We start from the raw sequence: 72,089 nt of genomic DNA, 5'->3' as shown, positions 1-72,089 counted from the left end.
GCGTCATGTGCTGATTGGGGAGGGTTTTTTGGAAGGGACATCCTGCGTGACACTGCAGTGCCACTCCTAAATGGGCCCGGTGTTTGTGTCGGCCACTAGGGTCGCTAATCTTACTCACACAGTCAGCTACCTCATTGCGCCTCTTTTTTTCTTTGCGTCATGTGCTGATTGGGGAGGGTTTTTTGGAAGGGACATCCTGCGTGATAATGCAGTGCCACTCCTAAATGGGCCCGGTGTTTGTGTCGGCCACTAGGGTCGCTTATCTTACTCACACAGTCAGCTACCTCATTGCGCCTCTTTTTTTCTTTGCGTCATGTGCTGATTGGGGAGGGTTTTTTGGAAGGGACATCCTGCGTGACACTGCAGTGCCACTCCTAGATGGGCCAGGTGTTTGTGTCGGCCACTAGTGTCGCTTAGCTTAGTCATCCAGCGACCTTGGTGCAAATTTTAGGACTAAAAATAATATTGTGAGGTGTGAGGTATTCAGAGTAGACTGAAAATGAGTGGAAATTATGGTTTTTGAGGTTAATAATAATATGGGATCAAAATGACCCCCAAATTCTATGATTTAAGCTGTTTTTTAGTGTTTTTTTAAAAAAACACCCGAATCCAAAACACACTCGAATCCGACAAAAAAAATTCGGTGAGGTTTTGCCAAAACGCGGTCGAACCCAAAACACGGCCGCGGAACCGAACCCAAAACCAAAACACAAAACCCGAAAAATTTCAGGCGCTCATCTCTAATATATATATATATATATTAGTATACACACACACACACTTGGTACATACATGTGCATAGATATACACAGCAGGTACATATATGTGTGTATATATATATATATATATATATATATATATAATGTACCCTCTGGGTATATATGTACCTGCTGTGTGTGTTTACATATATATATATATATATATATATGTATATGTGTGTGTGTGTGTGTGTGTGTGTGTGTGTGTGTGTGTGTGTGTGTATGTGTGTATATATTTGTGTGTGTGTATATATTTGTGTGTGTGTGTGTGTGTATATATATATATATATATAAATATATATATATAATGTATGGGTTGGGTTGGGTTCTGAGTGCCGGCGGTCAGAATACTGACCGCTGCATCCCGATTGTGAGAATCCCGACAGGCGGAAGGTAAGTATACTGTATACATTAGTAGTGCCCCCCTAACCCTCCCTTCCTGCAGCCTAAACCTAACCCTCCCCGGTGGTGACTTAAAATGACCCCCTCTTTTCACAGCATAAAACTAATTTCCCCCTCCCCCACAGTTTTACCCTCACCAGGGATGCCTAAACCTAACCCCCCCTACCCGCAGCCTAAATCTAACCCCCCCACCCGCAGCCTAAACATAACCCCTTTCCCTGCAGCCTAACCCTCCCTCCACAGCCTAAACTTAACCACCTACCACCACGGCTTACCTCTCCGGCGGCCCCGGCAGTGTATCATTTGGGATCCCGGGTGTCGGGATGCTGGTGCCGGCATTCTGATTAGTGTCTAGGTTCCGATGTTGGTATTTTGACTGCCAGAATCCTGACCGGATCCTGTGTGTATATATATATATATATATATATATAAGAGAAAGGCAATAGATACAGCGCTGATCGCTTAAATGGATTGCAATATTTTATATATATAAATATATGTTGGTGGAATCGAAAAAGTCACTCTATGAGTGCTCAAAGCACTAGATCCTCCTTCGATAATTAAGAATCGCTGCTCCCCTTAGTCAGTCCGAACTCCCACGGAGATAGATATCTGTCAATAAAGCATATAGAGGGGGCGCTCCATAGTGCGTAAACTTTTTATTTTAAAACAAACAAACACATGGGTATTTGAAACAAATGTAACTGTTACACTCGTACCAGAAGGCAACCTGTGTGGGCTGGTTACCACATGATTCCACAAATAATCACCAGGCAGTACTGGAACCAGGGTCAGACCAAATCGCGCTGGAATCCTCCACCCGCCGGCGGCAGTTTTCCCTGAGATTCTCGGGCAGGATCACACACGTCCGCGACTCCTCGATCAGTAAACTGCAGGGATTGTCAGTGCGTCACCAGACTCCGCCTTAACGCGTTTCGTCATCGACTTCGTCAGAAGGCTGGAGTCTGTGACGCTAGGATCAGTATTTAACCTTCCTCAACAAATTAGCATCAATCATTAAATAAATACACCTGTACGGCTGTTTGAGAGTTGAGGATTTTAAAGTGCTATACCATCTGTAAATGCATATACATCAATAGTAAAACTAGTTTAAAATTGATCCTTAAAAATATATAGTTTCTTTTTAACAGGAAGGTTTCCAAAAACAAATACTATTATACCGCAAACCACAAATAGCCGTGCAGTTTACAAATTCATTAATTAAAAATACATATATGCATACAATTTTTTAAACATACAATTTTTTAAACATACAATTTTTTAAAACACACAGAGAATATTACTCATAATAATCATGATCATGATTTTAGCATACTTAGTTTTTACAAGAGATGTTTTCAACAGAGAACAAACCAATGTCAAAATGAAATAATTATATAATTAATGTTATCAAACCCAGAAGGAATTGACAATATAATTGGATCATAATGGTACAAATCAATTTATACTAGTGAGACTTAAGGTGCAGGTCCTAGCATCATTATTTCAGAAAGGGTGTAACTTCAAAGCCTTCATTTAAACCTTCTGGCTTTAAAGTCTTAAGGGTCAGTATCCAGAAGGTTTCCCTTCTTTCCAGTTCAATGTCCCTATCACCACCTCTCTTACTCTGGGCCACATGTTCTATGCCTTTAAATCTTAACTTAGTGGGGTCACTGCCATGGTGTTCCTTGAAATGACGTGGAATACTATGATTAAGGATTTGGTTTTTAATATTTCTTGTATGTTCCAAAATGCGGATCTTCAGCATTCTTTTGGTTTTCCCTATATATCCCACTGAGTTTACAATATGAGACCGTGTCACTCAGGAGGTTGTATGCCTCTTCAACATAATAAGATCTATCCATTATAACTATACCTCCCCCCTTGTCTGCACTCTTAATCACTATTTCTGGGTTATTGGCAAGACTTTTCAATGCTGCATATTCTGTTTTTTTTAAATTGGGGGGTATCGAGTTTGTACTTTTATTAAGTTTTTCAATATCTTTCCTCACTGTTTGGGCAAACATTTCTATATGCGGACCCTTAGATTCTATAGGAAAATATGTAGATTTTAACTTGAGTCCTGATGTTAAACTTGTAGTGTCATTGGTCCAGTTTCTTAAAGTGGCATCCTCCTTACGTAGATAATGCCTTTTAAGTGTTAGATTTCTAACATATAGGCTAAGATCTATGTAAAGATTGGTTTTATTCACATGACAAGTCGGAGCAAAGGACAGTCCTTTTTTTAGCACATTTTTTTCCTCTTTATTTAAATCTACTTTAGATAGATTAAATATACCTATGTCCTGACTAGTTATTGCATGCTGCGTTTCTTGGATTCCCTTGCTGCTCCGTCCTGTTCCTCTCCTTCCTCTAGTCGTCTTTTTTGACCTGAACGAGTGGGTGTCCCTGTGTAGTGGTATCTCTCTGCTCTGTTTTTTAAACGTGGTGGTCTCTGATCCTCCTGAAAATCCAGATGCTCATTTGTCCTGGCTTCCCTATTTGATGCCAGACGTTCATATCTGTTCCTATGGATGAACCCATTGGATTGATAGAAGAAGGGAATATGCCCACTTGTCACGGATTACAATAATGAGGCCGGAGCCATTAAGGCTATACTTAAGAAGAATTGGCACATATTACAATTAGACCCAGTGCTTGGAGAACATCTTCCTAAACAGCCTGATGTATTCTATAGAAAAGCAAGGAATATTAAGTCATTGGTTTCACGTAGTAGGTTGGAACCAATTAAGGAAAAAAAGGATAAACATTTTCTGGATGATATCAAAGGTTGTTATGCTTGTGGAAGCTGCAAGGTCTGTAAACTGTTAGACAAGGAGAAAACTGAATTTGGTGGAAAGAATGACATGAGGAAATTTAAGATCAATAGTTTCATTAATTGTAATTCTACTCATGTAGTGTACATGCTCTTATGTCCTTGTGGATACAGATATATAGGGAAAACCAAAAGAATGCTGAAGATCCGCATTTTGGAACATACAAGAAATATTAAAAACCAAATCCTTAATCATAGTATTCCACGTCATTTCAAGGAACACCATGGCAGTGACCCCACTAAGTTAAGATTTAAAGGCATAGAACATGTGGCCCAGAGTAAGAGAGGTGGTGATAGGGACATTGAACTGGAAAGAAGGGAAACCTTCTGGATACTGACCCTTAAGACTTTAAAGCCAGAAGGTTTAAATGAAGGCTTTGAAGTTACACCCTTTCTGAAATAATGATGCTAGGACCTGCACCTTAAGTCTCACTAGTATAAATTGATTTGTACCATTATGATCCAATTATATTGTCAATTCCTTCTGGGTTTGATAACATTAATTATATAATTATTTCATTTTGACATTGGTTTGTTCTCTGTTGAAAACATCTCTTGTAAAAACTAAGTATGCTAAAATCATGATCATGATTATTATGAGTAATATTCTCTGTGTGTTTTAAAAAATTGTATGTTTAAAAAATTGTATGTTTAAAAAATTGTATGCATATATGTATTTTTAATTAATGAATTTGTAAACTGCACGGCTATTTGTGGTTTGCGGTATAATAGTATTTGTTTTTGGAAACCTTCCTGTTAAAAAGAAACTATATATTTTTAAGGATCAATTTTAAACTAGTTTTACTATTGATGTATATGCATTTACAGATGGTATAGCACTTTAAAATCCTCAACTCTCAAACAGCCGTACAGGTGTATTTATTTAATGATTGATGCTAATTTGTTGAGGAAGGTTAAATACTGATCCTAGCGTCACAGACTCCAGCCTTCTGACGAAGTCGATGACGAAACGCGTTAAGGCGGAGTCTGGTGACGCACTGACAATCCCTGCAGTTTACTGATCGAGGAGTCGCGGACGTGTGTGATCCTGCCCGAGAATCTCAGGGAAAACTGCCGCCGGCGGGTGGAGGATTCCAGCGCGATTTGGTCTGACCCTGGTTCCAGTACTGCCTGGTGATTATTTGTGGAATCATGTGGTAACCAGCCCACACAGGTTGCCTTCTGGTACGAGTGTAACAGTTACATTTGTTTCAAATACCCATGTGTTTGTTTGTTTTAAAATAAAAAGTTTACGCACTATGGAGCGCCCCCTCTATATGCTTTATTGACAGATATATATATATATATATATATAAAAATGTATATGTGTGTGTATAGCCTCCAACATGATCCATTCCATACATGTTTATACTGTATAGCATTTATGTATCTACAGTATCTACACTTGTTTAACGGACCAGGTATATGCTGGTTCACCTTAGTCTCAACCCCCACGCTTGGCTCCACCCCTCTCTGGAAACCCCCCCCTGTAAATCCTGCGTTTGCCCCTGAGATGCTGGGCTTCAAAAAGGGAGGAAGCTGCAAGTGAAAGTAATTAAAACAGATAACAGATGACAAGTGCCACCAACAGCACCCCCTACCCTGCAGTGCTATGTGTGGTGCCCCCTCTGCACACACCTAGTTACGGCCCTGAACATCATATACACAAAGGCACTTTAACTATATTTCTAAAGTCATGAAGACAAACATTCAGTATGTTCAGATGGCAGCCATAGTGAGGTACAAAAAAAAACACAACCAAAACTAAACCGCCATCATGTTAATTCCAATAAATATAATATACCACTGAGATTAAATAAATATGAAACAAAAAAAATTGCAAAACAAAAAAATATGAAAGGGAGGAGAAATGCAACATAGGGAAACACAGGACCAGATGTACTTAGCTTTGAAAAGTCATAAATTGCACAATGATAGAGTACCAACCAATCAGCTACTATCTGTCATTTTCCAAACCCAGCCTGTAACCAGGGGTGTATTTAGGGGTCCGGGCACCCCTGGCAAAGTAAGGGACTGGCGTCCGACATATTTGAAGTAGGGAAGGTGCATGTACAATAAAGGGACATGATCTTGTGGGAAAGGGGCATGACCATACAATAGTATCCCCAATTCAAACTACGCTACACAGTAGTACCCTTATACACATCATGCCCACACAGTAGCAGTTCCCTTTGCACATTATGCCCACACAGTAATCCTAATCACACTGTGGAGACATCAGCAGTGCCTGGTCTGGCCGAGAAGGCAATGCCACCCAAGGCCAGGTGGTATAATCAAATAGTAGTGCAGTGAAAAGTAGTGTAGTGCAGTGCAGCACACTACCTAAATCTCCTATTCAAATGTACATAGCTGTAGTCCCCCCTCAGCACATAGACATAGCCCCCACCAGAACACAGTACATAGTTATTTCCCCCCCTTCCCAGCACATACTGTAGCAATAGTTCCCTCCCAGCATAGCCATAGCCACCCAACTCCCCAAGCACATAGCCATAGTTCCACTCCCCCTCCCAGCACATATCAATAGTTCCCCCCTCCCAGCACATAGCTGTAGTCCCCCCTCAGCACATAGCTGTAGTCTCCCCCACTCCCAGCACATAAATAGCCATAGTCTCCCTACACAGCACATTGCCCTAGTCCCACCCAAGCACATAGTCATAGTCCCCATCCCCCTCTCAGCACATAACCATAGTCCCCTCCCCCTCCCTAGCACATAGCCATAGTCCTCATCCCACAACATCCCAGCACATAGCCGTAGTTTCTAGCAATACCTGGTGTGCCAAGCTGCCTGTGCATTGCCTGGGATGGAGAAGGAAAGGCTTGCACAGCAGGCAGGAGCTAGGTAGATATTAAGTGACAGAGTAGTGGCACAAACACATGGCAGTTTAAAGCCCATCTAAGAAACAATGCCACACAGCAGTGGCAGAAATGAAAAGTGGTGCAAGATGGAATTGTCCTTGGGTCCTTGGTCCCCCCCACCCACTGTTATGTTTCGATATTAAAAAGGATGTGCACAGTTTAACAAACCAAGCACTTCAGTGACAGGGACAGCGACTGGAACTGCCTCTTTTGTGGCTGAAATGCTTGGTTTTTTGTGCCCCCACAAAACAAGCTACTACTGGGCTTAAGGCAGCTAAGCTAACAGCTCTGTAGTGGCAAGACATCATCATCACTACCATCCTCATACTCACCTTCATCGGTGTGTGCATCATCCTCACACAATATCAATTCATCCCTGCTGGAATCCACCATTACAGAAGTCTCTCTACTTTGATGTAATTGCCGATAACGGTCTTCCTCATGGAATTTCTAGTTAATTTTGATGAACATCCTCTTTTCCACATTTTGAGTAAGTAACCTTTCTGAGTACACACTGGAGGGTGAGCAGCTTAAGTAATGCAAGCCAGTTTGTACAAGGCCTCCAAATTTATGAATAAGGAAAAAATGGAAAATTCAACTACACCGGCGCTGTTGGAAGCTGCCCCAGATAATTTACCACCCCAGAATGTCACCAAACATCCAAGAAAATACACAATTTCTCTAACGTCCTAAGTGGATGCTGGGACTCCGTAAGGACCATGGGGAATAGCGGCTCCGCAGGAGACAGGGCACAAAATAAAAGCTTGAGATATCAGGTGGTGTGCACTGGCTCCTCCCCCTATGACCCTCCTCCAAGCCAGTTAGATTTTTGTGCCCGGCCGAGAAGGGTGCAAACTAGGTAGCTCTCCAGAGCTGCTTAGAATAAAAGTTTAGTTAGGTTTTTTTATTTTCAGTGAGTCCTGCTGGCAACAGGCTCACTGCATCGTGGGACTAAGGGGAGAAGAAGCGAACTCACCTGAGTGCAGAGTGGATTGGGCTTCTTAGGCTACTGGACGTTAGCTCCAGAGGGACGATCACAGGTTCAGCCTGGATGGGTCACCGGAGCCGCGCCGCCGTCCCCCTTACAGAGCCAGAAGAGACGAAGGTCCGGTGAAAGCGGCGGCAGAAGACATCCTGTCTTCAAGACTAAGGTAGCGCACAGCACCGCAGCTGTGCGCCATTGCTCTCAGCACACTTCACACTCCGGTCACTGAGGGTGCAGGGCGCTGGGGGGGAGCGCCCTGAGACGCAATATAACACACATATACCTTAGCTGGCAAAAGGAATACATCACATATAGCTCCAGGGCTATATGGATGTATTTTTTCCCCTGCCATTTTACACAAAAAAGCGGGAGTTAAGGACGTCGTGAAGGGGCGGGGCCTATCTCCTCAGCACACTGGCGCCATTATTCCCTCACAGCTCCGCTGGAAGGACGGCTCCCTGATTCTCCCCTGCAGTACTGCATCTGATTCAGGGTAAAAAAGAGAAGGGGGGGCATTTTGGCAGCAAATAACTAGATTAACAGCAGCTATAAGGGATTAACACTTATATAAGGTTATCCCTGTATATATATAGCGCTGGGTGTGTGCTGGCAGACTCTCCCTCTGTCTCTCCAAAGGGCTAAGTAGGGTCCTGTCCTCTATCAGAGCATTCCCGGTGTGTGTGCTGTGTGTCGGTACGCGTGTGTCGACATGTATGAGGAGGAAAATGAGGTGGAGGCGGAGCAGTTGCCTGTGTTAGTGATGTCACCCCCTAGGGAGTCGACACCTGACTGGATGATTGTGTTTAAGCAATTAAGTGATAATGTCAGCAATTTACAAAAAACTGTTGACGACATGAGAAAGCCGGCAAATCAATTAGTGCCTGTTCAGGCGTCTCAGACACCCTCAGGGGCCCTAAAACGGCCGCTACCTCAGTGGGTCGACACGGATCCAGATACAGATACTGAATCTAGTGTCGACGGTGACGAGACAAACGTAATGTCCAGTAGGGCCACACGTTACATGATCACGGCAATGAAAGAGGCATTGAACCTTTCTGACACTACAAATACCTCAAAGGCGGGTATTATGTGGGGTGTGAAAAAACTGCCAATAGTTTTTCCTGAGTCTGAGGAAATAAATGAGGTGTGTGATAAAGCGTGGGTTTCCCCCGATAAAAAAACAGCTAATTTCTAATAAGTTATTAGCACTATACCCTTTCCCGCCAGAGGTTAGGGCACGGTGGGAAACACCCCCTAGGGTAGATAAGGCGCTCACACGTTTATCTAAACAAGTAGCGTTACCGTCCCCTGATACGGCCACCCTCAAAGAACCAGCTGATAGGAGGCTGGAAAATATCCTGAAAAGTATATACACACATACTGGTGTTATACTGCGACCAGCAATCGCATCAGCCTGGATGTGCAGTGCTGGAGTCGCATGGGCGGATTCCCTGACTGAGAATATTGATACCCTGGATAGGGACAATATTCTGTTAACTATAGAACATTTAAAGGATGCATTGCTATATATGCGTGATGCGCAGAGGGATATTTGTACCCTGGCATCAAGAGTAAGCGCAATGTCCATCTCTGCCAGAAGAGCATTATGGACCAGACAGTGGTCAGGGGACGCAGATTCCAAACGGCACATGGAAGTATTGCCGTATAAGGGGGAGGAGTTATTTGGGGCTGGTCTAACAGACCTGGTGGCCACGGCAACGGCTGGAAAATCCACCTTTTTACCCCAGGTTACTTCACATCAACAGAAAAAGACACAGTCTTTTCAAACTCAGTCCTTTCGTTCCCATAAGTACAAGCGAGCACAAGGTCACTCTTTTCTGCCCAAGGGCAGAGGAAGAGGAAAAAGGCAGCACCATGCAGCCGCTTCCCAGGAGCAGAAGCCCTCCCCTGCTTCTGCCAAGTCTTCAGCATGACGCTGGGGCTTTACAAGCAGACTCAGACAAAACCAAAGTCTCCCTCCGACAGGGAGGCAGTTCTGGAAGCCATTCACAAGCTGTACTCCCAGCAGGTGATAATCAAGGTACCCCTCTTACAACAGGGGAAGGGGTATTATTCCACACTATTTGTGGTACCGAAGCCGGACGGCTCGGTGAGACCAATATTAAATCTAAAATCTTTGAACACTTACATAAAAAGGTTCAAATTCAAGATGGAGTCACTCAGAGCGGTGATAGCGAACCTGGAAGAGGGGGACTATATGGTGTCGCTGGACATCAAGGATGCTTATCTCCACGTCCCAATATATCCTTCTCACCAAGGGTACCTCAGGTTTGTAGTACAAAACTGTCATTATCAGTTTCAGACGCTGCCGTTTGGATTGTCCACGGCGCCTCTGGTCTTTACCAAGGTAATGGCCGAAATGATGATTCTTCTACGAAGAAAAGGCATCTTAATTATCCCTTACTTGGACGATCTCCTGATAAGGGCAAGAACCAAGGAACAGTTAGAAGTCGGAGTGGCACTATCTCAGGTAGTGCTAAGTCAGCACGGATGGATTCTAAATATTCCAAAATCGCAGCTGATTCCAACGACACGTCTACTGTTCTTAGGAATGATTCTGGACACTGTCCAGAAGAAGGTGTTTCTCCCGGAGGAGAAGGCCAGGGAGTTATCCGAGCTAGTCAGGAACCTCCTAAAACCAGGACAGGTCTCAGTGCATCAGTGCACAAGGGTCCTGGGAAAAATGGTGGCTTCTTACGAAGCGATTCCATTCGGAAGATTCCATGCAAGAACTTTTCAGTGGGATCTACTGGGAAAATGGTCCGGATCGCATCTTCAGATGCATCAACGGATAACCCTGTCGCCAAGGACAAGGGTGTCTCTCCTGTGGTGGCTTCAGAGGGCTCATCTACTAGAGGGCCGCAGATTTGGCATTCAGGATTGGATCCTGGTAACCACGGATGCCAGCCTGAGAGGCTGGGGAGCAGTCACACAGGGAAGGAATTTCCAGGGCTTGTGGTCAAGCATGGAAACATCTCTTCATATAAACATTCTAGAACTAAGGGCCATTTACAATGCCTTAATTCAAGCAAAACCTCTGCTTCAGGGTCAGGCGGTGTTGATCCAGTCGGACAACATCACGTCAGTCGCCCACATAAACAGACAGGGCGGCACGAGAAGCAGGAGGGCAATGGCAGAAACTGCAAGGATTCTTCGCTGGGCGGAAAATCATGTGATAGCACTGTCAGCAGTGTTCATTCCGGGAGTGGACAACTGGGAAGCAGACTTCCTCAGCAGACACGACCTTCACCCGGGAGAGTGGGGACTTCACCCAGAAGTCTTCCACCAAATTGTAAACCGTTGGGAAAGACCAAAGGTGGACATGATGGCGTCACGTCTAAACAAAAAACTGGACAGATATTGCGCCAGGTCAAGGGACCCTCAGGCAATAGCAGTGGACACTCTGGTAACGCCGTGGGTGTACCAGTCAGTGTATGTATTCCCTCCTCTGCCCCTCATACCGAAAGTATTGAGAATCATAAGAAGGAGAGGAGTAAGAACTATACTCGTGGTTCCGGATTGGCCAAGAAGGTCTTGGTACCCGGAACTTCAAGAGATGCTCACGGACGAACCGTGGCCTCTACCTCTAAGACAGGACCTGCTACTGCAGGGGCCTTGTCTGTTCCAAGACTTACCGCGGCTGCGTTTGACGGCATGGCGGTTGAACGCCGGATCCTGAAGGACAAGGGCATTCCAGAAGAAGTCATCCCTACTCTGGTAAAAGCCAGAAAGGAAGTAACCGCAAAACATTATCACCGCATTTGGCGTAAATATGTTGCGTGGTGTGAGGCCAAGAAGGCCCCTACACAGGAATTTCAACTGGGTCGTTTCTTGCATTTCCTGCAAACAGGACTGTCTATGGGCCTAAAATTAGGGTCCATTAAGGTTCAAATTTCGGCCCTGTCGATATTCTTCCAGAAAGAACTGGCTTCAGTACCTGAAGTTCAGACATTTGTGAAAGGGGTGCTGCACATACAGCCTCCTTTTGTGCCTCCAGTGGCACCTTGGGATCTCAATGTTGTGTTGAGATTTCTAAAATCACACTGGTTTGAACCATTGTCTACGGTAGATTTAAAATATCTCACGTGGAAGGTGTCGATGCTGTTGGCCTTGGCTTCAGCTAGGCGTGTGTCAGAATTGGCGGCTTTATCATGTAAAAGCCCTTACCTAAATTTTCATTCTGACAGGGCGGAATTGAGGACTCGTCCTCAATTTCTACCTAAGGTGGTTTCTGCATTTCACATGAACCAACCTATTGTGGTACCTGCGGCTACTAGGGACTTAGAGGACTCTAAGTTGCTGGACGTTGTCAGGGCCTTGAAAATATATGTTTCCAGGACGGCTGGAGTCAGGAAAACTGACTCGCTGTTTATCCTGTATGCACCCAACAAGCTGGGTGCTCCTGCTTCAAAGCAGACGATTGCTCGTTGGATTTCTAGTACAATTCAGCTTGCACATTCCGTGGCAGGATTGCCACAGCCAAAATCAGTAAAAGCCCATTCCACAAGGAAAGTGGGCTCATCTTGGGCGGCTGCCTGAGGGGTCTCGGCTTTACAACTTTGCCGAGCAGCTACTTGGTCAGGGGCAAACACGTTTGCTAAATTCTACAAATTTGATACCCTGGCTGAGGAGGACCTGGAGTTCTCTCATTCGGTGCTGCAGAGTCATCCGCACTCTCCCGCCCGTTTGGGAGCTTTGGTATAATCCCCATGGTCCTTACGGAGTCCCAGCATCCACTTAGGACGTTAGAGAAAATAAGATTTTACTTACCGATAAATCTATTTCTCGTAGTCCGTAGTGGATGCTGGGCGCCCATCCCTAGTGCGGATTGTCTGCAATACTTGTATATAGTTATTGTTACAAAAAATTCGGGTTATTATTGTTGAGCCATCTTTTCAGAGGCTCCTTTAAAATTATCATACTGTTAACTGGGTTCAGATCACGAGTTGTACGGTGTGATTGGTGTGGCTGGTATGAGTCTTACCCGGGATTCAATATCCTTCCTTATTATGTACGCTCGTCCGGGCACAGTATCCTAACTGGCTTGGAGGAGGGTCATAAGGGGAGTAGCCAGTGCACACCACCTGATATCTCAAGCTTTTATTTTGTGCCCTGTCTCCTGCGGAGCCGCTATTCCCCATGGTCCTTACGGAGTCCCAGCATCCACTACGGACTACGAGAAATAGATTTATCGGTAAGTAAAATCTTATTATATAATACAAATGGGGGATATACAACCTCAGGCGCTTAGAATACTAAACATAAAGTTCTTATATGGAAAAATGCATTCCTTTTCACTAGATGTCTTCGTATTTCTCTCTCTTGTTCCACTCTATGCTTGTTTTCCACTCAAGGTGATGGAATATGTAAAGGGAATATTCAAACAAAAGAAAGATATATAGTGTAACACAGTTTCATAAAGTCATTTTATGTAAACATAATTTCTACTTAATGATGTTCAATTCTACCGGACGTATCCGCCGTAATTTAGTATATGAACAAGATGGTGCGTACCACACTCACTATAAACAAAGGATGAATCAAGCTCATAAAGGTATCTTTTAGGCGTAAGAAATCAGCGTACCCAACTCACAATGTCACTGGAAGTTGTGAAGCATATCAAGGTTTCTTTTGTATGTTCCCTTGCACCACTTCAGATAACTTAGGCCTTGTCCTCAGAGTTCATGCATAGAAAAAAAGGGAGGGGGAAATACACATGTGTAGTACAGTCGGTCATAAATACCATGAATTAATTTCCCAACTGTAGCCGTATGTATTTTTCATTCCCAATTAAATATTGCCACTAGACAGTAGTGATGTGAACGTACCCGACTTACTAGAAATCGGGAAAATAGAAGCACATCAAGGTATCTTTAAGAATTTTCTAAATCATGCTTATGATTTGCGTACCCCAACTCACAATGTTGTTTCTGTTATTAAACACATCAAGGTATCATTTGCCTGATAGATCTTTATCCAGATAATCCGGCTTGAATTGTTATTTCATATATTCCAAGAAGATAAAGGTCAGTTGGTGACCGAAATGCATTGACGACAGAAGGAGTGTGAACAGCCACCTTTTTTTTTTCACACCATCTCAGTACGCAAGACTATCTCTGGAAAAAGGTAATCTTAATTTTTTTTCAAAAGGAACATTCAAATTACCTCAGAGGTTAGTCTGGATGGTTGTGGTTTTTCTCCACCTGGATCTTTTTTAAAGTTTTATATTTTATTTCTATTTTTATCCATCTATATATGTAAATTTGTGAAGTGTATCCTGCATTTTTATCACCCATTTTTTCCCCATTTTGTTTGGGGTTTTGTACAATAAAACTCTTTTTCTCTAACACACAAATGTTGGACATTATCTTCTTGGAATATATGAAATAACAATTCAAGCCGGATTATCTGGATAAAGATCTATCAGGCAAAAGATACCTTGATGTGTTTAATAACAGAAACAACATTGTGAGTTGGGGTACGCAAATCATAAGCATGATTTAGAAAATTCTTAAAGATACCTTGATGTGCTTCTATTTTCCCGATTTCTAGTAAGTCGGGTACGTTCACATCACTACTGTCTAGTGGCAATATTTAATTGGGAATGAAAAATACATACGGCTACAGTTGGGAAATTAATTCATGGTATTTATGACCGACTGTACTACACATGTGTATTTCCCCCTCCCTTTTTTTCTATGCATGAACTCTGAGGACAAGGCCTAAGTTATCTGAAGTGGTGCAGGGGAACATACAAAAGAAACCTTGATATGCTTCACAACTTCCAGTGACATTGTGAGTTGGGTACGCTGATTTCTTACGGCTAAAAGATACCTTTATGAGCTTGATTCATCCTTTGTTTATAGTGAGTGTGGTACGCACCATCTTGTTCATATACTAAATTACGGCGGATACGTCCGGTAGAATTGAACATCATTAAGTAGAAATTATGTTTACATAAAATGACTTTATGAAACTGTGTTACACTATATATCTTTCTTTTGTTTGAATATTCCCTTTACATATTCCATCACCTTGAGTGGAAAACAAGCATAGAGTGGAACAAGAGAGAGAAATACGAAGGCCTCCAAATTGCCTTTTTTTCTTTCCAGTACTGCTCTCTTGCATGGATTCCTCTGGCTTTCAGGATTGCCCTTCTGTACCCCGGCTGTCCAGTTGAGTATGTAGTTGCCAGAAGATCCTTTCAGCAGCCCTTGAGATGGAAGGGCTCGATGGAAATGCGCCTCTGTGCAGCAAGGATTTTCCCATAAAATGTGCCTTGCCACACTTAGGGGCCTATTCAGTAATAGCTGAAAGTAAGTACAGTATCTAACTGTTCACCAGTTTAACAATTCAGTATTGCACCTGTTCCCAGACAGCTGCTCCAAAAAGCTATAATGCAAAAAGCCCTAACACTGTGCGATTCCAGCAAATATGTTTATGGCAATTAACCAACAAGCCTGATTTTACCTTATAAATGATTGCCACTTGGAAACATCAGACAGATTCACTGGAATCTGAAAGTCGCAGGTTATTACATTTACCCCTGAGCATTTCCTGTTATACAATAAACTCCATATTGAGAATTAGTGATAGATCTAGTAATATAATTAAAATAGCATTATTTATCAATTAAGGGCAGCATATGTCACAGTAATACAACTTGCCAGTTACTTCTTCAGGTTGGATCCACTGCTGCCCACATACTGTGTATATATTAGAGATGAGCGCCTGAAATTTTTCGGGTTTTGTGTTTTGGTTTTGGGTTCGGTTCCGCGGCCGTGTTTTGGGTTCGAACGCGTTTTGGCAAAACCTCACCGAATTTTTTTTGTCGGATTCGGGTGTGTTTTGGATTCGGGTGTTTTTTTAAAAAAACACTAAAAAACAGCTTAAATCATAGAATTTGGGGGTCATTTTGATCCCAAAGTATTATTAACCTCAAAAACCATAATTTACACTCATTTTCAGTCTATTCTGAATACCTCACACCTCACAATGGCCCTCATTCCGAGTTGATCGGTCGCAAGGCGAATTTAGCAGAGTTACACACGCTAAGCCGCCGCCTACTGGGAGTGAATCTTAGCTTCTTAAAATTGCGACCGATGTATTCGCAATATTGCGATTACTAACTACTTAGCAGTTTCAGAGTAGCTCCAGACTTACTCTGCCTGTGCGATCAGTTCAGTGCTTGTCGTTCCTGGTTGACGTCACAAACACACCCAGCGTTCGGCCAGGCACTCCCACCGTTTCTCCAGCCACTCCTGCGTTTTTTCCGGAAACGGTAGCGTTTTCAGCCACACTCCCCTAAAACGCCGTGTTTCCGCCCAGTAACACCCATTTCCTGTCAATCACATTACGATCGCCGGAGCGAAGAAAAAGCCGTGAGTAAAAATACTTTCTTCATAGTAAAGTTACTTGGCGCAGTCGCAGTGCGAACTTTGCGCATGCGTACTAAGCGGATTTTCACTGCGATGCGATGAAAAAGAAGGAGCGAACAACTCGGAATGAGGGCCTATATTATTTTTAGTCCTAAAATTTGCACCGAGGTCGCTGTGTGAGTAAGATAAGCGACCCTAGTGGCCGACACAAACACCGGGCCCATCTAGGAGTGGCACTGCAGTGTCACGCAGGATGTCCCTTCCAAAAAACCCTCCCCAAACAGCACATGACGCAAAGAAAAAAAGAGGTGCAATGAGGTAGCTGTGTGAGTAAGATTAGCGACCCTAGTGGCCGACACAAACACCGGGCCCATCTAGGAGTGGCACTGCAGTGTCACGCAGGATGGCCCTTCCAAAAAACCCTCCCCAAACAGCACATGACGCAAAGAAAAAAAGAGGCGCAATGAGGTAGCTGTGTGAGTAAGATTAGCGACCCTAGTGGCCGACACAAACACCGGGCCCATCTAGGAGTGGCACTGCAGTGTCACGCAGGATGTCCCTTCCAAAAAACCCTCCCCAAACAGCACATGACGCAAAGAAAAAAAGAGGCGCAATGAGGTAGCTGTGTGAGTAAGATTAGCGACCCTAGTGGCCGACACAAACACCGGGCCCATCTAGGAGTGGCACTGCAGTGTCACGCAGGATGTCCCTTCCAAAAAACCCTCCCCAATCAGCACATGATGCAAAGAAAAAGAAAAGAAAAAAGAGGTGCAAGATGGAATTGTCCTTGGGCCCTCCCACCCACCCTTATGTTGTATAAACAAAACAGGACATGCACACTTTAACCAACCCATCATTTCAGTGACAGGGTCTGCCACACGACTGTGACTGATATGACGGGTTGGTTTGGACCCCCCCCAAAAAAGAAGCAATTAATCTCTCCTTGCACAAACTGGCTCTACAGAGGCAAGATGTCCACCTCATCATCACCCTCCGATATATCACCGTGTACATCCCCCTCCTCACAGATTATCAATTCGTCCCCACTGGAATCCACCATCTCAGCTCCCTGTGTACTTTGTGGAGGCAATTGCTGCTGGTCAATGTCTCCGCGGAGGAATTGATTATAATTCATTTTAATGAACATCATCTTCTCCACATTTTCTGGATGTAACCTCGTACGCCGATTGCTGACAAGGTGAGCGGCGGCACTAAACACTCTTTCGGAGTACACACTTGTGGGAGGGCAACTTAGGTAGAATAAAGCCAGTTTGTGCAAGGGCCTCCAAATTGCCTCTTTTTCCTGCCAGTATAAGTACGGACTGTGTGACGTGCCTACTTGGATGCGGTCACTCATATAATCCTCCACCATTCTATCAATGTTGAGAGAATCATATGCAGTGACAGTAGACGACATGTCCGTAATCGTTGTCAGGTCCTTCAGTCCGGACCAGATGTCAGCAGTCGCTCCAGACTGCCCTGCATCACCGCCAGCGGGTGGGCTCGGAATTCTGAGCCTTTTCCTCGCACCCCCAGTTGCGGGAGAATGTGAAGGAGGAGATGTTGACAGGTCGCGTTCCGCTTGACTTGACAATTTTGTCACCAGCAGGTCTTTCAACCCCAGCAGACTTGTGTCTGCCGGAAAGAGAGATCCAAGGTAGGCTTTAAATCTAGGATCGAGCACGGTGGCCAAAATGTAGTGCTCTGATTTCAACAGATTGACCACCCGTGAATCCTTGTTAAGCGAATTAAGGGCTCCATCCACAAGTCCCACATGCCTAGCGGAATCGCTCCGTGTTAGCTCCTCCTTCAATGTCTCCAGCTTCTTCTGCAAAAGCCTGATGAGGGGAATGACCTGACTCAGGCTGGCAGTGTCTGAACTGACTTCACGTGTGGCAAGTTCAAAGGGCATCAGAACCTTGCACAACGTTGAAATCATTCTCCACTGCGCTTGAGACAGGTGCATTCCACCTACTATATCGTGCTCAATTGTATAGGCTTGAATGGCCTTTTGCTGCTCCTCCAACCCCTGAAGCATATAGAGGGTTGAATTCCACCTCGTTACCACTTCTTGCTTCAGATGATGGCAGGGCAGGTTCAGTAGTTTTTGGTGGTGCTCCAGTCTTCTGTACGTGGTGCCTGTACGCCGAAAGTGTCCCGCAATTCTTCTGGCCACCGACAGCATCTCTTGCACGCCCCTGTCATTTTTTAAAAAATTCTGCACCACCAAATTCAAGGTATGTGCAAAACATGGGACGTGCTGGAATTTGCCCATATTTAATGCACACACAATATTGCTGGCGTTGTCCGATGCCACAAATCCACAGGAGAGTCCAATTGGGGTAAGCCATTCCGCGATGATCTTCCTCAGTTGCCGTAAGAGGTTTCAGCTGTGTGCGTATTCTGGAAAGCGGTGATACAAAGCGTAGCCTGCCTAGGAAAGAGTTGGCGTTTGCGAGATGCTGCTACTGGTGCCGCCGCTGCTGTTCTTGCGGCGGGAGTCCATACATCTACCCAGTGGGCTGTCACAGTCATATAGTCCTGACCCTGCCCTGCTCCACTTGTCCACATGTCCGTGGTTAAGTGGACATTGGGTACAACTGCATTTTTTAGGACACTGGTGAGTCTTTTTCTGACGTCCGTGTACATTCTCGGTATCGCCTGCCTAGAGAAGTGGAACCTAGATGGTATTTGGTAACGGGGGCACACTGCCTCAATAAATTGTCTAGTTCCCTGTGAACTAACGGCGGATACCGGACGCACGTCTAACACCAACATAGTTGTCAAAGCCTCAGTTATCCGCTTTGCAGCAGGATGACTGCTGTGATATTTCATCTTCCTCGCAAAGGACTGTTGAACAGTCAATTGCTTACTGGAAGTAGTACAAGTGGGCTTACGACTTCCCCTCTGGGATGACCATCGACTCCCAGCAGCAACAACAGCAGCGCCAGCAGCAGTAGGCGTTACACGCAAGGATGCATCGGAGGAATCCCAGGCAGGAGAGGAATCGTCAGAATTGCCAGTGACATGGCCTGCAGGACTATTGGCATTCCTGGGGAAGGAGGAAATTGACACTGAGGGAGTTGGTGGGGTGGTTTGCGTGAGCTTGGTTACAAGAGGAAGGGATTTACTGGTCAGTGGACTGCTTCCGCTGTCACCCAAAGTTTTTGAACTTGTCACTGACTTATTATGAATGCGCTGCAGGTGACGTATAAGGGAGGATGTTCCGAGGTGGTTAACGTCCTTACCCCTACTTATTACAGCTTGACAAAGGGAACACACGGCTTGACACCTGTTGTCCGCATTTCTGTTGAAATACCTCCACACCGAAGAGCTGATTTTTTTGGTATTTTCACCTGGCATGTCAACGGCCATATTCCTCCCACGGACAACAGGTGTCTCCCCGGGTGCCTGACTTAAACAAACCACCTCACCATCAGAATCCTCCTGGTCAATTTCCTCCCCAGCGCCAGCAACACCCATATCCTCCTCATCCTGGTGTACTTCAACACTGACATCTTCAATCTGACTATCAGGAACTGGACTGCGGGTGCTCCTTCCAGCACTTGCAGGGGGCGTGCAAATGGTGGAAGGCGCATGCTCTTCACGTCCAGTGTTGGGAAGGTCAGGCATCGCAACCGACACAATTGGACTCTCCTTGTGGATTTGGGATTTCGAAGAATGCACAGTTCTTTGCTGTGCTGCTTTTGCCAGCTTGAGTCTTTTCATTTTTCTAGCGAGAGGCTGAGTGCTTCCATCCTCATGTGAAGCTGAACCACTAGCCATGAACATAGGCCAGGGCCTCAGCCGTTCCTTGCCACTCCGTGTCGTAAATGGCATATTGGCAAGTTTACGCTTCTCCTCCGACAATTTTATTTTAGGTTTTGGAGTCCTTTTTTTTCTGATATTTGGTGTTTTGGATTTGACATGCTCTGTACTATGACATTGGGCATCGGCCTTGGCAGACGACGTTGCTGGCATTTCATCGTCTCGGCCATGACTAGTGGCAGCAGCTTCAGCACGAGGTGGAAGTGGATCTTGATCTTTCCCTAATTTTGGAACCTCAACATTTTTGTTCTCCATATTTTAATAGGCACAACTAAAAGGCACCTCAGGTAAACAATGGAGATGGATACTAGTATACAATTATGGACTGCCTGCCGAGTGCAGACACAGAGGTAGCCACAGCCGTGAACTACCGTACTGTACTGTGTCTGCTGCTAATATAGACTGGTTGATAAAGAGATGTCTATGTAACTATGTATGTATAAAGAAGAAAGAAAAAAAAACCACGGTTAGGTGGTATACAATTATGGACGGACTGCCTGCCGAGTGCAGACACACAGGTAGCCACAGCCGTGAACTACCGTACTGTACTGTGTCTGCTGCTAATAATATAGACTGGTTGATAAAGAGATGTCGTAGTAGTATGTATGTATAAAGAAGAAAGAAAAAAAAACCACGGTTAGGTGGTATACAATTATGGACGGACTGCCTGCCGAGTGCAGACACAGAGGTAGCCACAGCCGTGAACTACCGTACTGTACTGTGTCTGCTGCTAATATAGACTGGTTGATAAAGAGATGTCTATGTAACTATGTATGTATAAAGAAGAAAGAAAAAAAAACCACGGTTAGGTGGTATACAATTATGGACGGACTGCCTGCCGAGTGCAGACACAGAGGTAGCCACAGCCGTGAACTACCGTACTGTACTGTGTCTGCTGCTAATATAGACTGGTTGATAAAGAGATGTCTATGTAACTATGTATGTATAAAGAAGAAAGAAAAAAAAACCACGGTTAGGTGGTATACAATTATGGACGGACTGCCTGCCGAGTGCAGACACAGAGGTAGCCACAGCCGTGAACTACCGTACTGTACTGTGTCTGCTGCTAATATAGACTGGTTGATAAAGAGATGTCTATGTAACTATGTATGTATAAAGAAGAAAGAAAAAAAAACCACGGTTAGGTGGTATACAATTATGGACGGACTGCCTGCCGAGTGCAGACACAGAGGTAGCCACAGCCGTGAACTACCATACTGTACTGTGTCTGCTGCTAATATAGACTGGTTGATAAAGAGATGTCTATGTAACTATGTATGTATAAAGAAGAAAGAAAAAAAAACCACGGTTAGGTGGTATACAATTATGGACGGACTGCCTGCCGAGTGCAGACACAGAGGTAGCCACAGCCGTGAACTACCGTACTGTACTGTGTCTGCTGCTAATATAGACTGGTTGATAAAGAGATGTCGTAGTAGTATGTATGTATAAAGAAGAAAAAAAAACCACGGTTAGGTGGTATACAATTATGGACGGACTGCCTGCCGAGTGCAGACACAGAGGTAGCCACAGCCGTGAACTACCGTACTGTGTCTGCTGCGACTGGATGACAAATGATATAAAAAATATATATATATCACTACTGCAGCCGGACAGGTATATACTATATATTATATAATGACGGACCTGCTGGACACTGTCTGTCAGCAGAATGAGTTTTATTTTTATAGAATAAAAAAAAAAACAACACACAAGTGAAGTCACACGACGAGTGTTTAACTTTTTCAGGCAATCACAATATAAGTATACTACTAACTATACTGGTGGTCAGTGTGGTCAGGTCACTGGTCAGTCACACTGGCAGTGGCACTCCTGCAGCAAAAGTGTGCACTGTTTAATTTTAATATAATATTATGTACTCCTGGCTCCTGCTATAACCTATAACTGGCACTGCAGTGCTCCCCAGTCTCCCCCACAATTATAAGCTGTGTGAGCTGAGCAGTCAGACAGATATATAATATATATAGATGATGCAGCACACTGGGCTGAGCCTGAGCAGTGCACACAGATATGGTATGTGACTGAGTCACTGTGTGTATCGCTTTTTTCAGGCAGAGAACGGATATATTAAATAAACTGCACTGTCTGGTGGTCACTCACTATATAATATTATGTACTCCTGGCTCCTGCTATAACCTATAACTGGCACTGCAGTGCTCCCCAGTCTCCCCCACAATTATAAGCTGTGTGAGCTGAGCAGTCAGACAGATATATAATATATATAGATGATGCAGCACACTGGGCTGAGCCTGAGCAGTGCACACAGATATGGTATGTGACTGAGTCACTGTGTGTATCGCTTTTTTCAGGCAGAGAACGGATATATTAAATAAACTGCACTGTCTGGTGGTCACTCACTAGTAAACTCTCTGCACTCTCTACACTTCTACAGTACTCCTCCTAGTCCTAAACTCCAGTAAATCTCTCTCTCTTATAATCTAAATGGAGAGGACGCCAGCCACGTCCTCTCCCTATCAATCTCAATGCACGTGTGAAAATGGCGGCGACGCGCGGCTCCTTATATAGAATCCGAGTCTCGCGAGAATCCGACAGCGTCATGATGACGTTCGGGCGCGCTCGGGTTAACCGAGCAAGGCGGGAGGATCCGAGTCTGCTCGGACCCGTGAAAAAAACCATGAAGTTCGGGCGGGTTCGGATTCAGAGAAACCGAACCCGCTCATCTCTAGTATATATATAGTGTATGTTTTGAATAATTATTGACATTTTCCTGAATACAGGAATCCTGAGGCAGCTGGATCATTTTTTTTATCTTTCAAAAACACTTTTCCACTAGAGGAGGAGGAAGTTCCAGAGGTAGGTATGCTGACATAAGAAAGCTGTTCTGCTTTTATTTATGGGAAAGAAATCACACTATGAAACAACACTGATAACAAGTAGCAGATAAGATTTCCTTCCTATAATACAATATTTTCACTGACAGAGGGCTCATGATAAAATTGCTCTTCAGGAGGCCCCCGCCATTCTTTTTTACTGAGTATTTTTTTTTTCTGGGTCAGATATACTGTATATATTTTTTGTCATTATATGGCCTTCATGATTCTTCCCTTAGCTGCTTTTACAAAATGATTTCAGCACAATACAAATATGTATGTGATAGCTTACTTTTACATGAGTGCTTCAATGGAGGTGTGGTTGATGTTTTAAATGTTTGTGTGTCTCAATATTATAATAATAATAATAATAATAAAAAAAATATTATTTTCTTTTTTATAGGTCTTTTTAATAGATTTTTTACTTCATTCTCTTTTAACCGTGCCAATCTATAGGTTTAGATGTAAAAACTTTTGTCTTTAAGAGAATGTAAACAGGCAGCAGTTTGCGAGTGATTGTCTCTTTCATGCAAGAAACACAGATAACCATATCACTGACACTTTGGGTGGGAAGTGATGAAGTCTGAGTTGAGCAGCTGTGCAGGATGCCAGCGGAACTCGGACATTTTTTAAGAGGGAAATAAGATACACGGCGAACTCAGACCTTTTTTTTAAAGGGGCAATCATTTACAAGGCTTCAATACATCCTGGCCCTCACAAGGGGCATCAGTATCACATAATTGCCAAACTGGGACTCAAAAGCAGCCAAGCCTTGGTATACAAATCAGATGGGTCCACATTTGTGACTGTACGTGAAGACTTCTCTTCCATTCTGGGAGGCTTTCTGTACACTGGGGATCGGTATGGGAGCCCGGCATACGGGATGCCGGCTGTCACTATACCGACAGCGGCATACCATCCGCCTGAATGCTGTGCTCGCCATGCTGCGGGCACGGTGGTTCGCTTCGCTCACCACATGTTTTATTCTCCCTCTATGGGTGTTGTGGACACCCACAGAGGAAGAATCACCTACCATGCCGGCATTCTGGTGGCGGCGGCATTGTACTCCTGTCAGGATTTCGGTGTCTGTATTGCGATTCCTGGGATTCCGATGGGCGGTATTTTAAATGTATAGCATTCACTGAGATACTGATGCAGAGTTGGGCATCTGTGTGGCTGTGGATCATATAATGCATGAATTTGCACTGTCCATGCACAGAAAATGGGTACAGGCAAGTAAGGGCAATGCAAATATGTTAGTATTTTGATTGCATTTAAACTTATGACCTCATTTTGATGGGGCATTGTCACATAAGCAGAGTTCAGTGTAGGCATGTGTACACAAAGGTGGGCTATTTAGACCTGTCACCTGTGCATAAGCAAAATACAACCTTTTAGGGCATACAGTAGTTGTCTACTTTTGAAAAAGCATTTCAGGGAGATTGTGAAAGTAACACCTATTAGCACTGATGTGTACTGCTACATCTGAGAGAGGTGTCATAAAAATGACTTACCTCCAAATTTAAATGAGCCCCAAAGTTGAGGGCCCTACGCACTTGCCGACGTTTCCGATTTGGACGATGGTCAATTTCAACAATTAATGACCATCATCCAAATTGGCTTGCTATGCAACTATGAACGACCATGGCGACGCGCATCGTTCATCATTGGTGTATACACACTGAGCGATATGAGCGATATATATCGTTCATTACTGAACGAGATCGCTCATGTCGGCCACATACATCAGCAAGTGTGTAGGGCCCATTAGTAAGATCTACTTGTTGAAGTAAAGACACTGACATTTTTCAGGACTTGTTTGTGTTTGTGTTTTACAAGAGGTTTATATACTGTAAGTGGCTAAGAGAAACCTTATTTAAAATGCATGTAGCTATAGGGATCATTGTGCCTTATCACCAATGCAAGGAAATGGCACTGATGATCCTATTTGTATGTATGTATCTCTGATTTTTTTCTCCCCAAGAATGTAACAGCTGCATAATGGGGGTAAGGTGCAATCAGGGAGATTGCTGGTCTATTCAGGGAGTCAGGGAGATTGCTACTATTTCAGGGAGTCTCCTGCAGAATGCAGGAGAGTAGGCAACTATGGTGTCAATTCAATTTGCCGACAGTTGAATAGCACCAGGAATTAGATCCTGGCACTATTCCTTTTTAGTCCGGGAGAACGGGCATTCGCCGACTTAACATTGAGCATAATTGAATATTCAACTGTCGGCAAATTGAATTGATCCCTATGTTTTAGAGTAGTGCACCTAGTAAAGGGTAGGTCCAAGTGCATGCTAATGATGACTATTTGCAAGCTAGGTGCATACACTATACACACATATGTGGCCGCATCTCAAGAAGTGTATAGTCCCGCATATGGGCAAATATGCAGTTTTCCCATGTTTCTTTTCAGCAATATACTCCTAATTTACTTCTCTCTCTGCATCAAGCCCTTATTGTCAACCTTCCTTGAACTCTAGTTACCTCTGTACCCAAAATGTTCTGTATGGTAATTCCTATATCTTATCTCATATTCTAATACTGTTTATTGCAGTACTGAAGAAAGGTGAAAGGTTTATTTTTTTACAGATTGATTCCAAGAAAGGGAGGGAAAGCTCTAGCAAAGCCAGTGAGTCTGTGTTTTTTAACAGTATCCAGATTTCCTGTTTGCAGAAATGGACTGATAATATATATGACATTATAACAATAAGTTACTTGGCCCCTCCATATGAATCGAATTCTAGTATCATAGAACACACTACAGAGTTATTGCACGTTATTCACACTGAAGAAAGATTTTGGAGTTTCTGGTGTTTTCATCTGAAAAAATACTTTATTCAGCTTCTCCCAATTTATCAAAAGCTTAATTCACCTAATTAGCACTGCTTACTCCTGTCCCATAGACATCAGGTCTATGGCGACCATCAGGGCCTGGGGTCCTAGAGGGCTACTGAGATTTTAGAGTTTAAGCTATTTCCTCATCTGTGATGGGTCAAATGAGCCTGAGGACGTGTGCAGAATTCAATTTAGGCAGATAATAGTGATTTAGAAAGTGCTGCACAGCAGAGGGATCTGGAAAGTCTCACTAATGGACTTGGGGTCATAAAGCAAGTTTCTGTGAGTATCTCTAATAGCTGGGAAGGCCTGCAGTGCCCGCCCTCTCAGTCGTAAGCTGTCTAACCAAGATGGAGTCCGCCTTCCAAAGAATTTTAGAATTGCCAAAGTGTATCACTTGATTACATTTGTGGGAAGCTTCAAGAACCTCAAATCGAGAGGTCAGCGTGGCTAAGGTATGAGATTGTTGTTTCTTTCAGTGTGAAGTGAATTCTATCAATGGTTCCTTTTACCACTGCTTTATGAGCTTCCCATAGAACAGAAGAGGGTATATAAATAGTGTTGTTTACCTCAAAATAATCACGGATGGAAGATGTTAAAGTGGGGTAATTTTAAAAGTGTTTTGTTAGGATGCCAGGATGAATACCTCAAAGGATTTTGAGGTCAAATGTGGCTGTCAGCAAAGAGTGGTCAGACCAACAAAATAATTAGTTAGGTGGTTACAATTCAGACACAAATCAATGCAATAAGAAGTATTATGATTGAAACAAAAAAGATACAGGGGGTCATTCCTAGTTGATCGCTAGCTGCCGTTGTTGCTGCGTAGCGATCAGTGAGAAAAACGGCTTATCTGCGCATGCGTATGCTCCGCAATGCGCACGCGCATCGTACGGGTACAAAGTCCATTGTGGTTTTGCACTTGTTCTAGCGACGATTCCAATCGCACAGACTGCCGCAAGGTGATTGACAGAAAGAGGGGGTTTCTGGGTGTCAACTGACCGTTTTCAGGGAGTGCTTAGAAAAATGCAGGCGTGTCGGGGAAAACGCAGGCGTGGCTGGGCGTTCGCTGGGCGGGTGTGTGACGTCAAAAGCTGTCCCTCCGTCGTTAGAATCCATGCACAGGATAAGTAACTACAGGGCTGGTCTTGTTTTGCACAAAAAGATTTTGCAGGCGCTCTGCAGCACAGGTGTTTGCACTTCTGCAAAGCGAAAATACACTCCCTGGTGGGTGGCAACTATGCGTTTGCACGGCTGCTGAAAACTGCTAGCGACCAATCAACTCGGAATGACCCCCACAGTCTCAAGTGGTAATATGAGGTGATTCAGTCATACAAGCACTCAAAGTTATCAAACTCACCTCTGGGGGAGATGTGCATCAAGACCCTGCTTTATACATAGTCAGGAGCTACCCGAAAAAACGGGAGTCTCCCGAACTTGCGGGAGAGTAGGCAAGTACTAATCTCTTGAGGTGTTACAATTTCTGGGATTACTTGCACCCTGAGGTTATTGCATATCTCCCTGTTATTGACATAATCCAGATGATGGTGAGCCTCTATAGTATACTTAATTTGACAGTTTAACATGTCTAATAATTTAGCAAGGCAGATATTTTTGGTCTTCCTACAGTATCCTCCAGAACAGCCGCCCATTCAGCAGCTTCAGAAAGATTATTCCGGAGTGACTTTATCTGGGTTTGGACCCTTTCATGTGATTTCCAGAAATTGGAGATCTTGCTGAAAATCTTTCCTGGTCGGAAATGATTGGAGGGGAGGTGTCCCCACAGCTGTCAGGGATGGGTTTTCTCCCATATAGCCACCTGATGGAGCAGATTCTCTTGGCCTCTGATAGATGTCCAACAGATATAGGAGAGGCGATCAAGAGGCATGGTGGAGGCCAGAGAACCCCCAAAATTTGGACAGGCAGTTTGAGAGAATCCAGGCTTGTTCTTCAGGGAGATCATCTCTTGTTTAAATATTTACATATTTCTTACATGTACACCACCTTCCTGGATAAGGAAAATACATTAAGGGGTCTATTTAGTAAACCCATAAACTGATTATACAGCATATAATTTATAATTCAATATATTGTTTCCCTACATTCATTAAAAATAAATCACAGATTTCTCCATCTTTTTGTTACCGGGCAGTCGCAGTATTTAAATAGCGGAGAGAACTTTCTCTTCTCTCATCTTTTGCTCAAAGCATAACACCATCTCTTCATTCTGTGTACTTTTATGCCTTCTGATGATGGAAAACCAGAATAAAGACATAGCTCTATCTGCTTTCCCCATACTTAGGCTTACCATACTATTCATTTAAACTGGGACACTAATGAATTACACAGGTTCTATGGCTGGGTGACTTCAATTCTGCATTTCACCTGCAGTGGCGTAACTAGGGCAAGGCGAGCAAGGTATGTGCCCTGGGCAGGCCCGGCAGAGGGGGGCACCGCTGGCCAGGGAATCACACTGACCGCCCACCCGCCAACATTGCGCCACACATACCCACCGGTCTGCAGCCTGCTATGCGCCGCCAGTGCAGTTCGGCCAAAGGGTTGAGGAGGGGCCATGATCCCCTCTCCTCCCAGCTCCTCCCCACTTCTCTCCCTCTTCCTCCGACCCTGACTTCCTGTTAATACTGTTCTGGCCTCCGAGGATCTGACGTCATGATCCCCGTTATTAACACCAAAGGAGGAGCCGCGCTGCAGTTTTGAGCCCAGGACCAGGTAAGCAAATTGCAATATAATTGTCATTCTCTGCCTGCCCCCGTCACCCTTTCCTTCTTGCTGTCACCCACTGCTCCTGCTGTCATCCTCTCCCTGGTGTCACCCACCACTGTCACTCTTTCCCTGATGTCACCCACCACTGTCACCCTCTCCCTGGCGTCACTCACAGCTGTCACCCTTTCCCTGGTGTCACCCACCACTTTCACCCTCCCCCCTGTCACCGCTGCTGTCACCCTCTCCTTGGCATCACCCTCCCCGTCACCCACCGCTGGCATCCTCTTCATGGTGTCATCCTCTCCGTCACCCACCGCTGGCATCCTCTTCATGGCGTCATGCTCTCCCTGGCAGCACCCTCCGCTGTCACCCCCTCCCTGGTGTCATCCACCATTGTCACTCTCTCCCAGGTGTCACCTACTGCTATCACCCTCTCCCTGGCGTCAACCTCTCCTCGGTGTCACCACTGCTGTCACCCTCTCCCTGGCGTCACCCTCTCCTTGGTGTTACCCACTACTGTCACCCTCTCCGTGTTGTCATGCTCTCCCTGGCATCACCCACTGCTGTCACCCTCTCCCTGATATCACTCACTGCTGTCACCCTCTCCCAGGCATCACCCACTGCTGTCACCCTCTACCTGGCGTCACCCACTACAGTCACCCTCTTCCTGTTGTCACCCTCTCCCCCAGGCATCACCCTTTCCTTGGTGCCACCCTCTCCCTAGTGCCACCCACTGCTGTCACCCTCTCCCTAGTGTGACTTACTGCTGTCACCCTCTCCCTGGCATCACCCACTGCTGTCACCCTCTTCCTGGTGTCACCCTCTCCCTGTCACTCTCTACCTGGCACTGGTGTATTTATAATGGGTGCAGTGTGTGCGGTGCACACGGGCCCCCGGGGGTCCAGGGGGGCTGACACCGCACACCCTGCACCCATTAATAGTATTACTTACCCTCTGGAGTCCCGCGGCACAGCAGCAGTGCTGCCAAAATCACTGGGAAAATGGCAGGGCAACATTTTCCCGGTGTTTTGCGCATGCGCAGTAGGTAAATCTCTGGGAAAATGGCCTCCGCGCCATTTTCCCGGAGATTTGTGCATGCGCTGTAGACTCTTGGACAGACCTAGTGCCCAGAGTCTACACAGCGCTGACGGCTAGAGAGGAGTGGGCCCAGCCGGAGCCTGCACACGGGCCTCCTCCTCTCTAGAAACGCCCCTGCTACCTGGTGTCACCCTCTCCCTGTTACCCACTGATATTACACTCTCCCTGGCATCAAGCACCGCTGTCACCCTCTCCCTGGTGTCACCCACTGCTGTCACCCTCTCCCTGGTGTCACCCACTGCTGTCACCCTCTCCCTGTCACCCACTGCTGTCACCCTCTCCCTGGCATCATCCTCTACCTGTCACCTACTGCTGTCACCCTCTCCCTGGCATCATTCACTGCTGTCGCCCTCTCCTTGGTGTCACCCTCTCCTTGGCATAACTCACTGCTGTCACCTTCTCCCTGGCATCACCCTCTACCTGTCACCTACTGCTGTTACCCTCTCCCTGGTGTCAGCCACTGCTGTCAGCCTCTCCCTGGTGTCACCCTCTTCTTGACATAACTCACTGCAATCACCCTCTGCCTGGCATCTCCCTCTCCCTGTCACTCATTGGTGTCACCCTCTGTCTGGCGTTACCCTCTTCCTGGCGTCACTGACTGCTTTCCCACTCTTCCTCATGTTACCCACTGCTGTCACCCTCTCCCTGGTGCCACCCTCTTCATGTCACCCGCTGGTGTCACCCTTTCCCTGTCACCCTTCACCCACTGCCTCTCCGTCTCCCTCTCCTGTCACCCTCTCCAATGTGGTAGGTGTGGAGGTGGGTTGATGCTATTATGAGGCTCTGTCATTTTGAAACCACGCCCCCTTCCTGGTTGGCCATGACAGTTTTCAGGATACTTTTTTTGTGTGCGTATTGTTGGAGGACCCAGGCCCATTTGTGTGCATCCATGAGCATCCTGGGTTTAAAGGATGGTATGGTATGCCTACCCATGCTGTACTTTCTCAGCTTCTACCCAGTCGTCCTGGTGACCGGAGTTGGAGTGAGAGTCAGGAACAGGCAGAAGGGAGGCAGCTACAGAAAGAGCAGGGCTGAGCAGTCCTGGACTGGAGCTGTGCCCACACATCCCATTGTGGAGCACAATAACCATTGTGCACAGGTACAGACTTTTCATATATGCTCCGGGGCAGCCAGCATCTTTACAACATCCCGTCCTAAATTTCCCCTGCTCCCCTTTGTTAAAACCATGCTCCTAACAAGCACACTGCTGCTAGCTTGGCTGCCTCAACCCTCCAAGGTGCATGCGCTCTTTTTTGTATGGTATGTCCTGGATATGTATATTTATAAAAATATGGCGGACTTTGATACAACAAAAATGCAGATCATTAGCAACAGATTTTCGTTCTTCTTACTAAAGCAAATAGTCTCTTAATGGCTTTATTAGTGATGAAACCTAATTCATAAGTCTCCAAACCCACCCATTTTGCCCCAACACATTGACTCACCCTTCTGTGTCACTGATGTTCAACATCCCCTCCCTTATAGACTGCAAAATCTCACAAGCAGTCTCCTTTTCCCTTGTGTGCTCTTCCTTTCCTTACTTATGTCATAATCTCTTCCCTCTTAGTATTTGCTTGCAATCACTGGCTTGGAACCCAGGAGGTGACACTGGACTTTCTGGGGCAAATACTCACCTTGGCACCTCCTTTCCCTATCCTCCTCCCATTTTTAACCCATTTGTCCTTATATATGACATAATATCCATCCAGATACCCCCTATATATGTGTTAAATGGAATTGGTCTGATACCCCCATTCAAATGAAAATGTACCACCTACTGTACTTGTCTATCTCATGTTAGACTTTACAGCCCCCAGACCAGCCATAAGTGCACTGGGCACCCCAAAGCCTTAATTCAGCTCTGGTATAGCAGGTCTTTAACACGTTTTGTATTATTTCATCTGGGAGAGAAAAATAGGACAATGTAAATAGGAAGAAAAAGATGATAGAATCGGAAACCTAACAGTGACAGTGTATGGGCTATATTTATTATAATCATTTATATAGCTTTGTAAAAAGGGGATAAAAGCTTACCTGTAAGTGACTGCACGGCTTAGAGGGAATAATGCCATCAGTCACCTACAGTCATGCTTACCAACAGTCTCACATTCCATATCAAAGTTGACATGCAATGCCACAAAATTAGTGCGGGGATCAGTATGTTATCCCGGCTGCCAGGATCCCGGTGGTCAGGAGACCGATGCCGGGATCCCAACAGCCGGGATACAGGCGGCAAGTGCAGCATGTCCCCTCTCGGGCTCGCTGTGCTCACCACACTTCGGGCCTGGTGGCGTGGACCACCACCCAAGTGGGGATTCCAGCCGGCGGTCGGGATTCCGACTGCCAGTATTTCAACAGGTGTCGGGATTCCGGCATTGGTATCCTGACAGCCAGGATCCCGACAGCTGTTAAATAAAAATTGACTGCCTCCCGTTTCATTTAGCTGTTGCTTTTGTCTGACATTCCTATTAGAAATGTGACCAACAAAAGTGTTTAGTGTTGCAACTTTGGGCCAGTAATTACTAAGTTAAATCACATGCCATAGTGCCCTGTGATCACACGAGCCAAATGACAAACTCGTGTATATGAATGGGATTCAGAATAGCAAGTTTGGTGCCAAATATACTGCTGCTAGATCAATGGGCCTAATTCTGAGTTGATCGCAGCAGCAAATTTGTTAGCAGTTGGGCAAAACCATGTGCACTGCGGTGGGGGGGGGGGGGGGCGACAGATATAACATGTGCAGAGAGAGTTTGATTTGGGTAGGGTGTATTCAAACTGAAATCTAAATTGCAGTGTAAAAATAAAGCAGCCAGTATTTACCCTGCAGAGAGACCAAATAACCCACACAAATCTAACTCTCTCTGCACATGTTATATCTGCCCCCCCAGCAGTGCACATGGTTTTGCCCAATTGCTAACAAACTTGCTGCTGCGATCAACTCAGAATTACCCCCAATAGCTTATTATATGTAGTTGCTCTTACAATCTTTTCATTGTGTGGGTTAAAAAAACATCCAGTGGATACTTGTTTATGTTTGTTTTAAATAAATTGTAAAATATATCAATTCCTGTGTGCTATAATATTGCTTTTCCTTTTTTCTGTAGTTAATTTCTCAGGGTTGAGTAACCCCTGAAATGACTAGCTGTACAGGAGATGATTCGATCAAGCGCTTAGTCTATATTCTTTTGTGATACGGGTTGGGTTTGGGTAATCAGCGATTGGGATCCCGCCAATCACCATACCAACACTGGGATCCCGAGCTTTAGATTGCCGGTTGGGGGAGGGCTGTGGGGGTGGGGGGGTGGCGAGCACAGTGAAGCCCCTTGTGGGATTGGTGGCTCGCTGTGCTTGCCACAGGTTCTATTCCCACTCTGTGGGTGTCATGGACACCCACACAGTGGCGGATTTAGCGGGGGGCGATTAGGGCAAACGCCCCCCCTACATATACCGCCACCGGGATGGAGGCCGGGTCCCACCGCGGTATTGGGAACTGGTGGAGAGCGGTGCAGCGCGGCGGGGGACGAGGAGAGAGAGAGCGTCCTCACGCGCGTACAGCAGCTTCTGTTCTGACCACGCCCCCTCCTCCCTGTACGCGCGTTAGGACGCTCTCTCTCTCCTCGTCCCCCGCCGCGCTGCACCGCTCTCCACCAGTTCCCAATAACGCGGCGGGACCCGGCCTCCAGTGTGTGCCATCTATGAGTAGGTGTCTCATGTGTGTGTGTGTCTGTGTGGTGGTTGGGGGGGAGGGGGGGGTGTCCCCTGTGTCCCATTTCTCCCCCCTCTTCTCCCTGCATTATGTCCCTGCATTATTTTGCCTAATTCAGTGTGCTATATTGTGAATTTTGGCTCATTCTGCTTGCTATATTGTGAATTTTGGCTCATTCAGCGTTCTATAATGTGAATTTTGGCTCATTCTGCTTGCTATATTGTGAATTTTGGCTCATTCAGCGTTCTATAATGTGAATTTTGGCTCATTCTGCTTGCTATATTGTGAATTTTGGCTCATTCAGCGTTCTATAATGTGAATTTTGGCTCATTCTGCTTGCTATAATGTGAATTTCGGCTCATTCAGCGTGCTATAATGTGAATTTTGGCTCATTCTGCTTGCTATATTGTGAATTTTGGCTCATTCAGCGTGCTATAATGTGAATTTTGGCTCATTCTGCGTGCTATAATGTGAATTTTGGCTCATTCAGTGTGCTATAATGTGAATTTCGGCTCATTCAGCGTGCTATAATGTGAATTTTGGCTCATTCTGCTTGCTATAATGTGAATTTTGGCTCATTCAGTGTGCTATAATGTGAATTTCGGCTCAATCTGTGTGCTGTTGAAACAGTATTTGTCGGCAGATAAGAACCACTTGGCCCATCTAGTCTGCCCCTTTTTTTTTTTTACATTATTTTTATCTCTAACCTTATGTGATCCTTATTTCTTTGTAAGAATATCCTTATGTCTATCCCATGCATGTTTAAATTGCCCTAGTGTCTTAGCCTCTACCACCTCTGATGGAAGGAATGGCGATTCGCCAGTCTGTATCACCAGTGCGCAGGGTTCTCTCCACTAACTGGCAACATTTTATTAGTAATGGCAACAATAGGAAATTTTAGAAGCGAACGGGAAGGGTATTACTAAGTGGGAGGGGCTATGATTAGGGGGAGGAGTTATAATTCTTAAACCGCCCCCCCCTAAAAGTTAAGTCTAGATCCGCCACTGCACCCACAGCTGGTACTAGTCCCTTTTAGTTGGCATACCTACTGTCGTGCTTTCAATCGCTCGGGATCCCAGAGTCGGTATAGTGATCGGCGGTCGGTCACATAACTACATCCCCTGAAATCACCCCAGCAACTGCTTAATATTTTCATTTGAATAAAAAACAAGTGAAAACATTTGAAGGCATTAAATGATACAAAAGATTTCTCAATGCAACAAAGAAACATGAACACTCTGGAACAAAAATATTTTCCCTCTGGATATAATTTAATATAGACGTAGATGATTCCAAAAATAACAGAGAGACTGGGAAGAAATAACATATGTGGGATTATTCATTGCAGCTGATGTGTTCTGCATGACCCAGAATAAATACTTATTGACCCATAGAAGAAAGTTATAAAAGAATAATGTTTGGTCGAGAGTTTAAGTTGTATATGCAGGATATAATGTTTAGTGGAAAGGTCACTTTATGTAAGCAGGATTTCCGCAGTCTGCCAGTACTAAAGGGACCCAATTGGTAATTGCTTGACCTACTGCTTAGACACAGCTGGAAGTCATATAAACCTCAGCTAATTACTTTTGGTTGCTTTTCCAACATTAGTGAAGCTGGCCTGTCAGTCTGTAATGTGGGAATTTGCAAGAATGTGAATCACGTCTGGCATTGTGCTATCTTTATTCAATGGGATGCACAATACTCTGTTAACCCTTTCATATTCAGTAACTAACAATGGGGCTGATTCAGAGGCGTACGATCAAAGTCGGCCCCAGGCATAGGAAAACTAGGCAAATGCCTAGGGCATTTGGAATGCCTAGGGGCACAAGCAGCTTCTGCTGATTAGAATGATATGCAGCATGCCTATATTCTGTGTGTGACTGCGGCTCTATCTGCATACGATACGTGTTACTAATGGTGTACTACAGTACTTTGTGGTGTAACATATAGAAAGGGCACTACTGTCTGGTCTAATGTGAATAAAGAGCAATATGGTGTGGTGTAATGTGAATAAGGGGCACTACTGTGAGAAGTGAGGAGTATCGTGGTACTACTGTGTGATGTAACGTGAATAAGAGACACGATTGCATGATACAGTATAATGTGAATAAAGTTGCAGTACTGTGTGGCGTAATTTCAACTGGGGGTATTATTGTGTGGCCATGCCCCTTCCCAGCAAGAACCCGCATCGTTTTGTACTGCGTACTGAATCTGCACACTGTTCCTATTTAAAATATAGGGGTTAGGAGCACCAAAATGAGGAATGCTATGGGTGAGGGGTGATGGTGCTGGGAAAGAGGTACAGGGTCAGAGGCGGAACTAGGATCTGTGCAAAGAGGCACCAACCAAAATCATGCCTAGGGCATCATATTGGTTAGTGCTGGCTCTGTGTACGCTGTTTTTATTCATTTGCGATTAGCTAATGTTTTTGGATCTGTGCATGTGCGGTAGCTGCACTGTGCATGTGCAGATCTGGAGGTACAATCCATGATTGACATGCAGCTGGTATTTGGGGGCCACATCGGAGCAATATCTGGAAGTGTCACAGAAAACGATAGTTTGACGGCCTCTTTTTCTGAGCAAGCCGAAGTCAGTTTCTGTGTCCTTGGATGCAGCTCCACTCGCCCTGAGGGTTACTAATACCGCTTTTATATCTCAATGCCGGGTCACACTTGGGATTTTGTAGCTAGCTCAAACCCGGAAATAACCCTGATCAGACTGGCAGCAAGTCCTGACTTATTGGTGGTCATTCCAAGTTGATCGCTCGCTAGCAGTTTTTAGCAGCCGTGCAAAAGCTATGCCGCCGCCGACTGGGAGGGTATTTTAGCTTAGCAGAAGTGTGAATGAAGGGATCGCAGAGCGGTTACAAAATAATTTTGTGCAGTTTCTGAGTAGCTTCAAACCTACTCAGCGCTTGCGATCACTTCAGACCATTCAGTTCCTGTTCTGACATCACAAACACGCCCTGCGTTCACCCAGCCACGCCTGCGTTTTTCCTGGCACGCCTGCGTTTTTCCGAACACTCCCTGAAAACGGTCAGTTGACACCCAGAAACGCCCTCTTCCTGGCAATCACTCTGCGGCTGCCTTTGCGACTGAAAAGCATCTCTAAACCCTGTGTAAAACGACATTGTTCGTTGTAATAGTACGCCCGCGCGTGCGCATTGTGCTGCATACGCATGTGCAGAAGTGCCGTTTTTCTGCATCATCACTGCACAGCGACCGAATGCAGCTAGCGATCAACTTGGAATGACCACCATTGCCGGGTCGCTGACGTTAGTGGTCCCATGTGCAGTGCTGGCTCTCTCTATGTAGTAATTGGGTCTAGGGTTCGCATGGACCAGGATTACCTGTTTGCACTGCACCGCGACCCAGGTCCTTCCCGGGACCAACTCTGCAAGCTAGCCTGGTTGGATTCCTGGGTTAACCCTTTTACACTGAGCCGCTCCCGGGTTATCACAGCAATAACCCGGGTTTTGAGCGACAGTGTAACAGGGGTATTAGATGTCCGATGTTCACGCAGTTGATCTGATGCCAGGGCTGAAACCAGTGCCGTAACTAGGTGTGTGCAGAAGGGGCATTGCCCACAGCGCACACCTAATTAGAGCGCATATTCCCCCTGCGCTCCCACTGCCCGGGCCGTCCCTGTCTACTGCGCTCCCGCAGCCCGCCCCCTCTCCCACGGCACCGCCGTCCATGTACTCCCCGGCACACGAGCGGTGGCTATCTCACACACACACACACACAGAGCACACGCTGTCTTCTCCAGTCCAAATGCGTTGTAGTGATGGAGGTGTGTATGTCTAGGGAGCATAGGCACTCACACTGCTGGTAGGGTCTGGTCTAGCTGGCACATTGTGCGGCAGTGCTGTGTTTTGCTATCTGCTGCTTATACTCATCTGTGCTGCGCTCTATGGAATAGTAGTTATCGTTTTTGGTCATTAACCACTTAACTAATATTTTTCAATTTTTTTTCAAATTTTATAAGCATATATGTTGGTAACATGATACTAAATCAGTGTTAATTAGCTGTTTTCATGATTTGATCGTTTCAAAAGTGTTATGGCCTGTTTGGGGAAAAACGTTTTGTGCATAATGTCTGCCATAATGTGTAAAAAGGGGGACGCTGTCTGCCGTAATGTGTAAAAATGGGGGACGCTGTCTGCTGTAATGTGTAAAAAGGGGGACGCTGTCTGCCGTAATGTGTAAAAAGGGGACGCTGTCTGCCGTAATGTGTAAAAAGGGGGACGCTGTCTGCCATAATGTGTAAAAAGGGGACGCTGTCTGCCGTAATGTGTAAAAAGGGGACACTGTCTGCCGCAATGTGTAAAAAGGGGACTGGCTGCCGTAATGTGTAAAAAAGGGGACGCTGTCTGCCGTAATGTGTAAATAGGGAGACTGGCTGCCGTAATGTGTAAAAAAGGGGATGCTGTCTGCCGTAATGTGTAAAAGGGGCTCTACCTGGTGTAGTGGCGCAACTGTGCGGCGTAATTTGAATAATGGAGACTACTATGCACCGTAATATGAATTGGTATTATTTTGTGGCCACAGCCCTTCTCCATGAAGCCACACCTCTATATTTTTCACGTGCACCTGCCGCGCACACTGCCCTTATTTTACAAAAAGGGAGGAGCGCCGATGCTGTTTCTTGCACACAGTACCAAAATGTCTAGTTACAGCACCGGCTGAAACTATGATTTTCGGTACCCAAGACAAAGCAGTAATTTAGCTGGGCATGCCTCCTCAGTGACGAAAATGGGGCGTGGCTCGCGACCGCGGGTCCTCCCACGAAACCACGGCCCTTTTTTATAGGCCACACCCCCTTTTGGCGGGCACGTGTGTCTCTCTTTATAAAACAGGAAAGTTGAGAGGTATGGCAAGTGTGCATGCATTTGACAATGCCAGCCCTGCTGCCGGCTCCTGTCGCATACGACATCACGCTGGGTACACACCGTTTACTGTGTACCCAGCTTAAATCAGCATCTCCACCAATTAAAAATAGGAAAACAAAACTGAGGTAAAAATTGCACAGCTTACATAGATAATTTGATTTAAAGTAAACTAATGAGCTTATATTGTGTAAAGCTGGTTGTACATTAGATGATATGTGTACCCAGCGATAATGTCAGCGATGGAACCAATGTGTCGTTCCGATCTGTCAGAATTGGGCACATTGTTCAAATTATCGTTACAAACTGCATTACAGTTACAAAAGCAGATTGGAAAAGTGTTTTTTTTTTCCTCCTAAATTTGCATATATTTCTCTAAAAGACAGAATCTGTAGAATAACTGTGCAAGGTGTAGCCCGCCACCACAATAAGCACGTAGTGGAAGCTTGGGCATGCACCCCAATGGTTCCCACTGCAAATGGGAGAAACGGGACAGGCATGGAAGAGGAGAAAGTTCCTCCAAGGAACTGCTGCGGGTTAAGTATGGGAGCAATGGAGGGACAAAGCGATGGGAATGGAGCAGCATGCGGGGGGTATCGAGCCGTGATTGGGGTGGGTGACGGAGCTGCAATAAAGCGTGGAAGTGATGGGAAACAGCACATAGGGGTTCCGGGGTGCACTCGGGCATAGATTGAGGTGACCTGCCATGTTTATACTAGAGAAAAAAAAAATTTCTAATACACTGCCAAAAAAAGCAAGAAAAACATAAAAGGTATTCTGGTAAACAAGAAAGAAATAGTTATTTCTGACAAACAGACACCCCCCAAACTTTAAAAAATATATGGCTTGGTAACCCCTCTGATTATAAACTGGTTAAGGAATCTGATATTTGCAAATGTGACTATTGTGACTTAAAAGCTTATTATATAACATCTATAATGTAAATGACAAGATGCTGTTTTGTAAATTGTGGCCAGAAGGTGGTGGTGTCAAACACGTTTACATACAGTAGTTGGTTTGCTAGCTGTAGGGCTTCAGGATTTTGAGAATGTAAACGGAGGGGAAGATCAGATGTATACATAAAGAGAAAGTGAAAGAAAACATCCTTGGGCACTTCTGGCAATCCCACATAAAATATATATTAAAAGTATTGATGAGCGGGTCCAGTTCTCTGAGTTTGTTGTGCTATACCCTAGTGTACTATACTATTTATTTTTGTGATGCTGCAGGTAGTATCACAGCTTAATATCCATGCACGTATTGTGACGCTGTAGGCCAGACTGCGTGTAATATTCATACAAGTATTGTGACACTGCAGGTCGCACCGCAGCTTAATATTCATACACATGTTGTGACTCTGTAGGCCAGACCGCAGTGTAATATTCATGTTTGATTATTTTAGTGATAGCATCCAAATAGGCATGTCAGACAGTCCATTTCACCACTGGCAAGAAAAAAAGGCAATTTAGAATGGAGGCCCTTGCACAAACTGGCTTTGCTTTACCTAAATCACCCACCCTCAGAAATGGTGTACTCAGAAAGAGTTTTTAGCGCAGTCGGGATCCTTGTCAGTGATCGGCGTAGGAGGTTACTTCCCCAAAATGCGGAAAAGATGATGTTTATCAAAATGAATGATAAATTCCACAAGGAAGACCTTTACCTTCAAATATGCCCAAAAAATACAGAAGCACTTGTAATGGTGGATTCCAGCGGGGATAAATTAATAGTGTGTGTAGAAGAAGATGTACACACTTATGGGGATGAGGAAGTGGATGATGATGATAATGATGGCGATATCCTGCCTATGTAGAGCCAGTTTGTGCACGTAGACACCACAGCTTGTATTGTGGGGGCCCAAACAAACCAATCACTTAAGCCACAAGTGGCAGTCCCTGTCGCTGAAGTGATTGGTTTGTTAAATTGTGCATGTCCTGTTTAACATATACAACATATTTCATTCCATCTTACACCTCTTTTCTCTGCATTATGTGCTGTTTGGAGCATTGTTGACTGTCTTCCTGTGTAGATGACAAACATTTTCGTAGTTAATTAAACTGCCCCCTCTCTGCCACTACATTGCAATTCTGTTTCCTAGATGTGCCATGTTGAAAGTTTAAGTGACACATGCTTGTGCCACTGCTGTCGCTTATCTTAGTCATCCAGCTACTTCGGTGCAATCTGTTGGCCTAAACTGGATGAAAACAATATTGTGAGCTGTAAAGTGTCAAAATTGTCTGGAAATAAGTAGAAATTAATGTTATCGAGGTTAATAATACTGTGGGAACAAACACAGGCTAAACTTTTGATTTGGATTTTAGCTGCTTATATCATTTTTGCAAAAAAAAAATACAGATCCAAAGCCAAAACCCACAAAACCTAATACATATCCAAAACACAAAAAGGAAAAGGAGATACAAATCCAAAACCAAAACTAAAACCCACAATGGAGGTCGATGCACATCTCTAATTAAAAGAAAACTTTCCTTGAAAGAGAGTTTTAAATTACCATCTAAAAAAAGCCACATCCACATGGAGTCCAATTTTTCTTACTCCACAACCGGACCCACCCGAACTTCACAATCCAAGTCTGGATCTGAGTCCGGCTCGGGTTTCCCGACAGATTTGGTTCACAAAACGAGGCAAAATGTCATCATCCCGCTGTCGGATTCTTGCAGAGTTTTGGATTTTATAAAGATCTTGGTGATCTGCGCCATTTCACTCCGGCTGTGGAGAGTGTACTGAACCACTTGCGCACGTAGGGGGGGGAGGTGTTTCTGAGTACCTAGAAACCCCCCCCCGGCCACCGATTCATCGGCGCTGCTGAACGATTTTGTTTTTTTGTTTATAATCGGAGCTCAGGTAGGCTGCACCTGTAATGTGGTGCAGCAGCTCCCTCCTCCTGATGCTGGGTACACACTGGCAGATATATTGGCCAATCAGTTGGTTGTCCAATATATCTTTTGCTGATCTGCAGGTGTGTACAAGCAATATGTCTGTGAAAGACATCTTTCACAGATATATTGCATCTGCTGTGCGACACAGCAGATGACCAATATATCTTGATAAAGCTGAATATATTTATCGTATATATATCCCTTTATGAGGTCTAAGAACACTATACGCTGTTTACTTAAGAAGTACCGTAAGGGTACGTAAGTTGCGTAACGATCGCTCAGCTGTAGGCGAGACGCTCAAGCGTCGCGTTCGCTCACGGCCCAGAGATCACCAGACTGACACACTATTGGCTACAGACAAACGTAATGACTCGCTATGGCGTAGCGGACGCTCGAGACCACGAGGAGATCACCAGCGGCGCAGACGCTCACAACGCTATACCTTGATATCTATACCTTTAACAATGAGATACACAATATACCTTTATGTAGAGACAGTGTGTAAGTGCAACCTGGTGTAACCTGATTAACTACAAAGCTGCTTGAGCGTCACCGACGCTCTGAGAACACTTAACACTATGAGAAAATACACAGATACTTGTTTAGGGTCCAAAGCCTATTAAATGTATTATAACTAATATACTTGTAAAAAGGAATCACAGTACAAATGATACACTACAATATAACAGAGACTTCCTAACCAAATAACTACACTATAAATACAATACAATACAAGTCGAGATACTTTAAGGAAAATATGGGAGAAAGAGTAGAGAGAGAGAGAGAGAGAGAGAGATGAGATGAGATGAGAGAGATGGCTCACAGTAAGACAATATGATCACGGAGAAAAACTTACGCACAAGGGGAAACGATCGCTTGCGCCTGGACATCCAGCACCCGATTTTCAGCAATGAGAACCGTTGAAGAGTGAGAGCTGGATGTGGTCGGCCTGCCTATTTATGCCCCACACACAATGCAATCTAATGGTCCCTACAATCTTGTCGTCCATTGGACACAGGAATTCAGCTTCGCATCATAACAAAAGGTCATTGGGTAATTCATACAGGTGGGCTGTGACGATTTCAAACAGCTCAGGTGGGTGGGAAACTGGGTTTCCCGCCGCATACCTGAGTAAGAGTAAATAATAGTAATGGACATAAACTTCTTATGTCCATAACTATTCGCACGAGCGATTAATACGCTCCAAACCAACACCGGAATATTGCTATTTAAATACTCTTCCGATGGGTACCAAACACTACTGTATGACTCCTGTTAGACCCTTCCTACAATACAAAGAGGGATCCCTCCGTTCAGAGACATTCTATATTAACCAAACTTTCAGAATCTATCAAAAGGACCATGATCTATAAACTACGTTAATTGTGGAAATATGTAACGATTGGGTCGCACGCTACGACTACATACTCTTTACCGTAAATACGCATACCGATGCGAGCGGGTGCACGCATCAGCGAGTATGCGCTATCACGGGAAAGCGCACGCATGCGCAGCGCGGACCAGCGTGAGGTGCAAATATGGCAGCATGTATAGGGATATTTTTCTGACTTTGACAGTCCACCCTTTGGCAGTCAATAATAACTGCCACCTTCTAAAACATTTCAAAAGGAGAAAAATATATGTCAGGGGTTAATTCATTTCTATGGTTGGGTAGGGGAGGAGAGAGGAGTAGGTGTGAAGAGGGTATGACCTAGTGAGATAGCAGAAGCATGTGTGTATGAGTCCATGTTTGGGGGGTCATGTATCATCGTGCCGTACGTGTTGTAAATCAAGCTTCGAGGTATTGCGAAGTATACATTTGAATTCCTTCTTATCCTGTGGTACAGGTCTGTGGATGGGCTGTCAAACTTTACCGAGCTCTTTTCGGTTTTTTGAACAAAATGGGGAGCACATTTTAGTTGATGATACATGAATGGGGGAATATGTGTTTGCTGATATCTGTGCCTGTATTCCCTATACTATGTGTGTTATTACCTGAGGGTTGTAGAGATGAAGATGAAGAACACTTATGAAAATGCAATGATATTCTATGTCAGGTAAATGTACATCTGTCGTCGAAGTTTTGTTCGGTATCAGTTGAAAGTCGTCTTCTTTGCGCTGTTTTGCTCCTTAGGCATGAGCAACAAGCTTTGTCAGTGCCATCAGATTTACAAAAAATGTTGGGCTAGCGTGAGTTTAAAAAAATACTAGGGAAACTGGGGATCCATGGCAAAGTTCATCAAGTGTCCATTTCTCAAGTGGTCAAAACTCTTTCTTTGGTCCATCCGTTGTCTGTATAGCGTCTCGTCAACTTCCTCGTCCAAGGGGGTCTTGTTATCTTGGAGAAAAGCAGAAAAACAGGTGAAAGAAACGGACCGTATAATCGCATTTTCATCACATCCTGGTTTCTATCATTGGGTCATAAATCAAATCCAGGTTAATTACAGTTTCCTCACTCCTCAAACTCATCACTCTTGTACTTTGTTTGCACCTCATTAAAGCCTGCCCGCATCTAAATATCAATCCAATAGATATAACAACACCTAAAATACATAGGAGAAACTTTCCAACATCCATTATGACTCCTTGAGCCCAGTCTCCCAAACCGGAGAACCAATTTCGCGGGTTCAACCATGACACCCAACCAGTCAGCTCATTACCTACAGCAGCAAGAGTGAGATTGTGTTTTCGGCGAAATTCCCACTTCAATTGGAGAATATCGTCCATCTTTTGGTCTATGACCTCTACCGGATCCTCGGTGCTATTCGTGATGTACGTGCAACACTTCACGCCGTACTGTGTTGCCAATGTAACACAATATCCGCCTGTCACTGCTGTGAGGTAATTAAGAACCATTCTATGCTGTACCAGTTCTGTTTTATAAGCTTGGAGTTCTCTTCCAGTGTATCTAAACGTGTCATCATACATTTCAGTGATATTATCTAACAAATTGGCGAGTGCGGAAATGTATCTATAATTCATCACTCCTCGAGCGGTGCGAGTGAAATCTAACGCCACCAGAACCTGAATCCCGGTGGATTCATGGATCAGATCAGAGGCCGGATGCTCTAATCTTTCTGACAGTTGTCTTTTAACTCGGTGCTCGTAATGAGTGTGAGTATAAGGAGCTTGGGCACCACGGTGTATGTCTTTCATTTTATCATGAGTTACAGTCATCACTTCAGGCAATACTTTTCCAATATAACACAATCCTTCAGAGTTTGGGGCAAGCCACTTGTACGCCTTTCTCCCGCATATGAAATAAGCATCATCGGGGAGAACATATGGGACGGAGTAGGACATTACCATATTACATACCTTCCAGGTGAAATCTCCTGACCCTAATTCTTCCATCTGCTTAATACACGTATCGGGTTGTACGATATGTGCACAGTATCCTGGTGATACTTCTCCAACTCTAGTAATCCTATTTCCTAAGGTATATCTATACCTGAAAGATTTTCCTCTACTGGCTATGTGGCGTACAAGCTCTGTATCTGTAGGCATTCTATCTGCTCTATGCGAGAAGGTCATGGTCAGGTTGCTCCATGACACTTCCCAATTTCCCGGCTGTCGGGGATTGGAGAGGTTGAAACATAAGAGGGACCTATCCACATGGTATTGGTGGAGCTTCAAACTAGGAGGGCTGGAGATATTAAACCTCCTGTCCACCGGTCTCCCACCATTTAACTCAAGTACCTCCCCTATCGCTAAAGGAAATGGTACTAGCCCTGATTTGCTATGACCCTGAGGTACTTGAGAGCATACCCAACAATCTGTTTTGTTTAATACATTACCCACTAAGGAGTGATAATCACTCAATGGATGCCGGTCCATATGGATATTAAAACTGGATTGGCATTTCTTTATGCACCCATCCTCAACCAAGTTGTTACAAAGCCTGCAGATACAGTTTTCTTCAGCTAACAATCCAACACAATTTCTTCTATCGGATCGTTTTCTGATACTCGCCTTTGCTTGTTGGTTAGGTTGATCTTGGAAAACTACGCCTTCATCATCATAATCGGAACCCATTCCAGAACCTCTCTCGACCTCCATGGTACTCTCGCCGGAACAGACTGCTCTAGTCAACATCATGGTTAACAGGAAAATCCGGATCACAGTCTCTTGGGGCAAGTTCATCTTTGAGGAGGAAATGAAGAAGAATGAGAAGGGGGAAAAAGAAATTTCAAGGGAGAGGGGATGGGAAGTGGAGAAAAACAATAAAAGGGATTGGGGGAGTCGACAACTGCTTTCGGTCTTCAAGGCTCAGGTGCCGCCTCAGTCCTCCTGGAACAGACACTCCAGTGATACAACCTCTACCGTCTGTTCCTTATCACGGGACTTCTCTGGATCAGCAACCTTTTTGCAGTGGGATGAATGGACCCAAGTCTCTCTCTCAGCAACCTTCAATGCTGTGGTGCTAGTCAATAAGACCTGGTATGGTCCTTCCCATCTATCAATAAGACAACCTGAGCGTAGAAAATTTCGTATCATTACATAATCCCCAGGTTCAATGTCATGACAATTACTATCAGGTAGATCAGGAATCACCAACTTCAGATTCTCATTTTGATTCCTCAACTGTTTACTCATGTTAATTAAGTACTTTACAGTTACTTCATTGTTACATTTCAAATCATCCTGAGGGTTAATCATGACATGCGGTTGTCGACCAAACAAGATTTCAAAAGGGGACAGATTAAGAGGGGACCTGGGAGTGGTTCTGATGCTATACAAAACAATGGGTAAAGCTTCTGGCCACGTCAATCCTGTCTCTGCCATTACTTTACTCAATTTATTTTTAATCGTGCTGTTCACTCTTTCGACCTTCGCACTCGCCTGTGGACGGTACGGAGTGTGCAGCTTGCTATCAATTCCCACCAACTTACACATTCCTTGAAAGACATCACCTGTAAAATGGGTACCCCTATCACTTTCGATTATTCTAGGGATACCATATCTACATACAAATTCCTGCACAATTTTCTTAGCTGTAAACATAGCGGTATTTGTAGCCGCTGGAAATGCTTCGACCCAATTCAAGAAAACATCTATACAAACAAGTACATATTTCAAATTCCGACATGGGGGTAATTGAATGAAGTCAATTTGTATTACCTGAAAAGGGCCGCCGGCAGGTGGGATATGGGATGGTTCTGTAGGTATTGCCTTTCCAATATTCTTTCTCAGACAGGTAAGGCATGACATTGCTCTTTTACTCGCATGAGAGGAGAATCCTGGGGCGCACCAGTATGCTCTTACCAATTTGCACATCCCCTCCTTGCCTAGATGAGTCAGCCCGTGAGCTGCTTCAGCCAGACATGGAAGATATGTCCTGGGGGCCACTGGTTTACCATGTCCATCCGTCCAGAGCCCTGAGGACTCCTGGCCATATCCCTTTGCCCTCCAGACTGCTCTTTCCTGTGCGGAACACAAATTCTGCATTTCACACAACTTCTGTGTTGATGGTATTGAATACCATCAGTTGTGTGGTGTCTGTCGGTATGAGGGTAGCAGCTGCTAACTTAGCAGCTTCGTCTGCTCGGCTGTTACCAAGTGATACTGGGTCTTGACTATATGTATGTGCTTTACATTTGATAACAGCCACTCTGTCGGGTTCCTGTATCGCTGTTAGAAGCCTTTTTATGTGAGCTGCATGCGCTATCGGTGTACCAGCTGCCGTCATGAAATTTCTGAGGCGCCATAGGGCTCCGAAATCATGGACTACCCCGAATGCGTATCTAGAATCGGTGTAGATATTGGCTGACTTACCCTTAGCCAATTCACATGCTCTGGTTAGGGCGACCAGTTCAGCAACCTGGGCTGAGTGAGGTGGGCCTAGCGGTTCCGCTTCTATGGTGTCTTGGTCATCTACGACTGCGTATCCAGTACACAAGTTTCCCGAGTCTGACTGTCTGTGACAACTACCGTCCGTGTAGAACGTGAGTTCTGCATCTTCCAGTGGATTGTCACTGATGTCAGGCCTTGCGGTAAAATTTTGGGTCAAATATTCCATACAATCATGTGTATCTTCCTTTGTATTAAATCCTCCTTCCCCAGCACTCTCACCTTCCACCCTTTGTGCATGACCAGGCACACCTGGGAGATATGTTGCAGGATTTAATGCACTGCATCTCTTTATGGTGATGTTTACTGGGGCCATTAGCGCCAATTCCCATCTTGTAAACCTCGCTGATGAGACGTGTCTGGTTTGGGCAGAATTCAATAAGGCTGATACTGCATGTGGTGTATGGATTGTGAGGTTGTGGCCTAGCACAACATCTTCGCTTTTTGTTACTAGCAATGCTATTGCAGCAACGCTTCGCAAGCATGTGGGGAGGGATCGCGCTACCGTGTCTAGCTGAGCGCTGTAGTATGCAACTGGCCTGCTGGCATCACCGTGTTTTTGGGTTAGTACACCTGCTGCGCAACCAGCACTTTCTGTTCCGTATAGTTCAAAGGGTTTCCCATAGTCTGGCATACCTAGTGCTGGCGCCTGCGTTAGGCACTGTTTGAGTCTCTCAAATGCTGTTTCGGATTCGTCGGTATGCGAAATCCTATCAGGTTTGTTTGAGGAGACCATTTCCTGCAAAGGTAGCGCCAATATGGAAAACCCTGGGATCCAATTACGGCAATACCCACACATTCCTAAAAACGTCCTGATCTGTTGCTGGGTTTGTGGTAGAGTCATGTCTCTAATTGCTTGGATTCTATCAGCGGTCAGGTGTCTCAGTCCTTGTGTTAGACAGTGTCCCAAATATTTTACCTTAGTTTGGCATAATTGCAACTTGTCTTTGGAAACCTTGTGTCCTGTGTCTGAAAGATGAAACAGGAGCTGTTTCGTATCCTTCAGGGATGCTTCCAATGAATCAGAACACAGTAGTAAATCATCCACATACTGTATCAATACTGATCCACTCTCTGGTTGGAAAGACTGTAAACAATCATGCAAAGCCTGAGAAAATATACTTGGACTATCTATGAAACCTTGGGGTAAGCGAGTCCACGTGTATTGGACTCCTCTGTATGTGAATGCAAACAAATATTGGCTGTCAGGGTGCAGAGGTACCGAAAAGAAAGCGGAGCAGAGGTCAATAACAGTGAAAAATTTCGCAGTGGGAGGGATTTGCATTAGGATGACAGCTGGATTTGGCACTACGGGGAACTGACTCTCAACTATTTTGTTAATCCCCCTTAGATCCTGCACTAGCCTGTAACCCCTCCCCCCACTCTTTTTAACAGGGAAGATGGGACTATTGGCAGTGCTGGACGTTCTTACCAGAATGCCCTGTTGTAGCAAGCGCTCTATTACTGGGAAAACTCCTAACTCCACCTCTGGCTTCAGAGGATATTGTGGGATTTTTGGAGCTATCCTACCATCTTTTACTTGTACAACTACTGGAGCTACGTTTGCCATTAATCCAGTGTCCTGTCCGTCTTTTGTCCAAAGTGACTCTGGTATTTGAGAGGTCATCTCTTCTACTTGTGAGGGAGTCCTATTTGTCATAGTGGTATGTGACATTAATTTTGACGGGGAGTCTAACATGTCTCGCACTTCCTGAGCGTGATTCTCTGGTATGTCCAAGAATACACCTTCAGGAGTACAATAAATGACGCACCCCATTTTACACAGTAAGTCTCTTCCCAGGAGATTGGTTGGTGCCGATGCAGCCAGCAAGAAGGAATGCTTGGTATGCAAAGGCCCTATTGTAATCTCGGCTGGTTTGCTAACAGGGTAATGCTGGACTACTCCTGTTACTCCCATGGCTGGAATGGTCCTACCAGTGGTTCTCATGCCCACTGTCGAATTTATCACTGACTTGGCCGCCCCTGTGTCTACAAGAAAGTTTAAAGTTTTACCAGCTACATTGATTGCAATCTCTGGTTCACTTCCAAGACTGGCAATCAATTTAACCGGCTGCAGATTACAGGTATGGCCACACCCCTATTGGGTATGCTGACCTCCCTGAATCCCGCTGGCAGCAACTACTTGTGAGGGAGTTAGCTGGGAACTACCAGAGGCATGCCAATCTCTGTTCGGGGGGTATCTTTTTGTTTCCCCTGTATGTGGCTCAAAACTCCGCCTCTGTGGACCCTGCTCCCAATGTCTTGTGTTGTGTCGTTGTCTAGGGGGTTGAAAAGATCTTTGTACACTCTTTGTTCTACAGTCTCGTGCATAGTGTCCCTGTCTGTTACAGGAATAACAAGTTATTTCAGTTAACTTACTTACAGGATTCGATGGTACATACGCAGGCTGCTTTGTGGTCAGCGCCTGTATACTCACTGACATTAACTTATCACTTTGCGATTCTCGGTGCCTGGTGATGTTTCTGTCGTGATCAATAGCAGCCTCTCTCAAAGTGGACACTGACAGACCTCGCCAACATGGTTGCGTGGTCTGTACCCTAGCCTTTAATGTTTCCTTTAAACCATCCATCAGTACAGATACTGCTACTTCTTGGTGGTTTGGGTTGGTCTTAATGTCTTCTATACCAGTGTATTTTGCCATTTCTAATAGTGCCCGGTGAAAATATTCTGTTGCCGTTTCGGACTCTTTTTGTCTAATGGAGAATATTTTGTTCCATTTAACAACGGCTGGGAAATACTCCTTTAGCTGTAAATTTATCCCTTTTACGTTATCTTTGTTGTACACATCTGAAAGCGGTACATCTTTATCTAGTCCACAATCAGCCAAGAATTGAACTGAGTCGACATTTGAAGGTAAACAAGCTCTTAGCAGTATCTGCCAATCTTTGTTGTTGGGCTCTACAGTGTTCCCTAGATCCCTGATGTATTTTTGGCTAGCAACTAAGTCTTTCCTGGGGTCAGGAAATTCGGACACTATGGTTCTTAATTCCATTCGGGAAAATGGAGTGTACATGGCAATGTTCCTTATGGGAGTGGCTCCTGATGCATCTGTTTTCCCATTGGGAACTGCTATTACTCTAACAGGGTTAACTCTAACAACCTCATTCTGTGTAGATTCTACAGCTTGTGGTGAAATTGTTTCGGTATAATGCATGGTGCCGTACTTACCCGTTGACACGACCTCACCTATCCCTCCGCTAGGGGCCTTCACTAATCTCGTGAGTGGTGCAGTTCCTACTGTGGTTTCTGATATGGTGGCCGCTAGAGAGAGTGCTGAAATTGTTGCCGAATCGTCTTCTTGATCACACTCCTGAGGAAAGTTCAGAACAGGGTACAACTTGCACGGGTCAATAATTGCATGGGTTACTTGGTTAACATCATTAACATTTACAGGGTTGCTAAGAGTTTGTGTTTTACACCCCAGTGCGTTTTTCTCCGCAATCAACTTCTCTCCTGCAATGTATGGTGGAGGCGGGGCTGTGGCTATCAGTTTCCTGACTGCCCCAGATCCCGCCGCCAGAGCCAAACCTCTCTGTATCTCACCTTCCTGTTGCCATAACTGTAAATAATCATGATGCTGGATTCGTCTCTTTGTTGATTTTATGAGACATATCCTCCTCCTTAAATTTTGTAACACTTCTGGACTGAAGCTACCTATTCTTGGGAATTTCTCCCTGTCTTGTACAGTCATTCTCTCCCATTCATCACATAAAACCTCTGTGTGACTTCCGTATTTCTCACACATGATGTACCTTGCCGACCCAACTGGTCGGTTCTCTGAATCAACCCGAACCGAGGTTGATCGCCCCCTACCTGAACAACTGGCCCCCATAATCTGCAGGTGTTGCTTACTACTCCTTTGATCTTTATATCACGGTCTTCAGCGAACCCTTACAGCAAACCAAATTATTCAAAATAGGCCGGCGGTGGCGGTTTACCGAGTACCCCACTCACTCGCCCACCTCGACCAATACGACCTGATCACACCGATATGGTGCTGGCGTACTCGATACAGGGCCCTACCAAAAACCTTCTGTTTACTGGAACATATGAGGGTTACCCGCAGGACACTTACTCTTTCCAGTAAAGGTGGGGTTGCTGGATAGTTCCTGAGTGACCAGCGAACTTCCCTTTAAAAATAAAAAATTACACAAATCACGTCAGAATGTACAACTAGCGTTTATGACTTTTTTTTTTTGTACGCAAAATGATACTAGTCAGGTTTACTAATGCACACAATGACGTGCGGTACAATCGTTCAGTACATAAGCACTACCTGTTATGTACTGAGAGATCAGTGGAATCGAAAATTTCGGCTGCGAATTCCTTCAGCCAGAGCTTGTACGGCCTATATGGGTTCTGCACCAACCCCCGGGGTTGTGCCTCTTACCTTTATAGCGGACCTCTTTGTCTCCTTATGACCTCCTGGTCTTGTCTGTACGACCTCCTGGTCTGACCTCCTGGTCTTGTTCTGGTCCGCTATACTCTAATGCTCAAATATTATGTTTAACCAGGAATGCCTCCCTAGCCACCGTATATGTCACTTACACGTATGTCCCTTACGAGTACCCGATTTCCTTTTGGTTCAACCTCTAAGTTATATAAACTTATGTGATAAAAACACACTCACTCAACACATGTACACTTTCGTTTCAATATCTATTTCTGCGCAGAAATTTTCTTCAGCCCAGCTGTGTTACCAATTAGGAGCAGGATCTGTTAAACTAAATTTCAGATTTTCCAAAAATAGACTTGCGTTATTTATCGCCTCTTGCGCTATTTACCGCTTAGCGCTAACCATCGCCTTTGCGTTAATTATCGCTTTGCGCTAAAATTTCAACTTTTCGTGATTTGAGCTACGTGGGCGTAACCGGACGCTCCGTTGCGTAATGCACGCTGCGTGCGTCGGCCTTTGGATTGCGTACGCTAGTCTTTGTTAGAGACACGTGTACGCAATGCAAAGATCCACCGTAACACAATATACTTTTATCAATGTAGACGATCCCTGATCATCTACCGCGTACCCCACTGGCTTTGCCTTATCTCCTAGGCAAACCTGTGTGTTTCTCTACACTTTTAACTATTACCTCTATTCTTAAACTATAAAATAACAGCAAGTTTCTTCTAGCACTTTTCTATCAACTATAAAATTGGCAAACAGGATAGTGATATACGAAAATGAAAAAGAAATGCAGATATGTGTATGCGTGCGTGTGTACGCAAGACAGAAGACAAATAAACAGTTTTAAAAGACACAAGCGTTTTGTTCTTACCTCCGGTTCCCGGATTCCTTCAGCACTCTTTATCTAAGTGAAGCAGACGCTTATCCCATCAGCACTGCGAGACAACCTCCCACCCTTTGCTGGGGGATAATGTCTGCTGATCTACCTAGTGCAGATATGTGAAGGACAGGACGAGCCGCCAATTGATAAAGCTGAATCTATTTATCGTATATATATCCCTTTATGAGGTCTAAGAACACTATACGCTGTTTACTTAAGAAGTACCGTAAGGGTACGTAAGTTGCGTAACGATCGCTCAGCTGTAGGCGAGACGCTCAAGCGTCGCGTTCGCTCACGGCCCAGAGATCACCAGACTGACACACTATTGGCTACAGACAAACGTAATGACTCGCTATGGCGTAGCGGACGCTCGAGACCACGAGGAGATCACCAGCGGCGCAGACGCTCACAACGCTATACCTTGATATCTATACCTTTAACAATGAGATACACAATATACCTTTATGTAGAGACAGTGTGTAAGTGCAACCTGGTGTAACCTGATTAACTACAAAGCTGCTTGAGCGTCACCGACGCTCTGAGAACACTTAACACTATGAGAAAATACACAGATACTTGTTTAGGGTCCAAAGCCTATTAAATGTATTATAACTAATATACTTGTAAAAAGGAATCACAGTACAAATGATACACTACAATATAACAGAGACTTCCTAACCAAATAACTACACTATAAATACAATACAATACAAGTCGAGATACTTTAAGGAAAATATGGGAGAAAGAGTAGAGAGAGAGAGAGAGAGAGAGAGAGATGAGATGAGATGAGAGAGATGGCTCACAGTAAGACAATATGATCACGGAGAAAAACTTACGCACAAGGGGAAACGATCGCTTGCGCCTGGACATCCAGCACCCGATTTTCAGCAATGAGAACCGTTGAAGAGTGAGAGCTGGATGTGGTCGGCCTGCCTATTTATGCCCCACACACAATGCAATCTAATGGTCCCTACAATCTTGTCGTCCATTGGACACAGGAATTCAGCTTCGCATCATAACAAAAGGTCATTGGGTAATTCATACAGGTGGGCTGTGACGATTTCAAACAGCTCAGGTGGGTGGGAAACTGGGTTTCCCGCCGCATACCTGAGTAAGAGTAAATAATAGTAATGGACATAAACTTCTTATGTCCATAACTATTCGCACGAGCGATTAATACGCTCCAAACCAACACCGGAATATTGCTATTTAAATACTCTTCCGATGGGTACCAAACACTACTGTATGACTCCTGTTAGACCCTTCCTACAATACAAAGAGGGATCCCTCCGTTCAGAGACATTCTATATTAACCAAACTTTCAGAATCTATCAAAAGGACCATGATCTATAAACTACGTTAATTGTGGAAATATGTAACGATTGGGTCGCACGCTACGACTACATACTCTTTACCGTAAATACGCATACCGATGCGAGCGGGTGCACGCATCAGCGAGTATGCGCTATCACGGGAAAGCGCACGCATGCGCAGCGCGGACCAGCGTGAGGTGCAAATATGGCAGCATGTATAGGGATATTTTTCTGACTTTGACAATCTGCAGATATATTAGTGCATCTTTCAGTGTGTATGAACAATCTCCATCTGCTTATAAAGCTGCAGATCGATTGAACAGCAGATATGTCTTTAAGATATATTGGTGCATCTTTCTGTGTGTATGAACAACCACCATCTGCAGATATATCTGCAGATCGATTGAACAGCAGATATATCTGCCAGTGTGTACCAAGCTTGACACTAAAGGCCCGTACACACTGGTCGATGTATCGGCCGTTCTCTTGAACGGCCGATACATCGCGGGACCGTCGGCCAGTGTGTACGGGCGATACGTCTGTGAACTCCGTCGTTCACAGTCGTATCGCGTCGGCCGCGCAGCACAGCCGACAGCCAATATATCTAACGATATATTGGCCCGTCGCTGTGTGTGTACGGGGCGGTCGTCCGACCGCCCGTACACATGCTGCGGCGGCCGGCGGTGATTGACAGGTGAACTGGGCGGGCGCTCGCGCCCGCCCGCCCAGTTCATGACGTCAGTCCCCCGACGGATCGGGCTGTGTGTATGCACAGCACACTGCCCGATCCGTACATAGATATATCTGCAGATCAATTGATCTGCAGATATATCTAATAGTGTGTACCCACCTTAACAGTGAGAATGTTTCTGGTTGCCTGTAGGGGGAGACGCAGCTTCTCTCTGGCAGTACATACTACTTTGATGTCTTACGAGACAGAGGCCCGGGTGAGGTGTACCGGAGCGGAGGAGGCGTCCCGGAGGAGAGGATAGTGGAGGGATAGTCAGGACGGGTTGCAGCAGGAAGAAGCACTACACACATCAGTACTGCTACTAGGAGGCGAGTCTGCATGAAGAAAAGGGTAAGATGACATACAATATTAGTATACTGATAAGGTGACCTGGAACATTCAGAAGACCCAGTGGGAACAGGGTGCAGAGCATAGGATCAGAGGTGGCAGGAATACAGTGAGGAGAGGACTATGCTGGAAGGTACAGTACAGGTAAAACAGACCAGGTCACCAGGATAGCCTGCATTGGGGGAAGGGGGCAAGAGAACAGTGAGGAGGGGGCTATGGATATGCTGGCAGCTACAGGTAGAGGAGAAAGGATAGCCTGAGGAGGAGATGGTGGTGGCCAGGGTTGGGCAGCCTCTGCCTCAGGCATTGAAGCTCATTCCCGGTGCGGTACCTCCTGTCCTCTCACCCAGCATTTGGCCTCAACTGTCATTTGGCCTCAAGTCTGTCGCTAGCAATTGCCACAGTCACCTCCATGCTGCCTAGCACATTGCCGCAATTTACGCTCTCTGATGCACGACCTGGCTCCTGTTGGGGTTGGTAAGATTTGCCTCCGGATCCCTCTCTTTTTCCCTTTCTCTCGCTCTCTTGCTAATCTCTTTCTAACCCCCCTCTCTCTCTATCCCGGACACTCTTTTACTCTCCATTCTCTTTTTCTCATTCCCAGGCACGCTCTCTCTCTCGCTCCTGTCTTTCTCTTTTCCTGACATCCTCTGTCTTACCCCTCTCTCTCCATCCCTGATACCCTTTATCTCTCTCCTGCCCTCTTTCTCTCTCTCTCTCTCTCTCTCTCTCTCTCCCTGACACTCTCTTTTCTTTTTTTCTCATTCCCAGACACTCTCTCTCTCTTGCTCCTTTGTCTTTCTCTTTTCCTGACACCCTCTCTCTCACCCCTCTCTACATTCCTGACACCCTCTCTCTCATGCTCTCTCTCTATGCCTGACACACTCTTGCTCTCCCCTCTCTCTGTCCCTGATACCCTCTCTCTTTATCCCTGACACTCTCTTGCTCTCCCCCGCTCTCTCATTCCCTCACTTTCCCTGCCCCCCACCCCCCTCTTTACAGGGGAGGACACATTTTCTATTCAATACACTTGCTCTGAATGTTTACAAAAGATTAGTGTAGGAGGAGAGCAAGTACCCCTCTGTATAATAGTTTAAAGAGGGTTTGTACTGTTCTATTTATGCTGATATAATCAATAAATTTGTGTGCTGTTCTGTAGATGTGAGTGTATTGTGTTGGATGACATACGACACCAATGTGTATGTTTGGGAGAATTTGTATTAAAGATGTTAATACAGAAAACTGGTTGCTAATCTTAGGGGATAAGTCGAGAGGCAGAATAAATACATAAATAAATAAATAAATGGATATGGCTAGAATAAGTGTTGTGGACGGAGCCAAGGTGGGAAATGGACAGTGTGGATGGTGTAATGGTTAACATTACTGCCTCACAGTAAGGTTCGATTCCCACCATGGGAACTGTGTGGAGTTTGTATATTCTACCCATGCTTCCGTGGGTTTCCTCCAGGTTCTCTGGTTTCCTCCCACAATCCACATCTAAAAATATACTGGTAGATTAATTAGCTCGACAAATATGGACGCTAGTGTGTAATTATGTGTGTGTATCTGGGCAGACAAAATGGGCCAAGTGGTTCTTATCTGTTGTCACATTCTATATACATACATACACACACACACACTAAACTTGCAGTGTGCAGGCTACTCAAGTACAAAATGACTATATATACACATACATACATACATACACGTACAAACATATATGTACAGAAACCTCCCCCCTATGAAAATCCTGTGTTTGCCACTGTGAACGGACGTGTCCGTCTCAGTGCTGGGTTGTGGGGCTGCTGTGGGGGCTGGTGTATCAGTACAGGGGTGCTCTGTCTGTCATCTCCTGTATCTGACATTTATAGGTGGCTCTGTCCACCTAGGGGTGATCTGTTCATCCATCCATAGAAAATTAAAATTATATATATATATATATATATATATATATATTCCCAAACGACCGGCACTCCGTCTCTGCATCCAACTACCTCGGTGCCTTCCCTGGCTGCATGCCACTATACTTCGTGTGAAATGGGTGGCACTCACGAGGAACTTTAACAGCAAATTAAATAAAGAGAGAGACCAAGAGCTTGGTCTCTCTTTTTATTTCATTTGCTGTTAAAGTTCCTCGTGAGTGCCACCCATTTCACACGAAGTATATATATATATATATATATATATATATATCTACTATACAATGTTTTATTTATTTTCATAAGTACTGTGACACCGCTGGTCAGACTGCAGTATATTATTATTTCATACTCATATACGTATTGTGCGTCACTGTTTTATGAAATTAATCTGCAGTGTTCGATTACTATTTCTGACTCATACATGTATTGTGACACTGTAGGTGGTAAATTTGTTGTACAAATTGTGGTGTGTACACTTCATTTTGTTTGTGGATAGATATGGAGGATGAACAATTGAGAGGAGAGCAGAAGTGCTGCAGGTGCTGTCACCAGTCATGACGATACAAGTCCGTCAATGTCATCTACTAAGGCCAATGCCCAAGGGCATAGATGGCTTAAGTCAGGGTATGTATAATCAAAGAAGCAATATCATTTTACAGTGGCAAAGAAAAAAACCCATCAAAAATATAGTTAGCACAGAGAAAGATAAAATTGGCAATATGCCATTCATCATAAAGAGTGGCAAGGAAAGACTCAGACCTTGGCCTTTATTTATAAGTGGTGATTCCGCAACTGTCAGTGAGGCATCTTTTTCTACTTCTCATGACAATACAAGCTCTGAGACTAGAAGAGGTGTCAAAAAAATGAATACAACTAAGGCAGTAGGACAAATTGTGTGTTCAGAACCATCACACATTCCTAAGGAAAGTTAAGGGGTGTCCACGTTAGCTATGTGTGAGTCTGACATTTCCCACACTGTCCTCATAGAGAAGCATCTTTTGCCTCCCTCCACCATTTCTGCACCATCTGCAGATGGTGATGGTGATGAGATGGTGATAAGGGCATAATAGAAATTGAGGATGCTTGTGTGGAAGTGAAACAGGATGAGGGGGATACTTGTATATGATACTAATGAGGAGGATGAGGATGTTGATGACTTTATTTGTGTAAGTCAGTCACCAGTGTCTGCAGTTCTTGTCCATGATAAAAAGGAAAGTGATGCCTGAGCATAAGACCAAAACAGACACCTCTTGGGTGTGGGATTTTTACCCAAATACTGACAACATTTGTTAAGGCATCTGCTCCATTTGTGAGTCCAAAGTTAGTAGAGGTAGAGACATTATCCTTCTAGGCACCTCCTCCATATTATGTCATTTGCGGTGAGTTCTTTAAATTTATTTTACAAGATTATAATTTAATTTACATCCTCATCATCAACGTCCTCATTAGTGACTGGAGGTAGTCCTTCCAAAAAAATGGTTTGTGGTAGCCCAAGCAAACCAAGCACTTCAACAACAAAAGTAGCAGTCCCTGTCACTGAAGTGCTTGGTTTGCTAAACTGTGCACGTCCTTCATAAAAGTGGGTGGGAGAGCCCAAGGACAATTCCATCTTGCATCACTTTTCTTTTCCTAATGGGCTGTATTTTTGGGGAGCATTGGGGATGGTCTTTCTATTACTAATTTGCAACACATTTCTAGATATATGCATGCTGTGAGTTTGTGCTACTGCTTTTTTGCTTAGTTTAACCAGGCAGTCTTTAGCCAATATTGGTGAAGAATACTGTGAGCTGTAAGTTGGTAAAACATTATTGAAAATGACTGGAAATTAATGTTACTGGGGTTAACAATAGTGTAGGAACAAAAAAAGGGACAAATGTGATTTTAGCAATTTTTACTAATTTTTGACAAAAAACATAGATCTAAAAACAAAACACATGAGGGTGGTTAATGACAAAACCAAAATCAAAATACAAAGTTAATACAGACCCAAAACCAAAACTCGGGGGTTGGTGCACATCTCTACTTTAAAGTTAAGGCTGTCCTCAATCCCAGGAACTATGGCCCTCATTCCGAGTTGTTCGCTCGCTAGCTGCTTTTAGCAGCCGTGCAAATGCTAAGCCACCGCCCTCTGGGAGTGTATTTTAGCTTAGCAGAAGTGCAAACAAAAGGATCGCAGCGCTGCTACAAAAAAAGATTGTGCAGTTTCTGAGCAGCTCGAGACCTAATCCTAGCTTGCGATCACTTCAGACTGTTCAGTTCCTGTTTTGACATCATGAACACGCCCTGCGTTCGGCCAGCCACGCCTGTGTTTCCCAAGGCACGCCTGCGTTTGTATCTGACACGCCTGCGTTTTTCCACACACTCCCCAAAAACGGTCAGTTACCTCCCAGAAACACCCACTTCCTGTCAATCACTCTGCGGCCAGCAGTGCGATTGAAAAGCGTCGCTAGTCCTTGTGTGAAACTGCATCGGCTGTTGTGAAAGTACGTCGCGCGTGCGCATTGCGCCGCATGCGCAGAATTGCCGATTACCAAAAACAGCTAGTGAACAACTCGGAATGACCACCTATGATTGATGGTCTGGAGCCCTTGTTTTTCACTGTCCAATCAGTTTGCTAAAACCTTGGTTAAAAGCATGCAAAGCACATCATATTTGGAAATACCCCCTTCCAGGCATTGTGCTCTGTATTTTGCTGGTTTTTTTTTTATAAAATGGAAAAGATAGTGTAGTAACAGTAAAAATTACACATTCATTTCCAACCTCTTTCTAAGTTTTTCTATTTCAATATTGCTTTATTTGGCCTTATTTATATCAAATAGTATCATCCAGAATGAGGGCAGATTGGTCTGTCTTTATTATATACTGTAGGTAAGTCTTAGATGTACAAGGACTAATTAAACCCCATAAGTTTACATTATATTGCATTTTCCAATGTTTGCCTGTGACAGCAAATACACATAATTAACAATGTGCCAATTTAAAAAGTACTTGTGCTTATTATGCACATGAAAAAAGTGTCTTAATCTTATATGCTGTAGTTTACATTTTCTTATTACATGTGTCAATCAATGTGCCCCAAAAAATGTGATTTCCCACAGAAATACAAATGGATAAGGCAAACTGCATCCTTTTAGAGATTTCTAAGGTGGCAGAGAATCCAGGGCAATTTGCAGAGAAGAACAGGCTGTGACCCTCTTGCAAAAGACAGCTATCCCTGTAAAACTACTTTCTCCCCTATTTATCTCATTAGATAATCATGTCCCACAGATGTGTAATTGGGTATCCGGTCTATAGATCTACACTAAAACGGTATACAGTCAACAGGTCAACCACTAATGGTCAACACGCATTAGGTTGTCAGGATAAAAAGGTCAACAGGGTCAAAAGGTCAACATGGAATAGGTACACAGTAGAAAAGGTCGACGGGTCAAATGTCGACATGCGAACGGTAGACGCTTCAAAAGGTTGACATGTTTAAAAGGTCAATAGGGTAAAAAAATCGACATGACAGTAGTCGACACCCATATGGTTGGCAAGTTTTTTGTTTTATTATTTCATTTCTTTCAATTTTTTTATACTTTACCATCAACGTGGACTACGATTGGGAATAGTAACCTGTGCTGAGCGCAGCGGTAGCGGAGTGAAACGAGCCATGCAAGGGGATGCAGTACACTAATGGGGCTTTTTTGTGGCAGAAAAGTGACAAAACACCCCCCAAAAAAAAACAAAAATTGTATCTACCTTTTTTTTTGTAACGACCATTTCCATGTCGACCTTTTGACCCTGTCTACCTTTTGACCCTGTCTACCTTTTGATCCTGTCTAACTTTTCTATTGTCTACCTATTCCGTGTCAACATTTTGACCATGTTGACCTTTTGACCCTGTCAACCTAATGCGTGTAATTGTATTCCTGTATTTTATTGCAAAAGTGGGTATGCAACTCCATCTACTGTAATTCACAAGAACGCCTTCAAACTGCCCAACCCCAGCTGCCACTGCTACAGTAACACCCAAGAAACACTTCCATATGAGCCCAAGGTGACATGGAAAAGCAGAAGGACTTGTAGGCAAGTGTCAGTGAAGACACTAAGGAAACTATTTAGTAAAGCTCTGAAATGATAAAATTGTGAGAGGTAAAACACTAACCGATCAGCTTATAACTCACATTTTACAGACTATGGGGGTGATTTTAGCAGCATTGCACACGCTAGGCTGCCGCCCTCTGGGAGTGTATCTCAGCATAGCAGAATTGCGAACGAAAGATTAGCAGAATTGCGAATAGAAAATTCCTTGCAGTTTCTGAGTAGCTCCAGACCTACTCACAGATTGCGATCAGCTCAGGCCGTTTAGTTCCTGGTTTGACATCACAAACACGCCCTGCGTTCGGCCAGCCACTCCCCCATTTCTACAGACACTCCCGCGTTTTTTCCTGGCACGCCTGCGTTTTTCCGCACACTCCCAGAAAACGGCCAGTTTCCGCCCCGAAACACCCACTTCCTGTCAATCACACTCCGATCACTTCAACGATGAAAATTCTTTGTTCGGACGTGAGTAAATATACTAAGTTTTGTGTTAAAATACTTAGCGCATGCGCACTGCGTACAATGCGCATGCGCATTTTAGCCTTAATCTCTCCATTGCGAAACTCGGCAACGAGGGAACAACTCGGAATGACCCCCAAAGGACCATATTCAGCTTCAGTTGCAGTTTCGCTAATTTAGCAATACTGCAACTGCTGATGATCACATGCAGGAAGCTGCCCAGCACTGTGGTCTCAGTCTATATGCAATCGCATCTCTGTCCCCGCAAAATAAGTGCTGCTGATGCAATCCATACTGAATAAGGCCCTATGCTTGAAAAATTACACTAGCTGATTGGTTAGTTCTTTATCTCTCACAATTATATCTCTCTCCAAGCTTTGATAAATACCCCCCTAAAGAATATTTGCAATGTGCACTTTTTTAAATTGTAAATTACATTTAATGACTGGAAACCCGCTCAGCAACATTTTTTTTTATGTATACTGCACCTTGTAGAATAGTAAATGTTGGATGCTGGTAGAGACGAATATTCAATAATTACTAAGAAAAAAGGTAGCATAATTCTCATAGTTATTGTAGTTACGAGTGGAGTAGGGCTTACATTTAATATTTTGAAGTTCCCATGTAATACATTTAATGATTAGTAATTCTTATCAGGTGTTATTTCTGTGAAGCCAATTATAGCTTTATTTTTCTGCTACAGTACCTGGAAGCTGTGTAACGCAGGGTCAATGGCACGCCATATCAGAAAGCACCAGCTGATGGATTTATGACGCTGCACTCTTTGGGATTTGTGTCAGCTTACACTGAACTGAAAGCTGCTTACTTTAGCAAGAAATGCATGGGAGATGTGTGGGGCTCAGTGATTGGTCAATAGGCAATGATGAAACATGTAACACTGTCAAGTGGAAAACTAGTGAAAAACACTCAGCTCTTCCTTGTTACAAACATGTTCACAGTTTTTATTATTGTGCAGGAAGTACAGAGTAATAAATCCAGCAACATGCTATTAGGATGGATTTTCAAGTTTGAAATCCAGTTTATTCATAAATCTTTGGATTCCATCCATTACTGAGTTATTTCTATAACTTGAAGTTGTAAGATAAGACCACAGCAACACCCCTTATGGGGAAAATCCCAGTGGCATCAGGTGTGTTTGGGGGCATTCTTTTTCTTTATTTTATTTTGCTTTTATTTTTTATCTGTATTTCTTGTGGTGACACATTTTATCTATTATTTATCAACAGTTATTTATGATGTGCTTTACTTGTCCACGTCTGCATAGACTAATATGTGTGCGCTTATTTTCTGGACAGAAACAGAGTGATTTCAAGATAAGGGCCTGATTCGGGTTAGTATGTAAACCCAGTGATTTACATACTACCCCAATGTTGGGGGAACTGCACATGCACAGGACCATTCTGTGCATGTGCAGAATAAGGGGAAGATTTACTAAGCAGTGATAAAAGTGGAGAAGTGAGCCAGTGGAGAAGTTGCAACCAATCAGCATTGACATAACATTTATAATTTGCATACTATAAAAGTATAAAGAGCAGCTGATTGGGTGCCATGGGCCACTTCTCCATTGGCTCACCTCTCCGCTTTTATCACTGCTTAGTACATGTCCCCCTAAGTCCTGCATGATCGCTCACAGTCCCCCCTCAGCCTCAGTATGATTGCTGCCACATGCTGCTGTGTTTGAGGGGGGGGGGGGGGGGGTATGGGCAGTGATGGAGACCGTTGTATAATAGAAGAGTGTGTCGCCCCCATTTTCTGGATCCAGCAGAGGCATTCTGATGGCCAGTCTAAGTAAGATTTGGCTTATGTAGATGGCTGATAGTCACGATGGTGATCCGATGCTGCATCTTCAGTACTGTATTTTTTTACCTGTGGGGGACAATGGATTCTATTTACTAAGCCTTGGATGGAGATAAAGTGGACGGAAATGAAGTCCCAGCCAATCAGCTCCTAACTGCCATGTCACAGGATGTGTTTGAAAAATGACAGTTAGGAGCTGGTTGGCTGTGACTTTATCTCTGTCTACTTTATCTCTGTCCAAGGCTTAGTAAATAGACCCCAAGGTGTTTTTAATATTAATGTTAAAAATAATAATAACAGTATTAATTATGGATATAGTTGGCTTGGATTTATTTTTAATTATGTACTCATATTTACTAAGCAGGACGTTTTACTGGCGCTTAGGGCTTCCTTTTGAAATATGTCAGATTTACAATAATAAAACAGTACATCCAAGTGGTGCCCCTAGGCAAGTGCCTCACATGCCTAATGGGAATGCACCACTGTATATAATCATCTGAAGAAATTTAATAAGTGCTCTCTTATAGACAAGTGATTAGGGCAATAAATATATATATATATATATATATATATATATATATATATATATTAAATATAAATATATTAACCCTGACCTCCTGTTTGTATTATAGTTTTGGTTTTTTTCGATTGTTATTTATATAGTTCAAAGTTCAAGAAAAAGCTTGATGTAAACAGGATACAGTCAAGGACAATTGTCTTTTCATTTCACATGGCCTTATTGTAAGCAGAATATCATAAAACTTACATACAAATAAAAAGTAAAACAACAAGTAAAGTGGTGTGTGCTTATATGAATTGTACTTTTATAGTACACCTGCCTAACAGCTATTGGACATGTTGTTCTCAGCTCATACTGTTTTCTCGTGTATGTAATCATAGCTCTATTTAGTTACCTCTTTATATGACACTGTTTTTCTGCACTATGACTTACTGTGGCATATTGATAGCACTTTAATGCATGTTTGTTATACATGATTGTTTTTTCGGTTATAGTATCATTGTCCCTGCGTTTGCTTGTTTTCATATATGCAATAAAAATACAAAGAACACAAAGAGCAGTTCAAAAGAAAGATGTGTCCACAATAATGTTTTAAAGTCAGCAGAAACTACAGAATCATCCATGAGTATTTACAAATCTATTTATACAAGTTGCAAAAGAAGTAAAAACGTATTAAAATGCATTATTTTAGTTTTAAATAATTGTCACAATCCCATAATACGTGTTCATTGGGCTTGATGCTGCCCTCTGATTTTTGTGTGATGTCTAGCCTCTAGTCTAGTCTAGTATAACATGCTTATGCCCTTATTTATCAATGAGTGATACATTTCACTGTGAGTGATAAATTGCACCAGCCAATCAGCTCCTAACTGTCATTTCTGTAATGTCTTTGGGCAGTGGTTCTCAAACTGTGTGCCGTGGCACCCTTGGGTGCCTCAGGGCACTTGCAGGGGTGCCCTGGGTTGGTGGTCCAGGACCAATTCAAATTATTTATGGTCACTGTAATAGACAAAACCAGTGCAGGTGGCTATCATAAAATATGTGGACAAACAGAAGCAAATCCTGTCCCTCACCACACAACTGACCCTAAGGATGACATATAAACACAATTTACTTAATTTAATATTTCTTTATAATTTTTCAGTAAGAAACATTTGGCCTACAGGAGTCATGATTCAAAAAAGTTTGAGAACCACTATCCTAGGGGATACTTGGATGGATTAGTACCATGGGGTATAGATTGGGTCCATTGGAGCCTGGCACTTTAAGAAATGTTCAGTGTGTGCTGGCTCCTCCCCTCTATGCCCCTCCTTTAGACTCAGTTTAGAAAAATGTGCCCAAGGAGCCGGGTGCATTCTCTGGAGCTCCAGAGTGTTTTCTTTAAAAAAATGTTTAGCTTGTTATTTTCAGGCAGTACTGGCTGGCTCCAGTCTGCCTGCATCGTGGGACTTAGGGGGGGGCCCGAACCAACCTCTTATAGGGTTAATGGTCCGGATCCCCACTGACAGGACAAAAGCTCCTGAGGCAATGTTTCACATGCCCCCATGGTGTTCGCATCCGCCGACAGCATGCCGCCACCCCAGTGGCGCACCCAGGGAGGGGGGGGGGGTGCCGAGCACCCAGAAACCCCCCTCCACACAAAAAAAATAATTTTTATTTTTTTTAGCTACATGAGTATCATTAATGGCTGTCTAGCGTCCTCTGCAGCCTGCTGTCTTCCTGGTGGCACTTGTAAGTGCAATAAAAGTTTACTTTATTTTAATTATAGTACATATATATCCATTGGCATACATATATACACATGTATATACATACATACATACATACATACATACATATAAACACACACATATGATATATACATGTGTATATATACGTGTACTGTATGTGTGTATATATATATATATATATGCATGTTTAATATGCTATGTATATGTGTATATGTATGTGTGTGTGTGTGTATATATATATATATATATATATATACACACACGGTATATATATGGGGTGGTCTTCAGTATGCCGACTGACAGGATCCCGGAGCACAGTATACCGGCGCCGGGATCCCGACAGCCGGCATACCGACAATTGTTCTCCCTCGTGGGGGTCCACGACCCCCCTGGAGGGAGAATAAAATAACGTGGCACGCATAGCGCGCCACCGTGCCAGTAGCGTGGCGAGCGCAGTGAGGCCGCAAGGGGCTCATTTGCGCTCGCCACACTGTCGGTAAGCCGGCGGTCGGGCTCCCAGCGCCGGTATGCTGGTCGCCAGGAGCCTGTCCGCCGGCATACCATAGTGAACCCTATATATGTGTAGATATGTATATATATATATATATATATATATATAGCCAAATGAAGGGAGAGCACTCACCAGACTTGTTAAAAGGTAAATCCTTTATTTCAGAACAAGAAGTCACACAGCTACATCGACGTTTCGGTCCTATCCAGGATCTTTGTCAAGATAAAAAACATGGTGCAGTGTCCGGATATTTATACCCGTTTCGGTCCTATCCAGGACCTTTGTCAAGATAAAAAACATGGTGCAGTGTCCGGATATTTATACCCATATTAGTTCCCTCCCACCAATAAGGTGGGATACACCCACTCATGTTCAACATTAGAAATACTCCTAATTCAATAGATGAATTGAATGTGCGGTTCACGGACCGGAAGTGACTCGGCCGGTGGAACGCACGCCGTTTTTTAATGATATTAGATGGATTACTAAGCCTAACTGGTCCGTTTTGATGATTACCTACTAGATATTTTGTATATACAGAGCCCATATGGTTGATTGTTTCTCTATTTCATCTATTGAATTAGGAGTATTTCTAATGTTGAACATGAGTGGGTGTATCCCACCTTATTGTGGGAGGGAACTAATATGGGTATAAATATCCGGACACTGCACCATGTTTTTTATCTTGACAAAGGTCCTGGATAGGACCGAAACGTCGATGTAGCTGTGTGACTTCTTGTTCTGAAATAAAGGATTTACCTTTTAACAAGTCTGGTGAGTGCTCTCCCTTCATTTGGCTATTCTGGAACTATAACCTGATGGTTATCTTTCATCTGGATATGCACCCCAGCATGAATATGGACTATGTGAGTGTGGACCTCATGGATTTGATTTATATATATATATATATATATATATATATATTATATATATGTATATATATATATATATACACACACACACACACACACACACACACACACAGACACACTAGTTTTACGGACCCAGCATATACTGGGTCACCTCAGTCCCCATCCCCGTGATTGGCTCCACACAGTTCTGGAAACCCCCCCATGCAAATCCTGCGTTTGCCACTGCCCCCTAACAGATACTGAAGACGTGGTGCGGTGAGTACAGACACCGGTGTCCTGGTTAGCGTGTCCAGAGCCGGCCATAGGCATAGGCAAACTAGGCAATTGTCTAGGGCATTTGATATGCCTAGGGGCATCAGCAGCTTCTGCTGATTAAAATGATATGCAACACGCCTATATTCTGTGTGTAGCATTTCATATGCAGATACAGCCACAGTCTCACACAGTATGTAGGCATGCTGCATATCATATGAAATCAGTAGAAGCTGCTTGTGCATCCTAGCCACATAGCAATGCAAATAAGATGCATTTTCATTAGAAAATGGTGCCAGATGTTAGCATTGAGGCAAGATTTATGAGGACACATCTGTATCCAAGCAGAGGCAGAGGTCACAGTGTTAGTGGCAGTGTGATTGCTCTGTGCATGTGAGTGGGTTGGTTGTGCAGTAGTGTTCGGAATATGTGTAAAGAGCATTATGTGTGTCATGTAAAAATGCATTAATTGCAACATATGTGTAAGGGACACTATGCGTGTCATTATGTGTATAAGGGCATTAATAATGTGCGGCATATGTGTAAAAGGGTACTACTGTATGTGTGTCATTATGTGTATAGGGGTACTAATAATGTGCAGCAAATGTGTAGGGGGCACTATGTGTAAAAGGGCATTAATAAAGGTTGTCATAATGTGTTAGGTGCATTATGTTTATAAGGACATTAATAATGTGTCTCATATGTGTAAGGGGCATTACTGTGTGGAATTATGTGTATAAATGCATTACTAATGTGTGGCATTATGTGTATAAGGTGCTCTACTATGTGGCGTTGCGTATAGAAAGGGCACTACTGTGTCATCTAATATGAATAAAGAGCAATAGGGTGTGGTGTAATGTGAATAAGGAGCAATTCAGTGTGATGTAATGTGAATAAGGGGCTCTACTGTGAAGAGTAACGTTTATAAGGTAAAGTGATACTACTGTGGGATGTAATATGAATTATGGACACTATCACATGACCAAATGTGAATGAAGTTGCAGTACTGTGTGGCGTAATTGGAATTGGGGTTACTATTGTGTGGCCATGCCTCTTGCCAGCAAAAACACACCCCTTTTTGGGCTGTGCGTCAAATGTACAAACTGTTCATATTTAAAATATAGGTGGTACAAACACCAAAATAAGGACTGCTATGGGTGAGGGGTGATGGTGCTGGGAAAGAGGTGCAAAGTCAGAGGCGGAACCAGCGGTGGTGCTAGGGGGCACCAGCCAAAATCTTGCCTAGGGCATCATATTGGTTAGGGCCGGCTCTGAGCGTGTCCCCGGTGACAGTGGCGGCATAAGGGCGTGGTGGGCACCTGGCTGCGGGCTGCGGTGACCGCTGAGGACTCCCACATTGGCGCTGGTGATAAAAGGGGTCTTAACTCCGTTTTACACATAAAATAAGATAAAGCCAGTATAAACTTTTGTAGAGGGACCGCACGACATTATGGGGGCGGGGCTTCCCAGAGAGTGGGACCAGCGTCTCAGAGGCACCATTTCCAGTGGATGCTGATCTCTAGGCTGCATACAATGCGCTGCTTCTCCCCAGACCCTGCTAAATCGCTTTGTACTGGTACCAGAGGGATTTATAGAAAGGGGGGAGCATATAAATAATAACAAAAGCCAGTAGCCTTATCTAAGGCTCTGGTTTATGCCCAGCAGAGCACTGCTTTGACTGTGTGGCATTGTGTGCTGGTCTCACCCCTCTCTATATCACTCCATTCGGGCTGTCTGGGGTTTTTTGTGTTATTTCACTAATACTGTGTGTGTGTTTTCTGCTCTATCAGAATGTCTGGCAAAAAGGCTATGTGTCCCTCATGCAACCCAAAGTTTCCCCCTTCTCCGCGGGATCTTTCCTATATACTCAGTGCTCTCCCCCCTCTCAGGGTAGCAGTGTACAGGAACCAGAGTGGTTGTAATCACTTAAAGGAATGATAGCTAATATTAATACTGAGATGGCTACGGACAGACAGGAAAGGCAGATCCTCAAGAAATCTGCAGATTATGTTATTAGTTAAGGCTGCTGACCACAGACAGGCTACTCAGCCCCAACCCCCCCCCCCCCCCCCCCATTCCCTTGCTGGTCTCACATAAACGCACACACCCACAAGTGCTTCAATCTGATTCTGAAAATGAATTGCCAGATTTGGATGAAGGTGAAGTGGACATGGAAGGTGACAATACTCTGTCTCAGGGGGTGGAGGCCCTAATATATTCTATTAGGGAAGTCCTCAACCAGATAAAGAGACAGAACCTGATGAAGAGTTGTTTTTTAATGTAAAACCAAAATCTACTGCCACCTTTCCTATCTCCAAGGAATTAAACTCACTCTTTAAAGAGGCGTGGGTCAAGCCTGACAAGAAATTGCAAACCCCTAAATGGTTGCTGAATTCATTCACTTTCCCACCTGAAGATAGGAAGGTATGGGAGAACCCTCCGATTGTGGATACTTCAGCGTCAAGGCTGTCACGTAAGATTATACTACCTGTACCTGGTGCTATCTCTCTTAAAGACCCTGATGACCGTAAAATTGAGACTATACTCAAATCCATTTACACTGAAGTAAGTGTTGCGCAGAAGCCCACCATTGCTTGCGGTTGGATCACGAGGGCCATGGTCAAATGGTCTGTTAAAGTAATTGAGGGGTTTGACACTCTGCCTCAGGATGGGATCCTTACTCTACAGCAACATATCCAAGATGCTGCTAATTTCATGAGTGAGGCGATCAAGGAGATAGGCCTCATTAATGCCCGTTCCACCACTATGGTGGTATCAGCTCGCAGAGCTCTGTGGCTGTGACAATGGATAGCAGATGCTGATTCCAAGAAGGACACGGAAAATCTTCCTTTTACAGGGGATGCTTTGTTTGGGGAAGAACTAAACAAGTGGATTTCTCAAGCAACCGCGGGTAAGTCTGCTGTGCCTCCGGCTAGACATCCCTCTCTAGGGCCTTCTCTACAGTCCTTTCATGTGGCCAGGTTTAGAGGCAGAGCCAGAGGTGCCTCAAATGCAGCTAGAGGAAATAGAGATAAACCCCACAAACCAGCGGCTGCCAGACCTCTGGACCAGGTCTTCGGATCTTCCTCCACTAAGCCCTCCGCGTGACGGTTCGCCCTAGATGCAGGGGGGCTTTCAGGTGGGTGCTCGACTACAATATTTCACCCAGGTGTGGACGGACTCCTGCCGGGACCCTTGGGTGAGGGACCTCAAATCCCAGGGTTATCGGTTGGAATTTCAAACACTCCTTCCCCACAGATTCTTCAAGTCCAGCTTACCAGCTTCACCTGTAGCAAGAGTTACCTTGCAGGACGCCATTCAAAAACTTCTGCAAATGAAAGTTATTGTTCCAGTCCCTCCTCTGTTGCAAAACAGGGGATTCTATTCAAGCTTATTCATGATATCGAAACCAGATGGTTCGGTACAACTGATCCTGAACCTCAAATCTCTGAACCCGTACCTACGTGTGTTCAAGTTCAAGATGGAATCTCTAAGAGCGGTGGTCTCTGGTCTGGAGGAAGGGGAATTCCTGGTTTCCCTGGATATCAAGGATGCATATCTACACTCCCGATATGGCCCCCTCATAAGGCTTATCTCAGATTCGCTATTCTTGAGCACCACTTCCAGTTCCAGGCATTACCCTTTGGTCTATCCACGGCTCCGAGGGTATTCACAAAAGTCATGGTGGAGATGATGCTGCAACTCTGTGTGATGGGAGTAAACATAGTCCCCTACTTAGAAGATCTCTTAATAAAGGCAGTGTCCAGGGAGAGTCTGCGGAACAGCATCAACTTGACTACTCGTCTTCTTATGGACCATGGATGGATCCTATATTTCCCAAAATATCACTTGGAACCATCACAGAGAATTCAGTTCCTAGGAATGATACTGGACACGGTGTCTCAGAAAGTATTCCTTCCCATCGACAAAGCCTTAACAATTCAGGCTATGGTTCACTCTGTGCTCAGGCCCTGCAAGATCTCAGTACACCTTTGCATCCACCTACTAGGCAAGATGGTGGCCTCCTAGGAGGCAATCCAGTACAGCAGATTCCATGCCTATCCGTTCTAACTGGATCTGCTGGACAAGTGGTCAGGATCTCACCTGCACATGCACCAGAGTATATCTCTGTTGCCGAAAGCAAGGATCTCCTTGTTGTGGTGGCTATACTGTAAGTCTCTCACCTTGTGGAGGGTCGAAGTTTCGGAACCTAGTCTTGGACTCTGTTGACAACAGATGCCAGCCTCTGCGGTTAGGGAGCTGTGACCCAAGGGGCTCAGTTCCAAGGAAAGTGGTCGAGTCAGGAGTCTTCGCTTCCAATAAATGTTCTGGAACTCAGGGCTATCTACAATGCTCTTGTGCAGGCCTCCCATCTCCTCTGACATCAGGCAATACAGGTGCAATCGGACAATGTCACGGCAGTAGCATACATAAAACGACAAGGAGGAACAAGAAGCAGGGCCGCAATGCGAGAGGTGTCAAGGATACTCCTATGGGTGGAAGCCAACGCAAGGGCCATATCGGCCATATTCATTCCGGGAGTGGACAACTGGGAAGTGGACTTCCTCAGCAGACACGACCTCTATCCAGTGGAATGGGGCCTTCACCCTCAGGTATTTCAACAGCTGGTTCGCAGGTGGGGCTATCTGCAGATGACTTCTTGTCTCAAAAAGAAGCTGCGTCGCTACTGTTCCAGGACAAGGGATCCGCAGGCTGCAGCAGTGGACTCTCTGACGGCACCATGGACTTACCAGTTCGTATATCTGTTCCCTTTAATTCCTCTCATTCCCAGAGTTCTAAAAAGACTCAAAAGGGAAAACGTTCAAGCAGTTCTAATTGCCCCGGATTGGCCTTGCCGGTCCTGGTATGCGGTTCTCCTGGCCATGTCTCTCGAAGAGTCCTGGCCTCTACTGCTTCTCAGGGATCTTCTTCAGCAAGGGCCGTTTGTCTATCCAGACTTACTGTGGCTACGCTTGATGGCTTGGAGGTTGAAAAGGAGATTCTAGCCAGAAAAGGTCTTCCCTCCAGGGTTATCTCAACTATGGTCCAAGCCCGAAAGGTGGTCACGTCTAAGCATTACCACCGTATCTGGAAGAAGTATGTTTCTTGATGGGAGGCTAGAAAATATTCTACTGTAGAATTTCAACTTGGCCGTTTTCTGCTCTTACTGCAAGCAGGCTTGGATATGGCCTAAGGTTATACTCCATCAAAGTTCAGATATCGGCTCTCTTGATATTCTTCCAGAGGCAGCTGGCTGTATGTCCAGAGGTACAGATGTTTTTGAAGGGTG

Source organism: Pseudophryne corroboree, chromosome 3, assembly GCF_028390025.1.
Source record: "Pseudophryne corroboree isolate aPseCor3 chromosome 3, aPseCor3.hap2, whole genome shotgun sequence".
Taxonomy (NCBI): Eukaryota; Metazoa; Chordata; class Amphibia; order Anura; family Myobatrachidae; genus Pseudophryne; species Pseudophryne corroboree.
This window is presented reverse-complemented; position numbering follows the sequence as displayed.